This window comes from Mustela putorius, unplaced genomic scaffold, assembly GCF_011764305.1.
Source record: "Mustela putorius furo isolate JIRA1106 unplaced genomic scaffold, ASM1176430v1.1 tig00003853_pilon_pilon_pilon, whole genome shotgun sequence".
In the NCBI taxonomy this organism is placed as follows: Eukaryota; Metazoa; Chordata; class Mammalia; order Carnivora; family Mustelidae; genus Mustela; species Mustela putorius.
In genome coordinates this window covers 20682925-20753328 of record NW_025422005.1, presented here as the reverse complement: position 1 = coordinate 20753328, position 70404 = coordinate 20682925, and the positions used below count along the sequence as shown (strand labels likewise).

At 44.0% G+C, this 70404-nt stretch overlaps 2 protein-coding genes and 1 non-coding gene across 4 annotated transcripts; 1 reads left to right on the top strand and 2 right to left on the bottom strand.

Annotated features, from left to right (window-relative positions):
• Window positions 1-22710: 22710 nt before the first annotated feature.
• ATP5IF1 (ATP synthase inhibitory factor subunit 1) lies at window positions 22711-24976 on the bottom strand. The gene is made up of 3 exons (XM_004741032.3): window positions 24821-24976; window positions 24646-24728; window positions 22711-22981 (listed from the first exon to the last, which is right to left on the bottom strand). The coding sequence occupies exons 1-3, from the start codon at window positions 24905-24907 to the stop codon at window positions 22837-22839; spliced, it is 315 nt and encodes a 104-aa protein (XP_004741089.1). The 5' UTR covers window positions 24908-24976; the 3' UTR covers window positions 22711-22836.
• A 2232-nt stretch (window positions 24977-27208) lies between these two features.
• On the top strand, window positions 27209-53800 carry DNAJC8 (DnaJ heat shock protein family (Hsp40) member C8). Of its 2 annotated transcripts, XM_045064048.1 has the most exons (10): window positions 27259-27356; window positions 30232-30333; window positions 40129-40257; window positions 41180-41236; window positions 45195-45261; window positions 45778-45872; window positions 47388-47459; window positions 50625-50716; window positions 51849-51924; window positions 52975-53800. In XM_045064048.1, the coding sequence occupies exons 3-10, from the start codon at window positions 40186-40188 to the stop codon at window positions 53095-53097; spliced, it is 654 nt and encodes a 217-aa protein (XP_044919983.1). In that variant the 5' UTR covers window positions 27259-27356; window positions 30232-30333; window positions 40129-40185; the 3' UTR covers window positions 53098-53800. The 2 variants fall into 2 exon arrangements, with proteins under 2 accessions (XP_004741092.1, XP_044919983.1); XM_004741035.3 differs by lacking the exon at window positions 40129-40257 and having other exon boundaries at window positions 27209-27356; window positions 52975-53463.
• LOC123387435 lies at window positions 31196-31324 on the bottom strand. The gene has a single exon (XR_006601887.1). It is a non-coding gene; the product is annotated as a small nucleolar RNA SNORA70 (small nucleolar RNA).
• Window positions 53801-70404: the final 16604 nt, after the last annotated feature.

Sequence of the window (70404 nt, the reverse complement as noted above, 5' to 3'; positions counted from 1 at the left end):
CTCTCTCTCTCTCTGGCCACTCCTCTGACTCCCTAGAACGTGGGTGTTCCCCAGTTTCTGTTTTTATCCCTCCTCTCTCCAGACACTCTGGCCCTCCCTGATCTCATCCACTTCCTGGCCTTCAGCGCTCCATCTGGGAGTAAGTTGTTCCACCAGCACCTCAGCACCTGAAAATGAATTCATCTCCTTCCCACAGTCTCTTCCTTCAGTTTTTCTTCAGACCTCCACTTTTTGCTTCCATTTCAAAGTCACTGTTTATCCTGGATAGAGAATCCTGGGTGGGCTAGATGACCTCCTGTTTTCCCTCTTGAGGCTTTCTGAGACTAGGCTTAACCATTCCAAGGATGACCCTCTGATTTGGTCTCCTGCCTCCAGCTCTTGGAAGAGGGAAATGAATTTCACCCTCTGCTGGGCATCAAAGGCACTTGGGCTAGGGCTCTATCATACACGTATCCCGCTCTACTTTATATTGTAATTTTCTGTGTACATGTCTTATCTGACCCTCTTGATTATAAGCTCCTTTAGGGCACAGTCCGTGTCTTGACCTCTTTGTCTCTGTCCTATGTCGCCAAGGGTATCCTGCTAATAATATGCACTTGGTGACTGAATCTTTCCTTGAATTGAATTCCTCTCTAAGTTAGCATATGTCAGACTCAGATTTCACTTTTTATTTGAAGATTTTATTTATTTTGAGGGGAGGGGAAGAGGCAGAGGGACAGAGAGACTCTCAAGGAGACTCTGAGCCGAGCATGGGGCCTGATGTGGGGCTCCATCCCACAACCCTGAGATCATGATCTGAGCTGAAATCAAGAGTCAGACACTCAACTGCCTGAGCCACTCAGGTGCCCCTGTAATGTCAATATTGAGATCAAAAAGTTTTACTAGAATTTCATCAGCTACAAAATAAAGGTCAAACCTCTAGATTGACATTTACATCTGCCAAGATCTGCCTCAATCTACCCTTCCAGTCTTATCACCTGCCACATCCATGTTTCTTGTTTGGCCTTCAAACCTTTCTTCCAGTAGTTCTTTCTGCAAATCTCTGCCCACTGAAATCTTACCCAGCATTCAATGCTTTCATGTTTGTGGCCTGAATGAAGCCTTCAAAATGCCACTTCCTACAGAAAGGTTGCTTTTTCAGCTCAGCTGAAAAAGATCTCTTCCACTCCTCCACTCCTTAACACATTGTCTCTACCTCTTTATACCACTGATCTCCAAATTTGATGCAGCCTTATTATCATTTCGGTGTGTCTTACCCCTTCCTTCTAACTGACAATGGAATATGTTACTGATCACTTTTGCAAAGTGTGGAAATTTGAGCTCAGAAAGGTAGAGCTTCATGTCAACGTTGTACCATATCTTCTTTTGACTGCACCAGGCTCTGCCAGAGTTCCTTTGAGGCCGTGTCTAACTGCCTTTGTATCCCCCATTAGCAGGCAGTGGGTCCTCAGCAAATATTTTTGAATTAATAAATGAATGACTCCATGGAATAGCCCCTTAGAATCTTCAAGGAAGCCACTAAATCATTCCCATGACTTCACATACCAAGTTAGTGATTTTGTGAAAAGGAAACACAAAGGATACTGATATTCTCAATTTGATGCGCTTTTGTGACCCAATCTTCAAGGAAGAGGTACAGATACTACCATTTACTGGGCTCCAACAACAGTCCAGGGTACATCTATTACTTCATGTAACTCTGACCACAGCCTGGAGAGGTGTGCTTTATGCCCATTTGACAGATGAGGAAATTGAGGCTCAAGAGGTTTGTTGGCCAGGATAGCTTAATAATGTGTCAAGTAAGGATTTCAAACCCAGGAAGAAATGACTCCAAAGCAAAAACTACACACACCAAGGACGAGAGAAGGACCTGAATTGTAAGAAGCAGGCTGGCACAAGGGAAGAATGCAAAAAGTGGAATTACAATATAGTAATTGAGAGTGACAAATATAATTGTCAAGTGGCCTGTAGTTGGTGGGCCAACACCCCCCTCTTTACAGGACAGCCTCCATGAAAAGCCAAGTCACCATCTGAAAGTGGCTAGAGCAACTGAAATTTGAGCAAAAGAATCCAGTGAAAAAATGAATCACTGAACCAGCCCCACTCAGAACAAATCTGCTGGTCAGGGCTCCTGCTTCTTCCCTCTCTCTTTTATTCAGTAAATATTTATTGGCAAGCTAGTGTATACCCACCTCTGTCCTGGGCTCTGGAAATCCAGCAGAGAAGCCTCTTGCCCAGCAGGGCATGGCCTGGTGACACAAGCTGGGCTTACTCCTTCCCTCCCCCACACCTTGTATTTTTGGTTCAGTTAAGATCTCCACCTCCTGTTGCCATACTCACTCGACTCTTGCATCAGCTATGTTGAGGCCACTGATTGGCCAAAGCTTTTTTTATTCTTCAATCACATTCCAGCCCTGAAGATACATCTAGATTGGATTTGAAATGTTTTTGAGGTTTCTTCGGCTTCAGACCCTCTCACAGATTTTAACCCTAATGGGATTCTCATCTGTTCTGTGTTCATTCTTCCTGAGTTAATTTTCTAATCACCCAATTCTGGAATCACTCTGCTATAATAATCTTGTACTCTGACTAAACCTGGGGCTGTGATTTATCACCCCATCTGTAATTTTGTGAGCTTCCCTCCCCCACCCCCACCTCAGAATACAATTCCTGCCTTTGGGGAGCTTTCAGGAAAGAAACCTAACTCCGACTGGTTTGATAAATCAGACCCACCCTCCAAGTCTCATTCACACATTTAATTACTCTGTAGGTCGGCATTGTGCTAGGTGCTTAGGAAGATTCTTCTGGCTGACAGGTCCTGAGCTGTGAAGCCTTACAACCGAAACTGAAATTGTCCTTTGGAGTTGTGCATTAGGGGGTAGGACAGCCACAGACTCTAGAAAACATAGCCAATTGTCTCCAAAGACCACTATCCGGGAGTCAGGCCCCGAGGGTGCTAGTTTTTAGCTAGGCAACCCAAGTGAATTTGGTTTTTTTGTTTGTTTGTTTTTTGTTTTTTTTTTTAGCTTTTAGAATTTGTTTCCTCATCTGTAAAACAAAGGAACTGAAATGAGCTCCAACCCTTCAGAGCCACTGTAGAGAGGACTTGTGTTGGACAATGAGTATACTTCAGTTTCATCAATTGTGTACTGTGGACAGAAACTATCAGGTTTCAAAAACCTCACCCCTCTTAATAAATAAAACACAAAAACTGACCGGCTGGGTGCTTTGGGATAATTCCCGAAGAATTTCAGTTTGCTTTCGTCGGCTGAGTGAGCCCTCGACGCCCCCTGCTGGCAACACTCTGCTATAGTTCAGAACGGACTGGGCAAAAGGATGGATTGAGGGCCACCCCCAAACCATTTTGAGTTTATAGGATTGTCAGGTCCCATGCCACCGCCTAAAGGTCCTGTAAAGAGTCCAAGCAACAACTAAAAAAAATCGTGTGGTTGCTGAGGATTCCTCCGATGCCAGCAGGGGCCAGACTCCCTAAAGACCTCCCAGCCTGAATGTACTTCCCGTTTTTTTGGCTTACTCTTTCATCTCAACAGGCAGGAAGCTTGAGGGCCCCCCGAAAGTTGACCACAGGGCAGAGGCAGAACCTGTGTCAAGCCCCCACTGCAGGGCCACTTGCACCATTGTAGGTTACCCTACATGGCCACTTGCACATTGTAGGTTACAAAACAAAACTGATTTTACTCTTCTGTTCTCTCCCTCTTTCCCTTCCTCCTCCACTCCTAGAAGTGCTGCACTTCCCCATTTTCAGACAGTCGCCCTGAGGTCTGCCCTTGGCCCTTGTCACCATCCTGTCTCTCGCCCTTGTCACCATCCTGTCCCATCTCTTCCTACTGAAAGACTTCTGTACCCACTCCCCCCAGAAAATAAGTTGGACTTGGAGTCAGGATATAGGGATTGAAGTTTCCAGTTCTAACCCTTTCTAGCTGTGTGAACCTAGGCAAGTCACTTCACTCCTCTGAAACTCAGTTTCCTGCTGTATAAAATGGGGCAATGAAATTTACCTCCAGACGTTGTTGTGAGGATGAGAGCTAATGCATTCAAATTCCTTAACAACGCTTGACGCAGAGCAAGTGCTCAATAAACTGTAATTATTATTATTTATGTGTTACTGTTCTTACTTTAAATATCTGACTCAGAGACTGGCAGATAGTGGGTGCTCAAGAAAGGTGATCTAACCATTAAAATTTAAAAACTCTGGAGCACAAGGGTGCCTGGGTGGCTCAGTGGGTTAAGCCTCTGCCTTCAGCTCAGGTCATGATCCCAGGGTCCTGGGAGCCCGCTTCCTTTCCTCTCTCTCTCTGCCTGCCTCTCTGCCTACTTGTGATCTCTCTCTGTCAAATACCTAAATAAAATCTTTAAAAAAATAATAATAAAATAAATAAGACTCTGGAGCACAGAGACTGGCATTTGGCAGGAAATGGACTAACGGTAGTTAGTATTTTGACCCTAAGGCGCAGTAGGGTCACAATCCCACATTTCCGCTCTGCAGTTCTTTTCCCTCGGCAACAGGCTCCTCTTACGTAAGCAGCGGCAGCTAATGAGCAGGCAGATGGGCGGGGTTACATCGCAGCCAATAGCAGCCCGCAGCGGCGGGCAGGCTAGGCGCAGGCGGGTTTCCTGGCTGGTTAAGGAAACTAAACCCGGAGGCTGTTTGAGGGGCGGGGAGTATCTTCAAATCTCCAAACTCTGCCTATCAACTGAGCTGTGATTGGTGCAGGCCCTGCCTGCCCGCCCCTCCCTCCATCCAGGCCTGGGTTCCTGGAAGCGGGCAGGGACAACTGTTTGCTTTCCGTTTCTTTCTTGTTTTCTCTTTTCTTTTCTTCTTTTTAATGAACGTTTGGTTTTAGTTTTCGTGTTTCCCCTTCAAATTGTAAGTGACATATTTTATTGCAAAAATTTTAGAAAATACAGAGAAGTATAAAGGTGAAAAAATAATACGAAATGATATCTTTCCCTTTTTGATTTTTCAATTTTTTTAGGCTTTCTGACTTAAAACTGGTATTACTTCTGTTGGTGGTTCTATTGTGGTAAAAGCATAAAATTGGAAGTGATCAAAATGTCCTTCAAGGGTACTGATTAAAGTAAGATACTTCGCCTACACAACGGAACAACTTGCTAAGAAACAAGGAGGTAGCTAGCTATATAAAATGAAAAGGTGTGCAGGATTTAATGTTAAAACAAAAAACAAGATGCACAATGATATATGTATAGAGTAATCTCATAGACATCTGTATGAGTCACAGAGGCAACAACTGTGTGGGAAGATACACAGTATACAGTTGGAATAGAGAAATGATGATTCTTCATACACTTTTTACATTTTTTTTTTTTAAGATTTTATTTATTTATCAGAGAGAGAGGGAGAGAGAGTGAGCACAGGCAGACAGAATGGCAGGCAGAGGCAGAGGGAGAAGCAGGCTCCCTGCTGAGCAAGGAGCCCGATGTGGGACTCGATCCCAGGACACTGGGATCATGACCTGAGCCGAAGGCAGCTGCTTAACCAACTGAGCCACCCAGGCGTCCCCACTTTTTACATTTTTTTAATGACAAGATGTATTATGTCTGTAACCTAAAAAAATTTTCTTGATTAATTGTTTGATTAGTGAGGGGGAGCAGGAGGGACCTCGAGGGAGAGGGAGAGGGAGAGAGAATCTTAAGCAGACTCCCAGCAGGCTCCCAGACCAACCTGGAGGGCACCCCCCACCAACTCAGTAATGTATCTCACAACCCTGAGAACATGACCTGAGCTGAAATCAAGAATTGGATCTTTTTTTTTTTTTAAGATTTTATTTATTTATTTGACAGAGAGAGATCACAGTAGACAGAGAGTCAGGCAGAGAGAGAGAGAGGGAAGCAGGCTCCCTGCTGAGCAGAGAGCCCGACGTGGGACTCGATCCCAGGACCCCGAGATCATGACCTGAGCCGAAGGCAGCAGCCCAATCCACCGAGCGACCCAGGCGCCCAAGAATTGGATCTTAACCGAATGAGCCACCTAGGTGCTCACCCTCTCCAAAATTCCTTTAAAGAGAGAGGGGAGAAAACATCTTAAAAAGAAAGAAAGAAAGAAAAGAAGAAAGAAAGAAAAAATGCTAATCCCACTACCAAGAGAGAACCAGTGATAACATATTGGGTTTTATTCTTTGCATGTGTTTATTACATATTATGTATTACTATTATATGTATATTCTGCCTTTTGTTTATGCTTATAGTTGTAGTATATAAATTATTTATAGTAACATGGGTTGCTTTTTCCACTTACTACATTTCATGATATTTTCATAATATTTAATATGCCTTAAACATAATTTAAAAAAAATTTTTTTAAGAGTTTATTTATTTACTTGACAGAGAGAGAGCACAAGCAGGGGAGAAGCAGGGGCAGAGGGAGAAGCAGGCTCCCCACTGAGCAGGGAGCTGGATGCTGGGCTCCATCCCAGGACCCTGGAATCATGACCTGAGTGGAAGGAAAATGCTCAACTGACTGAGCCACTCAGGTACTCCTCCCTAAACATAATTTTTAATGACTTTATTTGAGAGAGAGAGAGAGAGCAAGAGCACTAGCAGGGTAGGAAGGGGAGGAGCAGAGGGAAAAGGAGAGAGAGAATCTCATGGAGCCTGATATGGGTCTTAATCCCACAACCCTGAGATTGTGACCTGGGCCAAAACCAAGTCTGTTGCTCAAATAACTGAGCTATCTAGGTGCTTCTTTAATGAATTTTTTTTTTAAGTAAGCCCTCTCTGCAATTGAAGTTTGAACTCATAAGCCTAAGATCATGAGCTGCATGCTCTACCAACTGAGCCAGTCTGAACCCGAAACATAATTTTTTTAAAGATTTTATTTATTTATTTGAGAGGGAGAGGGAGAGCATGCACACAAGTGGGAGGGGCAGAGGGGAGAGAAGAAATAAATTGAAGCCGACTCTGCACTTGAGCTTGGAGCCTACATGGGGCTCAAACTCACAAGTGAGATCATAACCTGAGATGAAACCAGGAGTTGGACACCCAACCGACTGAGCCACCCAGGTGCCCCCAAACATAATTTTTTTCCCCAAACATAATTTTTAATGGTTGCAGAATGCTTATGTATGATATAATTCATCCCTTGATCTCTGCTGCTGGAAGATTAGGATTTTCATCCCAATTTTTCACTGTAATATATCAAGATGAGATAAAGCTCTTAGCATAAAAAGTGTTATATTTTATGCCTGATTCATTCCTTAGGTTAAATTTCTACAAACAAATTCATGAGTTGAAGACTATGAGCAAATATATTTATGACTCTTAATGCTAATTGTAAAAACTTCAAGAAGTTTATTTTTAACATTATTGATGCTTGTCTTAGTCAGCTTGGGCTGCCATAACAAAATTTCATAGACAGGGTAGTCTAAACAATAGATATTTATTTTGTTACCATTCTGGAGGTGGAAGTCTGGATTAGCGTGCCAGCATGGTTGAATTCTGGTAAGGGCTCTCTTCCTGGCTCTCAGATGGCCACCTTCTTGCTGTGTCTTTCCATGGCCAAGAGCCAGCAAGTAAGCTCTCTGGAGTCTTATAAGGGCACTTGTCTCATCATGAGGACCCCACCCACACATCTTCATCTAAACCTAATTACTTTCCAAAGGACCCAATTCCAAATATCCTTACATTACCAACACACAAATTTTGAGGGGATTTCGGTCCATAGCAATGTCTGTGATGGAGCTATACTGTGATTCAGGCAGGATTGCAAAGCTGAACACTGCCAGGATCAAACAGGTGAGGAAGATGGAAATAGATATAAATTGCTCAGACAAGCAAAGAATCCTAATATAGTCTGTCCAAGTCACTACTGGACAAAACTCTTCGTGGCCCTCATTGTTCAGGTTGTGTTTGGACATACAGTGGGTCATATTTGGTCTGCTGAAACACAATGTTCAGTCCTCTGGGCTTAACAAAAAATTGAATAAGTTGTCAAGTTTTAAAAGTTAGGAGATTTTTATAAAATCCCCCAATTGGGAATTATCTTAGGAAATAAGTAAGATATGTTAACAATGGGCCTCCATTCCTGGTGCCATCAGTAGGACTGTGTACCTAGGCTTGTCTCCTCCAGTTCTCAGTTCCCATAATAGTAACACACAGACCACTTGACTCATTTATGTTACTAGCCTGGGAACCTGACTTTGAGACCTTAGGACAGGGTCAAGATTCCTTAACATGGCATTCAAGGCCTGTGATGGTTTTGTGCCTTCTCTTTCACCATTACTTGCTTCTATTGTTTACTTTTGCCCAAACACACCTTATTCAAGGTTAAAGGATAAGGTCGTGGCAGAGTGGGAATTAGAACCAGGGTTTCTCATCTCACTCTTTTAACTACCTCATCTGGTTCTTCACTCATTAACTTGGCCAAAGCAAGACTAGGCCAAAGCAAGCCAGTTGGCATAAAACCAAATGGAATGTAAAAAAATAGTAACAACAACAACAACAAATGGAATGGAATGTTCAGAGGTGGAAATTTTGCAACCAGATGTGCAATATCACCAATGTCTTACACCTTCACTCTGTTCCAGCTATACTAACTACTTTGCTTTGACCATGGTAAACCACTCATGTCTCAAAGCCTTTGCCTTTGTTATTAGACTTCAGCTTGAGATGCTCCGTATCTTCATAGCTTATGCTATTATGTTCTTTTTTCATAAATTCTATTTATTTATTTTTAAATTTATTTATTTTTATTAACACATAGTGTATTATTTGTTTCGTGGGTATAGGTCTATGATTCATCAGTCTTACACAATTCACAGCACTCACAATGGCACATACCCTCCCCAATGTCCATAACCCAACTAGCCCATCCCTCCCACTCCTCCTTCCCTCCAGCAACCCTCGGTTTGTTTCCTGAGATTAAGAGTCTCTTGTGCTTTGTCTCCCTCTCTGGTTTCGTCTTGTTCCATTTTCCCCTCCCTTCCCCTATGATCCTCATATCAGTGAGATCATATGACAATTGTCTTTCTCTGATTGAATTATTTTGCTTAGTTAGCATAATACCCTTTAGTTCCAACCATGTCACTGCAAATGGCAAGATTTTGTGGATTTTTTTTAAAGATTTTGTTTATTTATTTGACAGAGAGACACAGTGAGAGAGGGAACACAAGCAGGGAGAGTGGGAGAGGAAGAAGCAGGCTCCCCACTGAGCCAGGAGCCCAATGTGGGGCTCAATCCCAGGACCCTGGGATTATGAGCTGAGCTAAAGGCAGACACTTAATGACTGAGCCACCCAGGTGCCCCGAGATTTCAGGGTTTTTTTTTGATGGCTGCATAATATTTCATTGTATATATACACGACATCTTCTTTATCCGTTCATCTGTTGATAAACATCTAGGCTCTTTCCATAGTTTGGCTATTGTGGACATTGCTGCTATAAACATTCAGGTGCACGTGCCCCTTCAGATCACTACATTGGTATCTTTAGTGTAAATACCCAGTCGTGCAATTGCTGGGTCATAGAGTAGTTCTATTTTCAACTTTTTGAGGAACCTCCATACTGTTTTCCAGAGTGGCTGCATCAGCTTGTATTCCCACCAAAAGTGTAGGTGGGTTCCCCTTTCTCCACATCCTATTAATCATTTTTTAAAGTAATCTCTACGCCCAACAAGGGACCAACTCATGATCACAAGATCAAGAGTCACATGATCTTTCAACTGAGCCAGCAGGCACCCCTCTTATTATATTCTTTAGTCCCGTATCTTATTAGGACACTCTATAAAGTGACAACCTGATCTGATTATACTACATAAAATAGTTCAATCTTGGCCATTTTATATCCCCTTACCCTGATTTATTTTTCTTCCACAAACTTGTTTGTGTAGAATTTTCTTCTACAAACTTGTTTAATTTTTGCCTTTCTCACATTATGAAAACTCCAGGAAGGCAGGACTTTGTTTGGTTTTCTGTTGTATTCTAGAACCTAGCATAGTGCCTGGAATAAAAGAGGCGTTCAATAACTATTTGTTTTAATATATTAATGAATCAATAAGTGAATTATACATGCCTAGAAGAATCCTACTATTTCACAGACCAGGTGATTTTCAATTCATTACATCTTTCTTGTTTTTAGAACTAGAGATACTGAGAATGGAATGAAAAAGTTAGAGGCACCAACTAGAGGAACACTTCCAGAATTGTCAGGAAACTGACGGCAATACCAGAATCTTCTGACCTCAGTCTGTTTGGAAGGGTGGAGGAAGATACACTAGGCATAAGAGCATAGGGATTAAGTTGATAAAAACATTCAGAATGGATTTCATCAGGGTCTTTGAGTTAATGATCATGGTAGACAACTCTTAAAATATTTCCCCAGCTTACAATCCAACGTATGGAAACTACCCCATATACAAGAGGGGGCTATAGCCATGCTCTCCTGGCCCTGGCCCTTTAGACTAAGTGGGATTGTCTGACTCGAGCTGGGCCTGAGTCATTCCCAAGAGTTGGAAATTTGCAAAATAAACTCTTCCTGGATCTAACTCACAGTTCTGATCAACAGCTGTGTTAAAATGCAGATTACTGTGAGTGCTGGGGTGGCTCAGTCAGTTAAGTGACCAACTCTTGATTTCAGCTCAGGTCATGATCTCCTGGTTGTTGGATTGAGCTCCATGTCAGGCTCCATGCTCAGTGCAGGGTCTGCTTGAGATTCTCTCTCTCTCTCTCTCTCCTTCTGCCCCTCCCTCTACTCTCATGTGTGTGCTCCCTATATAAAATCTTTTAAAAACGCAGATTGCTGGACCTTGCTTCAATATTCTAATTCACGAGACCTGAGGTAGAAGTTAGAATTTTTCCATTTTGGGGGCACCTGTGTGGCTCAGTGGGTTAAGGCCTCTGCCTTTGGCTGGGGTCGTGGTCCCAGGGTCCTGGGACTGAGCCCCACATTGGGCTCTCTGCTCAGTGGGGAGCCTGCTTCCCTTCCTCTCTCTCTCCGCCTGCCTCTCTGCCTACCTGTGATCTCTGTCAAATAAATGAATAAAATCTTAAAAAAAAAAAAAAAGAATTTTTCCATTTTTAAAAAGCACCCCCAGTGATCAAAAATGTTAGATCTGGGAGCTAGAGGAATTGTTCTGTCCACTAAAACAGCCACTAAACTGGCAATGGTCAGAATGAACTTTTTTGGAATGCTGGAATCTGATCAAATATGTATGGCAACCAGGAGACAGCTTAACAAAGAAAGATGCTGCTAAATTAAAGTGTTGAAAGAAATTTTTGTCAGGGGTACCTGGGTGGCTCAATTGATTAAGTGTCAACCTTCAGCTCAGGTCATGATCCCAGGCTCCTGGGATAGAGACCTGAGTCAGGCTCCCTGCTCAGTGGGGAGTCTGCTTCTCTCTCTCCTTGCTCCCAGCTCTTCCTCTTTTTCACTCTCTATCTCCCTTTCTCAAATAAATAAGACCTTTAAAAAAAAGTAAAGAAATCTTATCAGGTACTGACTGATTGCTGAGATAACAGAATAGTGACAGCAGGGACCACACATGACAAAGAATGCATTCCCTGGAAGGATAGATTGGAAAAGCCACTAAACAAACAGACCACTAGAGGCCACACAGGTAATTATAGCTCAGCAAGGGAGGTGTGATGGTTAGTCTTCTGTGTCAGCTTGTCTGGGTGCGCAACATTTGGTTAAACCTTATTCCTTCTGTGTTTGTGAAGGTGTTTCTAGATAAGATTAACATTTGAATAGAAGATAAGCAAAGCAGATCAGCCTATCTAATGCGGAGGTGCCCCCAACCAACCTAGGGCCTGAATAAAACAAAAAGGTTGACCTTCACACAGATAAGAGGAAGTTTCCTCCTGCCTAGCTGCCCTAAGCCAGAACGGCAGTTTTGCCTGCCTTTGGTCTTGGACGAGAAATATGCCATCCTGGGTCTCTAACTTGCTGATGCAGACACTGGGATTTGTCAGTCTTCATAATTGTGTGAGGCGATTTCTTGTAATAAACTTCTTTCCATGTATATATATAGGGAGAGACCCTATTGGTTCTGTTTCTCTGAGAACCCTGAATAATATGGATTTTGGTACTGAGAGTGGTCCTAGAACAGAAATTTAAAGATGAGTTTCTGAATTGATTCTAGGGGTTCTGGAATTGGCTTTTCACTCTTACTAGACTTAAAGACACTAATGACTCTATTTCTAGTAGTAAAGATTGCACTGATAGTCCATGGTATGATCTGGCAATAGACATATGCAAAATACTGCCACTAGATCCTTTTAATATTATATTTATTTATTTGACAGAGATCACAAGTAGGCAGAGAAGCAGGCAGAGAGAGAGGAGAAAGCAGGCTCCCTGCTGAGCAGAGAGACCGACTCTGGGGCTTGATCCCAGCACCATGGGATCATGACCTGAGCCAAAGGCAGAGGTTTTAACCCACTGAGCCACCCAGGCGCCCCCACTAGGTACTTTTAATCAACTACTTATAAGAAGTAAAGATCTGAGTGACTGTAGATATGACACTTTTGAACATTCCTGTCAAACTAAGAAATACAATGAGGGGGCATCTGGGTGGCTCAGTGGGTTAAAGCCTCTGCCTTCGGCTCAGGTCATGGTCCCACGGTCCGGGATGGAGCCCCGCATTGGGCTCTCTGCTCAGCGGGGAGCCTGCTCCCCCTCCCCTGCTGCTTCTCTGCCTACTTGTGATCTCTGTCTGTCAAATAAATAAATAAAATCTTAAAGAAAAAAAAAAAAAAGAAATACACTGAGATTGGCTGGTTACCCCTAGTGTCACTGGGCAATGTGGGGGGAGAAAGGGATGAGCGTGGGAATGCAAATTAACACATTCCCTGGTATCTAGTACTTGCTAGCAATGGAGCTGGCAAATGCTTTTCTCTCTGTACCTCTCGAGAAGGATCTCCAGAAACAGTTTGCTTTCAGCTGGTATGGTGGCTAATTTTTATGTATTGATTGGATTGGAGCACAGGGTACCTGGATATTTGGCTAAACAATTTCTGGCTGAGTCTATGAGGGTGTTAGAGTGTTGCCAGATGAGATTAGCATTTACTTAATACACTGAGTCAAGCAGATTGCCCTTCCCCATGTGAATGAGCACCATCTAATCCACGGAAGTCCCAAATAAAACAAAAAGGCAGAGGAAGGGAGAATTTTCTTTTCCCTGACTACTTAGTTGGGACATAGGTCTTCTGTACTTAAACTAAAACTTACACTATTGGTTTTCTTGATTCTCAGGCCTTTGACCTCAGGCTAATACCACATTACTGGCTTTTCTGGGTCTCCAGTTTGCAAATGGTAGATTGTGGGATTTCTCAGCCTCCATAATGGCCAAGCCAATTCTGTACATGCTATTGGTTCTGTTTCTCTGGAGAATCCTGACTACTATATACAGCTGGTGAGGCCAGCAATAGACCCTCACTGTTCTGCCTCAGGAATATACCAGTTCTCCAACTCTATGTCAAAATTCGGTTCAAGGAAAATTGATCACTGTCTTAGCCCATTTGGGCTGCTATAACAAAATGCCATAGACTGGGTAGCTTATAAACAACAGAATTTTTTTTTTTCACAGTTCTGGTGGCTTGAAGTCCAAGATCAGACAGACAGCATGATTAGGTTCTGGTGAGATCCCTTTTCCAAGTTTCTGACTATTGAACTTTTCATAGTATCCTCACCTGGTAGAAAGCGAGTGAGAGAGTTCTCTGGGATCACATTTATGAGGGCACTAATCCTATTCTAATCACTTTCCAAAGGCCCCACCTTGTAATACCATCACACAAGAGGTTGTAATTTCAACATATGAATTTTGAGGGGTATGAACGTTCAGTCCATTACAGTCACTTTTCCCTTCCATGAACTATCACACTTGTCCATCACATTGATGACATCATGCTAATGAGACCTAGTGAGCAAGAAGTAGCAACCAATCTAGACTTCTTGGTAAGACATTTGTATGTGAGAGGGTGGGAAATAAATCTGACAGAAATTCAAGGTCCTTCTACCTTTGTGAAATTTCTGGGGATCCAGTGATGTGGGGCATGCTGTGGTAGCCCTTCTAAAATGAAGGGTAAGTTGTTTCATCTGTCCCTCCTACAACTAAAATGGAGGCATAACCCTTAGTAGGACTTTTTGGGGTTTGGAGGCAGCACTCTTCAGTTGAGTGTATTAGTTCAACCTGTATGCTGAAAAACCTGACGAGCTGCTCGTTATGAGTCGGGGTCAGAGCAAGAGAGGAGGCCAGGATCCTCCATTTGGGTCATACTTGGGTCATCCAGCAGACTCAGTGGTGCCTAAAGCGTCAGTGGCATATGGGGAGGCTGTTTGGAATTTTTGGCAGGCCCATACAGATGAATTGCAGTGTAGAGCCTTAGAGTTTTGGAGCAAAACTCTGCTATCCTCTGCTGACAACTACTCTCTTTTTGTGAAATAGCTCTTCGCCTGCTCTAGGGCCTTAGCAGAAATGGAATGCTTAGTCATGGACCAACCAAATTACCATGATACCGGCAGTGCCCATCATGAACTAGCTCTTTTCTGACTCACCAAAGCTATAAAGCTGGGCATGCACAGCAGCAGTTTATCATCAAATGGAAGTGGCACAGATATATGATTGGGCCTGAGCAGACCCAGAAGGCACAAGTCAGGTACATGAAGTATCCCAATTGCCTGTGGTCCTACTCCGGTTACATGATTTTCTCTTTCCCTGCCTGTATCTGTGGCTTCTTGTGGAGTTTCCTATAATCAGTTTACATAGAAAGAAAAGACTCAGGCCTGGTGTGTAAACGGTTCTGTGCAATATGTAGGCACCAACTGAAAGTGGACAGCAGTGGGACTATAGCCCCGTTCTGGGACATTACGAAGGTCAGCAATGAAGGAAAATACTCCCAGTGGGCTATACTTCAAAGTGAGCCCCAGGTTGCTCACTTTTTTTGGAAGAAGAAATAAGGCTAGACATGCATTTAGGTTGTGGCTGTGGCTAATGCTTTGGCTGGATATAAGGGACTTGGAAGGAATATGATTGGAAAACTGATGATAAGAGAATTAGGGGAAGAGGTATGTAGATAGACCTCTCTAAGTGGGCAAAAAAATGTGGAGATATTTTTGTCACATATGAATGCTCACCAAAGAGTAATCACGGCAAATGAAATGTTAATAATCAAGTGGACATGGGCGCCTGGGTGGCTCAGTGGGTTAAAGCCTCTGCCTTCGGCTCAGGTCATGATCTCAGTATCCTGGGATTGAGCCAACCATCAGGCTCTCTGCTTTTTTTTTGTCAAAAAAAAAAAGAAGTCACCTGCTTTAAAAAAAAAAAAAATCAAGTGGACAGGATGACCTATTATGTGGATACCAGACAACCTTTTTCTCCAGCCACCCCTGTCATCACCTAATGGGCTCATCCACAAAGTGGCCATGGTAGCAAGAAGGGTTGATATGCCTGGTCTCAGCAATGACTTCCACTCACCAAGGCCAACCGGACTATAGCTATACTGTTAAGTGCCAAATCTGCTAGCAGTAATGACCAACACTGAGCTTCTGATATGACACCATTCCTCAGCATTATCACCCAGTGGTGGTAGGTTGGTTACATTCCATCATGGAAGAAGCAGTGTTTGGTTCTCATTGGAATAGACACCTTGGATAACAAAGTTGTCTTCCTTGCGTGCAATGCTTTCGCTAAAACCATCATCCATGGGGTTACAGAATGTGTTATGTACCATTATAATGTTCCACACAGCATTGCTTCTGGTCAAGGAGCTCACTTGGCAGCAAATGAAGTGTAGCGATGGGCCCATGTTAATGGAGTTCACTGATTTTACCATGTTCCCTACCATCCTGGAGCAGATGGCTTGATAGGACAGTGGAATGGCCTTTTGAAGACTCAGTGCTAGCTGCATGGCTATACCTTGCAGGGAGTGGGCAAGGTTCTTCCAAAAGCTGTATATGCTTTGAGTCAGCAGGGCTCAATCTCATGACCCTGAGATCATGACTTGAGTTAACCAAGAGTTGGACGCTTAACTGACTGAACTTCCCAGGTGCCCCTTGAATAGATGTCTCTTTTTTTTTTTTTAAAGGTTTTATTTATTTATCAGAGAGAGGGGGGGAGAGAGCAAGCACAGGCAGGCAGAATGGTAGGGAGAGGCAGAGGGAGAAGCAGGCTCCCCGCTGAGCAAGGAGCCTGATGTGGGACTCGATCCCAGGACTCTGGGATCATGACCTGAGCTGAAGGCAGCTGCTTAACCAACTGAGCCACCCAGGCGTCCCGAATAGATGTCTCTTAAAGAAGGTATACAAATGGCCAATAAGCACACAAAAGATGCTCAGTACCAGTAGTCATCAAGGAAATGCAAATCAAAACCATAATGTCATACTATTTTACAACCACTAGACAGGTAGAATCAAAAAGCCGCAAATAACATATTTTGGTGAGGCTACAGGGAAATGGGAACTCTTGTACATTGCCGATGGGAACATAAAAATGCTGCAGCTGCTGTGGGGAAAAAATTTTGGCAGTTCCCCCATAAGTTGAACATGGAAATGCCATATGACTCAGCAATTCCACTCCTAGGTGTGTATCCAGAAGAACTGAAATCTGGTGTCCAAACAAGTACTCCTATGTGGATGTTTTAGCAGCACTATTCATAATAGCTAAAAGAAAAAAAAAAAAGGAAACAAGCCAAAGGGCCATCAACTGATGAATGGATAAGCAAGTGATCCATACGATGGAATATTACTCTGCCATAAAAAATGAATGGAGCGCTAAAAATATGCTACATGGATGAACCCTGCAAACATTATGTTAAGTGAAAGAAGCCAGATTCAGAAGGTCACATCTGTGATTACATTTATATGAAATGTTCAGAAAAGGCAAGTTGTTAGAGTCAGAAAGCAGACTAGTAGTTAGGTGGATGGGCAGAATGAAGAGTGACTGTTTAATGGATATGCAATTTTTGAGGTGATGAAAATGTTTCAAAAGACTAGAGGTGATGTTTGTACAACATTGTGAGTATACTAAATGCCACTGAATTTTATACTTTATATGGTTAATGATTAATTTTATGTGAATTTTACCTCAATTAAATAAGAGTGATGAGCAAGAGGGAATCTGTGGGGTCTTGGTAAGTGGAAGTTCGTATTGTGAGGTTGTGCCAGGTGGCGCCAAGTGAAGCAGTGGCATGTGTGTCCCCGTGCTTCTTTGTTCCTTTGACTGCTTGAAAATTTTTGGTTCATTTCTAGTGCTTGAAGTTAAGATTTGTCAACGTGGGATACAAGTAGTTTAAGCGTTTTCTGCTCTAATAAAGGAGTCTACCTAAAAAGAAAAGGGAAAGGAGGAAGAGAGGGAGGGAGAGAGGATGGAAAGAGGCAAGGGGGAAGGAAGGACTGAGGAGTAGGACATGGCGAGGAAGCTTATAAGTGGCCAACCCAGCCCTCGGAAGATTGGTAGAAACTAGCACCCTACCGCCAATTCCTCCCCATCACTCTCCCCATCCTCCACATGAACAGGCCGAACTATCGTCAATTCCCAGTAACTCGCAGTATCTCTCAATGCCAGACTTCTTCAAATGCTGTCGCTCAGACTTGAATGTCACCCCATTCTTTTTACCTGGCCTGTCATACCTCTTCTTCTTCTTCTTTTTTTTTTTTAAGAATTTATTTATTTGACAGAGATCACAAGTAGGCAGAGAGGCAGGCAGAGAGAGAGAGAGAGAGAGAGGAGGAGGAAGCAGACTCCCTGCTGAGCAGAGAGCCCGATTCGGGGCTCGATCCCAGGACCCTGGGATCATGACCTAAGCAGAGGCTCAGAGGCTCAGAGGCAGAGGCTTTAACCCACTGAGCCACCCAGGCGCCTCTGTTATACCTCTTCTATCATGAGGTCCCTTTGAGTCCCAGGCCTGGGTGGAATGCCTGTCCAGGGTCCTTCCAGAACTCTTCACTCACTCCCTTAGAACACTTCCCACATTATTTAACCACTTGTTTTTCCTAATAGGCTATGGGTTCCACAAAGACAGGAGCTGTGGGATGCCTGTTTGGCCCAGTGGGGAGAATATGCATCTCTTAGTCTCTGGGCCATGAGTTCAAGCACCATGTTGGGTTTACAGTTAAAAAAAAAAAAAAGATAGGAGCTGTGATTGTTCTGTAGTTGTATTCTCAGTGCATACCAAGTGGCCAGCTTGTAGTAGATGCTAAAGAATATTTTTAATGAATACATTTTAAAAATCTGAACGTGGAATATGTAGATTATACAGCAATGCATATTCAAGATCAATGGAATGACCCAGGGTCTTCTTTATAGGAATTAAACAACAGGTGACCCAGAGTAGATGCCACCCTTAAACTAGAGTGCACTGCTTAATGAGCAGGGTATGGGCTGAATTTTAATCCTCCCTGGCCCCTTTAGTTAGGTGTTCTTATCCGGTGAACAACCTGCCCAGCCATATCAACAGATCCGCAGGGATCCTTTAAACCAGTGGGTCACAGCTCTGGTCACATATTGGAAAAGGTGGGGGGGGGGGCATTTTGAAAATACCCAAGCTCACACCTTGGTCTCAGAGATATTGGTCCTGAGACTTTGGCTTAAATTTAAAACTCTCAGGTATTTTGATGTGCTGTCTGGGTTGGGAATTACAACTTCGGACTTTCTGATGTGAAAATTTCAAGCTAGACTCCTTTGCAAACATGTGTTTGCATCATCTAGGCAAGCACTGACATACTGATAGGGTTCCTGATGCAACCAAAATGCTAAATGCCAATGCCAACACCAACCAGCGGCACTTCTACATTTACTTCCTGTGATCTTCACCATTACCACTCATTCCCAGATCAGGTATGCCCCCAGCCTGTCCCACATTTTCAGGGAGGAACTAATTATGGGCGGCTGAACCACTACACTGGGATTGCAACCTAAGTCTGTAGGAGCAGGAGCTTTTCTTTTTTCTTTCTTTTTAAAGATTTTTTTTATTTATTTGAGAGAGAGAGAAACAGCGTGAGTGTGTGCAAGCAAGGGGGAGGGATAGAGGGAGATGCAGACTCCCCATTAAGCAGGGAGCCTGATGCAGAGCTCAATCCCAGGACCCTGGGATCATGACTGATCAAGACAGATGCTTAACTGACTGAGCCACCCAGGTGCCCCTGTGGGAGCAGGAGCTTTGAAGGAAAGTTCTTCTCAGTAGAAACCTGGTTGTTTCACCTTGAGAAACTTCACAATTCCCTGCTTCGGTTACTTGGCTTATGAAATTGGATGATGAGCATTAAGGAGGGCATGTGTTGTGATGAGCACTGGGTGTTATACACAACTGATAAATTAGTGATCACTACATCTGAAACGAAGTATGTACTATATGTTGGCTAATTGAATTTAAATAAAAAAAAAATGAATGGCATGGATCTATTTGCCAGAAATCTCATGAGGTTTAATGAGCAAGTAATTGTGACATATTCATATATATATATATATATATATATATATATATATATATATATATTTTGTGCAATTGTTAAATAACTTCCATAACTTCATTGTGTAAAATTCCAAAGAAATCTTAAAAAAAATCACTCCAGTGATTTTCACACAGATGGTTATGAAGCTGCTTCAACAATCTGCTCGTGCAGTTGTCAGGCTTCTCTGGTCCCTGCCTTTCCTGAGTTTTGTTTGTTTAAGTTTTCTTGAGATTCTGAGACAATAGCCACTGTTCTTTTAAAAAAATCTCTTTTTCTCCATTGTAAGCCAGACTGTGCTGGTTATCTGTTACTTGTAAACAAAAAGGATTTTATTCCAGGGAATAATATGTTCTCAAATGTTAATATGGTTTGTACAAGAATAATCTTTTTTTTTTTTTTTTAAGATTTTATTTATTTATTTGACACAGAGAGATCACAAGTAGGTAGAGAGGCAGGCAGAGAGAGAGAGGGAAGCAGGCTCCCTGCTGAACAGAAAGCCCAATGCGGGCCTTGATTCCAGGACCCTGAGAGGATGACCCGAGCTGAAGGCAGTGGCTTAACCCACTGATCCACTCAGGTGCCCTGTACAAGAATAATCTTAACATATCTTTTTATTCTGAAATAGCCTTCATATGAAGAACTATATTATATGTATTTTTATAATAACCTGCTTCTATAAAAGTGTTCTATGCCCAAGAATGCCAGCAAATGTCATGAGAAACTATGTGTACGGTGGTCCTTAAACTTCAGTGGACATTAGAATCACTTGGGGAAGCTTGTTAAACAGATTTCTGGGTTCAATCCTCAGTTTTAGCCATCTGTGATGGAGCCCGAGAACTTACTTGCCTTTCCAACAAGTTCCCAGGCAATGCTGATGCTGCTGACTTGTGGGCAGTTTAAGGACCTCTGCTGTAGGGATGCCTGGGTGGCTCAGTTGGTTAAGCATCTGCCTTTGCTCAGGTCATGATCCTGGGGTCCTGGGATTAAGTCTTGCTTGGGGCTCTTTGCTCAGCAGGGAGCCTGCTTCTCCCTCTGTCTGTCATTCCCCCTGCTTGTGCTCTCTCTCTCTCTGACAAAGTCTTAAAAACAAACAAACAAACCCCTGCTGTAGTATTTTCCAAATTCCAAGAAACACCTGGGGAATCTTATGACTTGTGTTATGTGTCTGTGGTTACTGGTTTAAATCACATCACTTGAGGTGCCTGGGTGGCTCAGTGGGTTAAGTCTCTGCCTTTGGCTCAGGTCCTAATCTCGGGATCCTGGGTTCGAGTCCCACATCAGGCTCTCGGCTCAGCGGGGAGCCTGCTTCCCCATCTCTCTCTCTGCCTGCTGCTCTGCCTACTTGTGATCTCTGTCTGTCAAAGATATAAATAAAATCTTTAAAAAAAAGTAAATCACATAAATTATCTTAGGATTTTAGGAAAGATATATTTATTTTTTATTTTTAGATCTTATTTGTCAGATTGAGAGAGTACAAGCAGGGGGAGAGGCAGGCAGAGCAGGCTTCCTGCCAAGCAAGGAGCCCGATGCAGGACTCCATCCTGGGATCCTGGGATCCTGACCTGAGCCGAAGGTAGCCCATTAACCGACTGAGCCACCCAGGCGTCCCTTAGAAAGATATATTTTAAAAATATATTTAAGAAATATTTTTATTTTTTTGTAAAGATTTTATTTATTTGACAGGCAGAGATCACAGCTAGGCAGAGAAGCAGGCAGAGAGAGAGGAGGAAGCAGGATCCCTGCTAAGCAGAGAGCCCAACTCGGGGCTCAATCCCAGGAGCCCAGGATCATGACGTGAGACGAAGGCAGAGGCTTCAATCCACTGAGCCACCCAGGCGCCCCGAAGAGATATTTTTAAACTGTATTTTTAAGTAATATTTGTATCTTACTTTTATTATAGCAGGATAAAAAAAAATTAACCACAGGTATATATTCACTTTATCTTCCTAAGAATTCAAACTTATTCTTCATCTTCCACTTTTTGCTTGCTTTATTTGATCACTATTAGAGTGGTTTTAATCTAAAATAGATCTCAAGAGCAAATGGTATACTCAGGAACATCCCTGCTAACAGATCTATTGTGGACTACAAGTCACGAGAACACTATCAACTACAAACTTAAGGGATTTTGTAAGCCTTTTAGTAGGGCCAGGTAGGGGGAGGCTCACAAAAATGCAAAATGGAAGATGTTACTGGTTCAATTAAAAATTTTAACTTTTGGGACGCCTGGGTGGCTCAGCTGGTTAAGCGGCTGCCTTCGGATCAGGTCATGATCCTAGCGTCCTGGGATCAAGTCCCACGTCAGGTTCCTTGCTCTGTAGGGAGCCTGCTTCTCCCTCTGCCTGCCTATCTGCCTGTGCTCACTCTCTGACAAATAAATAAAATCTTTTTTTTTTTAAAGATTTTATTTATTAATTTGACAGAGAGAAATCACAAGTAGACGGAGAGGCAGCCAGAGAGAGAGAGAGAGAGAGAGAGGGAAGCAGGCTCCCCGCTGTGCAGAGAGCCCGATGCGGGACTCGATCCCAGGACCCTGAGATCATGACCTGAGCCGAAGGCAGCGGCTTAACCCACTGAGCCACCCAGGCGCCCCATAAATAAAATCTTAAAAAAAAAAAAAAAACCTAACTTTTCAAACTTTGTACTGTTGTAAAGTTAAAAAAAGAAGGCATGTGACTCGTTATTTTTTGCACTCCATCTTTGAGGTAATCTTATTTCTGACCACTTGAATCTCAGCATGCACATGTCAGGAGTGTCTATAAACTTTCCACTAGCCGCATCCACACTGGACATGTGTTTTGGAAACAGACATCTAGTATCTTGTCGGCAGGAGTAAGGTCAATGACTTGTCTGAACTTTTGTCAATGATCCTGAAGGCCTTTTTGTAATGGGGTCTCACAATAAAGACTAAGCAGAGAGCCCGATGTGGGGCTTGATCCCAGGACCCTGAGACCATGACCAGAGCCACAGGCAGAGGCCTAACCCTCTGAGCCACCCAGGCGCCCCTGATTAATTTTTTTTAAAGATTTATTTATTTGAGAGAGAAAAAGAGAAAGCAAGAGAGTACACCTAAGTGGGAAGGCAGAGAGAGAGAGAGAGAATCTCAAGCAGACTCTGCCCTGAGCAGGGATCCTGAAGCGGGGCTCAATCCCACGACCTTGAGATCATGACCTGAGTCCAAATCAAGAGCTGGAAGCTAAAACAACTGAGCTACCCAGGCACCCCTATGCAATTCATTTTAGAAGTTCAGTAGTACTTTCCAGAGAGTGGAAGAAGGCATTAGACACAATTCATTGATGATGATTTATTATAATCTGTTGGCAGCACACAGATAGATATTAATAAAACCAGAACTATGTTTCCACAGAAGTGGGCGATGATATATATATAGCTCGTCTATGGGAACTGCACACATTTAATCATCGTCGTCTTTTAGATGTTTGATCTTCTTCTTGTGCCGCTCAATTTCTTTCTGCAGACGCTCAATTTCCTTTAAATGATGGGTGATCTCCTCTTCATGGTGTTTCTTCAAGGCTGCCAGTTGTTCTTTAGTGCGTGCTCTACAAGGATACAGTGGCTCTGCCTTAAATCCCAATCATTAACCCACAGAGACCTCTAAGCATAACCTACGATACCTAAGGCAAAGAACAGGAGTCCCAATTCCACTAGAATCTGGTTGGTCATCCTCTTCTACCTGCTCAAGCCCCACTAGTGAAAGCATACTCCATCTTGAGATATATTCACCTTAAGACTGACCAAAATGATTCCATTTTCCTGGTGCCAGTGCCTGCAATTTCATTATTTATGAGTTATTCTTTTCAGATTTCTCATTAGAAAACTCAAAAGAGGTGTAACATTAAGTCTCATATACCTTACGAAAGGAACCACCCAGAGATCAGAATCTCTTTTTTTCGGGGTGGGGGTGGGGTGGGCAGAGCAAAAGGAGGGAAGGATGGACAAATAAAGATGTCCTATCTCAATTTACCTAGGGCTTTCTTTGCCTAGGGAAATGCATGGCTCACTGTAAAGGTCAAAATGAAGGGGGGAAAGTACTTGGAAGTCCAATTTAGGTCTCAAGAAGGGACATTCAAATATTGGTTTGGGCACATACCGGTCTCAGTTTTCCTTAAGTGTAAAATGTTGATGCCGAATTAGATGGCATCTAAGGGCTGTGCCTTGGTTCTCTGGTATGGCAGGTGCCATGCTGATAGTTCATGAGAGTGAGCAATAAAGGGCAGAAGTTAAAAGCTAGACCAAAGCAGAAGAGGCAGAAGTGAGATTAGATCCACACTGCTCCCCACTGTGGACAGAAGTCAGTAAATGATAATTTAGGGCTAGGAAAGAGTCCCTTGGGCAAACTGCTCTATACTCTTATGCAGGAGAAATTTATCCAGTCCAGCGGCTGGGCTGGGCTGGGCTGGGCAGGGTAGGGCAGGGGTAAAGTCTCCAAGAAGTAGGGGAAGAGGGTTCCAACTAGGAGCTGCTGCCTTGGTTGGAAGCACTCTGGCAGAATTGAAGACTTGGGGTCTAGAAATGGCTGAGGATCTGGAGAGCCAGGAACTCCATGGGGAGGAGAAAATAGAGAGTAGAGGGGTTATGGGTGGTTGAAGGCCGAGGGAATCAGGCTCAGGGTGTTTTCAAGTATTGGGCAGTGGGACCTAGACATCTTGGAAAAATCTGGAAGCCATTTTACAAGACCGGGGAGAACTCCGTGGGTGGGCATGATAAGTGATTCAGGAAGAGTTCTGGAGACCCGCGGGTGGAAATGGCTTGGGTTTGGGGCCTCCGAACTGTTCGGCAGCGCACGGGGAGCTCCCTATAGGTGGTGACAGTCAGGACCTCAAGTGTTGGGGGTAATGGGTTCAGGGACCGCTAGTTCTATTGGGGGACGGGCGCCCAAAGGACCAGGGAGGGAAGGGGGAGGGCCACTGGATTTTTTTTTTTTCTTTTTAAAGATTTATTTACCTATTCGAGAGAGAAAGAGTGAGAGTGCGAGCGAGAGCGGTGGGGGAGGGGCAGAGAGAGAATCCCAAGCAAATTCCCCTCCCAGCACGGCGCCCGACCCCTGGCTCGATCCCGCAACCCGAGATCACGTCTGCAGCGGAAGCCAAGAGTGGGCTGCTCAACCGACTAAGCCACCCAGGTGCCCCGACGATTGTAAGTTTAAGAAGGATCGGAAGGCCCCGAGAGATCTGGACTGGATTCGGGGCTCCGTGGACCTCACCGGAAGTATCGCTCCTCTTCAGCTTGCTCTCTCTTTCCAAAGGCCCCACCTGCCTCCCGGATCGAGCCCGCGCTGGAGTCTGGCTGCGAAGAGAGATGGGAAGGTCGGTAAAGGTGCAAAGGGGAGATGGAACCCGCGCTCAGGGCTGGGGCTGCGGACACTACCGCCGGCGTACCCGTTCGGAGCTGAAGCCTCGGGCTTGCAAGGCCCTAAAGCCCCCCACGCCCAACCAAATTCGGGCCGCCGAAGTCGCGACAGCCATTGTTGTTGGTGCAGGACCTCTCCAGTCACCAGCGGTCGAGCCTCTCCGCAGGCGCTAATGACTCTGGGAGCCAGGCAGCCAATGGTTTCGATGGAGAGGCGGGATGAGCCCAGGAGTAGCGAATTAGGAAGTGGAGGGGGCGGGGTTCCTGCAGCTCGCAGCGAGTCCCGAGCGAGAGGCGGGCCTATTCTTAGCCAATCACTAGCAAGGTCTTTGGGGCCTACGGCCTGGAGAATAATATTGGAGTTAGGGACACTGAGAAATCCAAATCCGGGCTTTTGTACCCATCAGCGTGAGGAGCCCTCAGAGCGAGGGATACACGCCCTCCCACGATTCCAATCCTGAAGTTGTTATTAAGCACCCAAAGGAAGCCTTCCCTTTCCTGGACTACTAGCATCGATAAGATATCTAATGTAGGGGTTGGGGGAGGGGGTATGTCCAGGATGCTCCAATTTAGCGTTCTGGGGAAAAATTTTTATATAAGTGTATGTGTATGTAGTCTCTTAAGAGATGTCAGTGTTCTGTTGTTGCACTGACATTACACTCAAGTCGGAGTTTAAAAGTCACTTCAGAAACTTCTCCTGACCTTCTTAGTCATTCTATTACAGCTACGTTTTGTTCTTTCTCCCTCTGTCTTTGTGCTTTTCACCATTTGAAGAAGGGCTTTGGTCAAGTAGACACTGAATTAATATTTGTAAAATGTATTAATATGTAATCGAACAGGCTTCATCACTGGACGTTTGGCAATGTGATGTAATGAAGTGGAAAAGAGCTTAAGTAGGAGTCTGGGGGAAGTTTTTGCCATGACCTTCCTTTCACCATCTAACAAATGTGAACAAGACCATAGTGGATTATAGCCTTTTCCTAAGTGATTTTTTTTCTCTCTGGGCCCAGTTTTTCTTCCTTTAGATGAGAGCGTTGGGCCAGATTATTTTGTGATTATAAAAATATCTTCTTTGCTTTCTGTGAAATTGTAGAACTGTTTTTATTGATCATCTTTTGGTTGGAAAAATAGCAGCCCTAGTTTGTATGACTTAAATGATAGGAAATTCCTGCTGGGCACATTTTCAAATGTTTGTGGCAGAAAACTTGGAAAAATACAAAAGCAGAAGGATAGAAATAATAATCACGTTTAAGCTCACTACCCAGTGGTAATAATTTCCTGGTGATAGTTTCTAGGTGATATTTAAGTGCCATTCTAGTTTCAGAAACTGATCTATTTTTCAGGAGCTGCTGTTTCTTGATTATTTCCTAGGCTAGGCACTCAATGCAAGGTCTTAATGAGTTTGTGCAAAGGATTGTGTATGGGGCGCCTGGGTGGCTCAGTGGGTTAAAGCCTCTGCCTTCAGCTCAGGTCATGATCTCAGGGTCCTGGGATCCAGCCCCACATCTGGCTCTCTGCTCAGCGGGAAGCCAGCTTCCTCCTATCTCTCCGCCTGCCTCTCTGCCTACTTGTGATCTTTGTCTGTCAAATAAATAAATAAAATCTTAAAAAAAAAAAAAAAGGAATTGTGTAGGCACTAGGATTGTCTGTAATTAAAAAAAAAAAAAAAAAAGGAAAATAACCAGTGTTGGTGAGGATGAGGAAAAACTGTAACCCCCATACATTGCTGGTGGGAATGTAAAATGGTTCAGCTACTGTGGAAAATAGTTTGGCAGTGGCTTAAAAAGTTAAATACAGAATTAACATAAGACTCAGCAGTTTCACTTCTAGGTATGTACACCCTGCCCTAAATTGAAAACTGTCACTCAATTACATGTACACACGTTCATAGCAGCATCATTCACAATAGCTAGAAGGTGGAAACAATCCAAATGTGGTATATTTATGTAGCAGATTGTGGTATATTGTGGTATATTTATGTAGCAGAATAACATTCAGATATAAAAAGTAATGAAATAAATGACACATACTATATTTTGGATGAACTTTCAAAACACTATGCTCAGTGAAAGAAGGCAGACACAAAAGATCACATATTGTATGATTGGATTTATGAGATGTCCAGAATAGGTAAAGCCAAAGAAGCAGAACACAGATTGCTGTAAGGGGTTGAGTATAAGGGGAAATGGGGGGGAGCTACTTAATAGGTGCCAGGTAAACTTTTGGGGTGATGAGACTGTTTGGAACTACATAGAGTTTGGTGGATGCACAACACTGTGAGTGTAATAAGAGATACTGAATTATTCATTTTAATTATATGTTATGTATATCTCACCTCAATTTAAAAAAGAGTAGTTATCAATGTCTGGCTGGGCTGCGAACCCTTTAAGAGTCACAAGGAAGGGGCGGGGCTAGAGAGGCAGGTCTGTGAGAATCACAGGAGTCTGCGCTTGCGCAGGGGAGTCACGTGGTTGCTGGGCCGGGGAAATGGCGGCTCCAGGAGAGAGCGGGGCTTCGGCTGGCGGAGGGAGCACGGAGGAAGCATTTATGACCTTCTACAGTGAGGTGAACACCCAGTGAGGAGTAGTGGCACCGGGGTGACTCTGTCCGGTCCTACTTTCCCAGCGGGCAAAGGCGGTGGTCTTTTTGGCCTGGACCGTTGGGCGGCTCCTCCTGTCTGGCCTTCGGGAAGGCGGGGGGCTGGGGGTGTGTGTTAGTCTCTGCCTGATAGCTGCTTGGGGAATCCCTGGGGCATCGAAAAAGGGGCCAGGGTCCGACGTCTGCGGGTAGACGACGAGTGTGGCCAACGAAGTGCCAGGGCGCGTGCAGAGGTCCCCAAGTCCGCGGAGTCGGAGCCTGGCAGGGGCTGGCAGAAGCTGGCGTTCTTGGGGGCGACTTAACTGTCTTGGGCCTCATTTTTGTTCTAAACGGAAGCACTCTTCCCTCTTAGTGCTCTGTAATGAGTTGTATTAGTGGTTATTTCTGCCATTCGTGAACGCCAGGCATTATGCATCATGCCAGGTATGCATTATCTGTTTTATAGATGCTGAGATTTGGGGAGGTGAAATAATTTGTTCTGGGTCCTAAAGCAAATAACAGCTTGGTATCATGTTAGGACTGGAGTCAGTTTGGTCTGAGCCTCGATTACTGTTGCATTTCCAGGGCCTAGGACATAGTGATTGCTTGGTAAATATTTGTTGAATAAGTGAAAGAAAAGCATACCATTTGGAGTCAGAGGACCTTGGATTGGATTTTTGAAAGGTGGTTAATTGGACTGTGGTTGAATTTTTTTCAAGGCATTGATTTTTTAGATTCTCCATTTCCACTTCTGTAAAGCGAAGAGAATATTAAAACGAGTTTTATGAAGGTTAAACGAGTTAGTGTTTCAGAAAGGGTCTAAGAGTTAAAGCTGAAGATGGACCTCTCTGAATTGGCATGGGTTTGAGGAACGGAATTGTGCCCCTCTAGGCTGTGAGCTACTCAGTTCAGCAATATGTCACATTGATCTTTTATCTTTTATTTTTTTTTTTTTTTATTTTTTTTAAAGATTTTATTTATTCATTTGACAGAGAGAGATCACAGTAGACAGAGAGGCAGGCAGAGAGAGAGAGGGAAGCAGGCTCCCTGCTGAGCAGAGAGCCCGATGCGGGACTCGATCCCAGGACCCTGAGATCATGACCTGAGCCGAAGGCAGCGGCTTAATCCACTGAGCCACCCAGGCGCCCTATCTTTTATTTTTAACAGTGTTTGTTACATAGTAGTTTCTCCAAAGTATTAAATTTAAAAATGGAGTTAGCACAACTTTTGTAGTTTGTTCTTTTGAGATGCCCAGTTAACTTGAAAATGTTGATAAACTGGTACTACAATTTATTGACCTCTAAGACTGCTCTGCGGTTGCACAGGAAATTGTTTCATTTACCATCTCTTAGTTGAAGAGAGAAAGAAAAGAAAAAAGAAAAGCAATCCTGGTTTGTTTGAATTGAATGAGAGAAAGTACCTAAAGGAGGACCCTTCAGTCATCATTCAATCAATGTTATTGGGTACCTGACACGTACTAGTGTGCTATTTAGGTGCTAGAGGTATGTTGGTGGACAACAGAGAAAAATCCCGTTTTCTTAGAGCTTGCATTCTATAGAGAAGGATAAGCATAAACAAACATGTACAATGTAGTGTCAGGTAGTGATAAGTGCTATGAGGAAAAATAAGTCTGAGAAAGGAGATAGAGTATAGGGAGTAGGGAGTGGCATGCTATCTTAAAGAAAGTGAAGAGGGAAGATACTGAGAAGGAATGGCTTTTTATGTTACTGAAATTATTTCCAAACTCCTTTTGGGCATAGGAATAAATGTGGAATATAACATACCAGTGATACATTTTAACTAGTATTACAGCTTTGACAGTGGCGCCAAGGATGTTTTCCTGGCACTGCTTGGTGCTTGTTCTCCTTAGCATTGTCTTTGGGTCAGGGGTTTTTCTTTTTCTTTTCCTTTCTTTCTTTTAAGATTTTATTTATTTATTTATTTGGGTGGGGAGGGGCAGAGAGAGGGGAAGAGAAAGAATCCCAAGCAAACCCTGCATTGAGTGCAGAATGGGACACAGGGCTTGATCCCAGGACCCTGAGATCATGATCTGAGTGGAAATCAAGAGTTGGGTCCCCAACCGATTGAGCACCTGGGCCAGGGATTTTCCTAACTCTATTTGAGTTTGGTAGGCAGAGTTACTTACCTCTCCCATATTACATTTTTTTTTTTTTAAGATTTTATCTATTTATTTGACAGACAGATCACAAGCAGGCAGAAAGGCAGGCAGAGAGGCCAGAGGAAGCAGGCTCCCTGCTGAGCAGAGAGCCTGATGTGGGGCTCTATCCCAGGACCCTGGGATCATGACCTGAGCCGAAGGCAGAGGCTTTAATCCACTGAGTCACCCAGGTGCCCCTCCCATATACTTTTTTAATGCTGTTTTCAGTATATATTTCAGTGTGATTGTATTTTTCTTAAATAAAAAGTTGTAAATTAAATATGAACAGCACAGGTACATCTTCCAACATTACAGTGGAAGCTTTTTGAAAGTGGCAGCTGTGATATATTTATGTTTGAATATTCTTGGTTCCTCAAACTGTTGCAGTTAAAATTCTTGTTTGCAAGTTGAGTAGTTGGGAACAAGTCAGTTAACCTCTCTAAGTCTCAGTTTTCTTATCTGTAATATGGGGATAAGAGGAATATTTACTGTATAGGATGGTTGGGAGGAATAACTATGTGTAAAGTTTTTACATTATTAGAATTCAGTAAATGATAGCTATTGTAATTATTCCCAAAACATTTGGCAAACTGTCTTCCACATGTAGACAAATATTTGCTGAACATGTCAGTAGCTTCTTAAGATGACAATTCAGAGTTTATTATTGAACTTTACTAATAAAGTTTTTATCTCCCTTCATTTTAGGTGAAACAGATAGAGAAGAGAGATTCAGTTCTAACATCCAAAAATCAGATTGAAAGATTGACCCGTCCTGGTTCTTCCTACTTCAATTTGAACCCATTTGAGGTGAGCTGTCTGATGTTGCTGCAGCTTTGTGATGGGGGAGCTTTGCATAGCTGCAGAACGACTTACAGCAGAACACACACTTAATTTGTCTTATAGTTGGAACTGAGATTTGGTGGTTTTATTGTGAGCCGAGGTTGAGAGGCATAATGTTAAGGAAAATGAGAGGTCTTTACCTTGTTACATATTCTCCATCTTCTACCAACCCAAATATATAGGTCTTCATTTTTAGATGTGAAGGGATAGCTAGCCTTGACCAATTTAGGATCTTGATTTAAAAAATCAGTTTGCTTATTACAGCTTTTCTGTTTTACTGCAGTAACAAGTATTAAAAACTCAGTGACCAAAAAATGATCATAAAGTCGTAGACAAGCAAATACACTTCTTGGGTTTCCTTAGTTTTCTTATTTTATTTATTTATTTTTTAAAAAGATTTTATTTAATGACAGACAGAGTGGGATATATTGGTGGGCATGAATAGGGAGGGGGCAGTGCCAAGGTTCTCATGAGTGCAGAGCCCTCCATTTGTCCAAGGGACCAAGATTAGGGATGTATTTGACCCCATAGCCATCTGGGATAAGCTGCTTTTCAGCCATCATGTCTTCAAATTTATCCACATTAAACTTAGTAAAACCCTACTTCTTGGAGATGTGGATCTTCTGGCGGCCAGGGAACTTGAACTTGGCTCTGCGTGGAGCCTGAATCTCTGCTTCTTGTTCTGCAACTTGCTATGGATGGACATGATGACTTGGCTAATGTCGACCCTGGCTTCTGTGCCCTGGGGCTTTCCAAAGGCACCCTGCATATCTCTCTACAGCCTAGATTGGAGATAGCATGAGGTCAGACCTCCATGTCCACTGGAAAGGACTGTCTCCAAGGTCCCTTAGGGCAACCCATACAATCAACAGGCTGCATAGCCAAGGAGGCTACTGTTTGCAGCCGTGGCATACTGGACCCCTATGGAGAAAGAGCACAGTCAGCTTAATGGCTGGAGAGATTTTTTTTTTTTTTTAAAGATTTATTTATTTATTTATTTGACAGAGAGAGATCACAAGTAGGTACAGAGGCAGGCAGAGAGAGAGAGAGGGAAGGAAGCAGGCTCCCTGCTGAGCAGAGAGCCTGATGCGGGACTCGATCCCAGGACCCTGAGATCATGACCTGAGCCGAAGGCAGTGGCTTAACCCACTGAGCCACCCAGGCGCCCCGGGATTTGTTTTATTTAAAGATTTTATTTACTTATTTGTCAGAGAGAGAGAGAGAGGGCACAAGCAGGGGAAGTGGCAGAGGGAGAGGGAGAAGCAGGCCCTCTGCTGAGCAAGGAGCCCGATGTGGGACTAGATCCCAGGACCCAGGGACCATGACCTGAGCCAAAGACAGATGCTTAACCAACTGAGCCACCCTGGCATCCCAAGATTTTATTCATTTATTTGACAGAGAGAAAGAATAGAAGCATGGGAGTGGCAGAGAGAGAGGAAGAATGATATGGGTCTCCATTCTGCTCAGGTCATGATCCCAGAGCTGAAGGCAAGTGCTTAACCAACTGAGCCACCCACCCAGGTGCCCCAGTAAACCATATGTCTTACAAAGATTTGAAATATAAAGAAAGTAAGAAGGGGTGCCTGGGTGGCTCAGTGGGTTAAGCCTCTGCCTTTGGCTCAGGTCATGATCTTAGGGTCCTGGGATTGAGCCCTGCATCGGGCTCCCTGCTGAGGGAGGGCTTCCACCCTCTCTCTCTCTCTCTCTGCCTTTCTGCCTACGTGTGAACTATGTCAAACAAACAAATACAATCTTAAAAAAAAACTTTTAAAGAAAGCAAGAATAATCATGTGTAATCCCATCTAAGAGAAATAGCCACTCTTAATTGTTTATACATCAGCTATTTTTTTTTTAAGATTTTATTTATTTAACAGAATGAGATCACAAGTAGGCAGAGAGACAGGCAGAGAGAGAGGAGGAAGCAGGCTCCCTGCTGAGCAAAGAGCCTGATGCGGGGCTTGATCCCAGGACCCTGGGATCATGACCTGAGCTGAAGGCAGAGGCTTTAACCCACTGAGCCACCCAGGTGCCCCTACATCAGCTATTTTTAATGTTTTATTTTAGGGGCACCTGGGTGGCTCAGTTGATTGGGCAACCGACTCTTGATACAAGCTCAAGTCTTGATCTCAGTGTCATGAGTTCAAGTCCCATGATGCTAGGCATGGAGCCTACTTTAAAAAAAAAAAAATTATTTATTTATTTATTTAAAAGATTTTATTTATTTATTTGACAGAGAGAGATCGCAGGTAAGTAGAGAGGCAGGCAGAGAGAGAGAGGGAAGCAGGCTCCCTGCTGAGCAGAGAGCCCAATGCGGGAATCGATCCCAGGACCCTGAGATCATGACCTGAGCCGGAGGCAGCGGCTTAACCCACTGAGCCACCCAGGCGCCCCCAAAAAGTTTTATTTTAAAACAAGGAGGATGATGCACTTCATTCTTAATATTTTAAATGCTGTATTATATAAAATACATATTTGTGTACATTTCTTTTTTATGATTGATTTTTTTTTTAATAAAAGTTTATCAAATGTACAACAGGATTTAAGACAAAACTTCATTGCAGCTATAGGTAGCAACAGATGCCATGACAAGGAATCTGGATGTTTAAACAGGAATGGAATTAAAGATCATCATTGCCTCCAGCACAAGGAACAGCTTACTTTTTGCCAGTTTTTTTAATTCCATGTGTAGCCGGGGGCCTTTACCTGTGGCCTTTGATTTTAGCTCCTCAAATTTCTTTTGCTTCTTTTTCTGTTTCTGCTTGAATGCTGTATCTTCCTCATCCATCTTCTTGTCCTATTTCTTGGGGCTGCTTCTGGAGTTTTCTCTCACCACCTTCACAGCTGGACATGGTGCCTGCTGCCCCTTCCCCAGACCTTGTTACTGGAAGCAGTAGATACATTTGTGAAAGTCTTTATAATTATTATTTAAGTAACTCCTTTATCGTAGGATATTTAAACTAGTTTCTAATAGTTTACCACTAAATTTTGGCATGAATATTGTTACAGCTTATAAAAACACTGAATATTAAAAACCTTTTTTTTTTTAAATTAATTAATTTATTTTACAGAGATCACAAGTAGGCAGAGAAGCAGGCAGAGAGAGAGAGGAGGAAGCAGGCTACCCGCTGAGCAGAGAGCCTGATTCAGGGCTCGATCCCAGGGCCCTGGTATCATGACCTGAGCTGAAGGCAGAGACTTCAACCCACTGAGCCACTCAGGCACCTCAAGAGTTTTTACATTTTAAAACAATCTCAGATTTGTGGAAAGGTTAGGAGTGTACCGTGAAGACTTTCTTAGACTATCTGGTACTAAGTTGTCCATATTGCTGCCCTTTTGCCCTGCAGTACTTCGATGTATTTTTCCTATGGGAGACACTCTCCTGAAGCACAGTATAACCATAAAAATCAGGAAACAAACACCGATAACATTGTTACCATGTAGTTCTCAGACCCCATTCAGTTTGCCTGTTGTCTCAGTAATGTCCTGTGTAGCAAAAGGATCCAGCCCAGAATCAACGGTTAAATTTAGTAGTCATGTCCCTTTAGCCTTCAGCCTGGAACAGATCCTCAGCAATTCCTTAACTTTGGTGACCTTACTGTTTCTGAAGATTATAGGCCGTTATTGTATTTTATTTTTATTTTTATTTTTATTTTTTTTTAATATTTTATTTATTTATTTGACAGAGAGAAATCACAAGTAGATGGAGAGGCAGGCAGAGAGAGAGAGAGAGGGAAGCGGGCTCTCTGCTCAGCAGGGAGCCCGATGCGGGACTTGATCCCAGGACCCTGAGATCATGACCTGAGCCGAAGGCAGCGGCCTAACCCACTGAGCCACCCAGGCGCCCAGGCCAGTTATTTTAGAGCATATCTCTCAACTTGAGTTTTGTTTGATGTTTCTTCAATTGGATTCAGTTTATGCTATGTTGGCAGGGATATCACAGAAGTAATACTGTATTCTTCTCTTTGCAACTTATAAAGTACATGGTATTTCCATTAGTCTTATCCTATGACTAATGATGTTAACTGTACCACTTTAAGAGGTAACAGCTATGTTTATTCATGAAGTTACTTTTATCCTTCTTTGTAATAACTATTTTATGGGGAGGTACTTTGAGACTCTGTAAATACCCTCTCCTTATCAGAGTTTCAATTTATTCATTTATTAGTATAGATTGAGGGTTTCCTATTTTATTCAGTGTGTTATATTTTGATATTATTTATTTTATTGCTCAGGTTGTCCCAAATTTGGTGAGTGGGTTACCTTTCAAGCCAGATCCTATCTTTCAAAATGTCTTCATCATTCTTTGATTACTAGGCACTCTTTTTTTTTTTTTTTAAAGATTTTATTTATTTGACAGAGAGAGATCACAAACAGGCAGAGAGGCAGGCAGAGAGAGAGGAGGAAGCAGGCTCCCCGCGGAGCAGAGAGCCCGATGCGGGGCTTGATCCCAGGACCCTGAGACCACGAGCCAAAGGCAGTGGCTTAACCCACTGAGCCACCCAGGCGCCCCTGATTACTAGGCACTCTTGTACTTTTCCTCACTCAGCCTAAAATTAATCGTTTCAGTGAGGAGCTCTGGTTCCTTTTAGTGAAGGATGTATTTAGAAGTCAAGATGTGGGTGCTAAGTGTACTCATTGCTGTTGGGAATGTCACTGCCCCTGGACCCTCATGGTAGATAGGGCCAAGGATTGGGTGAGTGTGTGTGCCCACACGCTGGTGCATTTGCATACATGTGTATATACATGTATTTGCATCCAATTTCAATCTAACATTACAGAGTTTATTCTTATTTTTTTTCCTTTACATGCTTGTGGTTCCTTTTCATAGTGAGAACTTGGACTCTCCCTATCATAAATATAAATATATATATATATATATATTTTTTAAATTTAATTGATCTCTGGGCTGTCTGGGTGGCTCAGTAGGTTAAAGCCTCTGCCTTCAGCTCAGGTCATGATCCCAGGGTCCTGGGATCGAGCCCTGTATCGGGCTCTCTGCTCAGCAGGGACCTGCTTTCTCTCTCTGCCTGCCTCTCTGCCTACTTATAATCTCTGTGTGTCAAATAAATAAATAAAATCTTTAAAAAATTTTTTAATTGATCTTCTATTTGCATCTGATCTCCCAGCTGCCATTCCCTCCCACTTGTGAATGCCCTCCTCACGCTTCTTTATTCTGACACCAACACTAGGCTGCCTTACTGAGCAAAAAACCTTCCCACCATACTGGAGCTCAAAACTCCCATGCCAGCTTACCCTTCTATGTAGGTGTGTTCCTCACCCAGCCCAGGCTCCCTGTGCTTGCCCTCTACCCCTGGGGAGTCCAGCATCCTCCTCATCAAGCAGGTGTCTTTTTACCCTGCTCTGGCTTTGACACCCTGTGTTAGGCTAACTTCCTATGAGAACACCCTCCTCATCTTACTTTGGCTTTAAATGCATGCTCCGGGTCACCCCTGTGTGTGGAGGTATCTTCACTCTGCTCAGTTCCAACTTCTGCGCCAGCCATACTTTGATACAAATGCTCTCTACATCCTGCTTGGGTTCTGACACCTCTTGTTGGGCTGCCTTCTTGCAGTGGATGCCCTCCTACATGGAAACCCACCTCACCAAGCACAGGTTTCCCATGCCAGGCCATGCCTTTGTGGAGATGTTCTTGCTTGGGCTCCTATACTCTGTGCCAGGCCACCTTCTCTTATGGACCCTGCTCAGTCTCAAATACCCAGTGGTGGGCTCTGCTTCCATGTGGATGCCTTCCTTATCCCCCTTGGGCTCTGTTACCCTGTACTTAGCTACCTTCCCATGTTCAGTCTTACCCTGCTTAGGTGTTAACACCTTATGCCAGGCTGCCTGTCCACTGAAGTGCCCTTCTTAACCCACTTTGTACCTCCATGTCTGGCTGCCCTTCCATGTGGATGCTCTTCTCACCTGTTTGTGCTCCACCACTGTGCGACTGGCCACAACTCCCTGTGTGGTCACCACTGTCTTCATCCCAGATGGGCTTTGGCACTGCTCTGGGCCGTTTTGATGCCCCACCCAGAGAAGATGTCTACTAGTAGATGTCTAAGTGCCTGGCCTTACTTAATGTGTTTGTATTGTATTGCTCAGAAAGGGAAGGGGAAGATGGAAAGCTTAAAGAGTACTTTTGAGGGGCGCCTGGCTGGCTCAGTTGGTAGAGCCTGCGACTCTTGATCTCAGGATTGTGAGTTTGAGCCCATGTTGAATGTAGGGTTTACTTAAAAAATGAACAAAATCTTTTATTTATTTATTTTATTTTATTTTTAAAGATTTAAAAAATTTATTTATTTGACAGAGAGAGAGATCACAAGTAGGCAGAGAGTCAGGCAGAGAGAGAGAGGGGGAAGCAGGCTCCCCACTGAGCAGAGAACCTGATGTGGGGCTCGATCCCAGGACCCTGAGATCTTAACTTGAGCCGAAGGCAGAGGCTTTAACCCACTGAGCCACCCAGGCACCCCATAAACAAAATCTTTTAAAAAAGTACTTTTGATTTGATTTTGGGAAGGGCATGGAGAAGATAATTTGTTTGAGAAGTGATAAAGAATTTGATGGTACATCCTTTCTGTTTAACCATACTCTTAAATTGTATGTAGTACCATGAAAAGGGGACATGTGATCATGTAACTTACCCATTTATTTGTTAAGGTAATCCATGTTTCCTCTGGAGATCTGATTGACAAGAAGTGACAGATTGTTGGGACCAGTATAAAGGCTCGGATTTTAATGCCCTACTAGTTACTGTGATTCTAGAAGGTCGTGTCCCATAGCTTCTGCCCTGATTATAGGAAGTATGTTTGAGTATATATATACATTATGCATACATATATACATGTATACATAACGTATACAGTTGACCCTTGAACAATGCATGGATTAGGCATGTAAACCCTTGCACAGTCAAAAATGCATGTATAACTTTGGACTCCCCCAAATTTTAACTGCTGATAACTATTCTTGACTGGAAGCCTTACTGATAACATAAAACATCAGTTAACACATATTATTTTGTATGCTATATGTATTAAATACTGTATTCCTATAATAAAGTAAGCTAGACAAAAGAAAATATTAAAATCATAAGGGAAAATATATTTATAGTAGTATACTGTATTTATTGAAAAGAAAATCTGTATGTAAGTTGACCTATACAGTTCAAACCTGTGTTGTTCAAGGGTTGACTGCATGAGTGTGTGTGTGTATGTATGTATTTGAATATATACATCTTTACATAAAGATATGCTAAGGTTGACACACTGGGGAAGATGGGACATTGTGTTTGAATGGGCAGGACTCCATGACTACCCATTAGAATATTTGTCTTTTCTATTTTCTACACATGTGCTGGCCTCTTTATAGGGTGGACGTCATTGTCATAGTCTCCTTATAAAGTTGCTTTTTGACTCTAAGTCAGAATCTTAGGTGTTCTTGGTGACCCAGGAATTGAGTGATTTTTGCTTTTCATGCAGCAACTATTGAGCCATCTAAATGAATCTGATTTTTCTAGAGAGGTAAGCCGCCAGGTCTTCTAGTAAGGAGAGTAATGCAGTCATGGCTGTCATCTCAGTTGTCTGCTGAACTGTGAATGGTCTTCCTAGACATTATCTTACTGAGCAGCAGGCAGAAAAGGGAGAAGGGTGGACTGGGAGTCTGAGGGCTCTTCTCAGAAGTCCTTATACAAGGAGCATTTTTTTCCTTCCTGCCATCTCTGCAGCTCCCTATTTGGACACACGACTAACCTTCAGCCATTACGCAAACATCTTTTTTTCTGTGCTCTGCAGTGATTCTTGGGTTGAGGGCCCTTCCCCACTTTCTTCCCAAAGCTTAGATGAACCTGTGTCCCTGCTCAGTCCTACCCTTTTTGTGTTCCTTATTTTGATTTAACTTAAAGATGCCAGCAGGGAGCATCACTGATTTTTATTTTCTTTCTGTCTTATTAAGTACCTGGGAAGGAAAGGTATTTCTCTCGAAGAACTGTGGTACTTGCGTGTTATTAACAGGTCATGGAGGTCAGATGGGACAGAGACTGGATTCTTGTTTGAAGCGGAAGATCCCAAGGGAGGCTATTACAGTTTGAATTCAGAAACTTGTATAAATGTCAGGTATTTTTGTTAATTTGAGATGATTAGTTAACCCTCTGAGGTCTAAGACTATAGATTCTTCATTGTAGTATCCCTAAAGCCTGAGACATAGTAGGAGATCAGAAAATTTACCAAGAATCTGAACAGATCTGTGGGCTTCCTAAGAACCATATTGGTAATATGGCATTTATCTTGTTTGTTTGTTTTGTTTTGTTTTGTTTTTCCTTGCATTTATCATGTTTGGAAGAATTACTTATTACTTGTCTGTTCTTCCCCGGTTGGATGTTAAATTCCATGAGATTAGTAGTGAGCATAGTATCTAGCAGCCCTTGGTGCTCCAAAAATTTGTACCCAGTGGGAAGCTGGCTTCAGAGAGGTTTAGGCCACAGGGATAAGCCCACTGTTTTCTTTGTATTTCCACATATGGCACCTCCAACTCTTAAAGATAGGAAAGGGGTTGGATTAGCTTTGAAGGCACCCAATGAATATTTGTTGCCTGTGATCACATGTGCACTTATGATACAACTCTTGGAAAAATAACTTCAGGCTGGTATGTGTGTGTTTGTGTTTGTATATATACATACCTTCTTCATTTTTGCCAAATCATCTGAAAGTAAGCTGTAGGCTTGTGAGGCTTCATGCCTAAATAATTTACCACACATCTTAGAACAAGAACAAATCTCTGTGTAACCACAACACCATAACGACACCTAAGAAAAACATTAATTCATTAACAAGATCATTCTAATGGAGTCCACACTCAAGCAGCCCCATTTGTCCCCCAAATCTCAGTTATAGCTATTTTATTTGTTTAACTTGGGAACCAGTCAAGGTTTATGAATTGCCTTTTGGTTTGGTTAGCTCTGGGTGTAACTTTATTGAAGGCTTTTTTGGTGTGTCAAAGTGGGAAGTTTTCTTTCTCATTCGTTATGGACACCTGGGGTCTGTTGGGTTTTGGTTTGCTCCAGGACGTTTCTTTTCCCCTGAACCAAGGTAAGGTAAAATTCTCTTCTGAATATTTGTGTAGGTACAGCTATTTCCCTTTGTCTGTAAATCTTTTATGGTTGCATACTTCCTCTTGAGTGACTTTTCTCCAATTCCTTTCTCCCTTGGGAAGTCATGAGGAGACACAGGGAATCTTGAAAATTCTTTGCTTTAAAGTTCTTCTTTTCCCTCACCCTGAATGAATGTCTGCCTAGCATTGGAGAGTGGGCCTGCTTCTGTCATAACCTTCCAAAGTCTGGCAAATGCAGTGGTATTCAGCTTCATTGCCTACCAATAACTTTATTACTGTAGGTGGGCTGTTGGAATGTTTTGACGTTACTTGTTACCAGGTTTTTAAAAAACAGTGCAAGCATCTGACTGAGCTTGGTGGATTACTTTGCAGTTTAATTTCTAGTATGTATTTTTCCTTTCAAGGTTTATTTTCATTTTTTTCCTCTTTGCTGCTCCTCCCCACCTGCCCCCTGCCGCCACCGCCGCCCCCCTCCCCTGCTATTAACTGATCCCTAGTTCTGCTAACTTCAAATGTACTTATTTCTAAATGCCATCATTTCTTGCTGGTGCTTCTCAGACTTAAAAAGATTCAGATCATTTGGGGATCTTGTTGTACTGAAGTGGGGCCTTCTCTTCTGAATTTCTAACAAACTCTTCTCACCCTCTGCCCTTTCAGGACCTTCCTCTGGCCTTGAATACCAAGTAAATAAATACTAGGTGCACTGTTGAATCCATGGACTACACTGTGAAATCATCTGCTTTAATTGTATATAACATTCCCTTCCCCCAAAGCACTTATTATATGGTAATTAAAAAATATGTTTTCCCTGTTTATTTATCTTTGCATTTCTAGTACATAGCAGTGTGTTCAGCAGATAGTAGCTACTATATAGATGTTTGAATGAATGTATGTATTTGTGTGCTGGGGTGAGGATCTTTGATGAGGACTGTCTACACCAGCTTACCTAGGCTTGGAGAGGAATGATTAAGTTTATTTTTAAAAATCAAGGTTGCTTGAAAAATACAGATGCTTCCATTTGGCTGTACCTCAGTTTTAATGAGTTGGAATTAGACTTTTCTAGAGTAGGGCCCAGGCATCACTCATAGGTCTTCACAGGCAGTTTTGATGTTCACTCTGGGCTGAGAGCCATTGGCCCATGTGTTTTACAGATATAAATGGAGCCCAGTAGACCTTTCTGGATTGAAAATCAGGGAGCCAGCCTGATTTTTCTCCTTATTGCATATTTATGCTTTTCCCACATTTGCAAAGATAAGTAGGGATGGGTAGGGGGATAATTTCCATAATGAATGAAGGGAAAATGCAACATGATCTGGAAACATGTCTCTGGGTATAAGGTAAATTCTGCTGATGGAATAAAAGTAGCTACTGTATTGAGAACCCTAAAGTGGTGTAATTGTTATTCTGTTACTGATCTGCTCATTTATGTTTCTTTTTAAAAGTATTTTATTTTTTAAAAAATAATCTCTATATGCAATATGGGGCTCGAACTCATGACCCCAAGAACAAGAGTTGCATGTTCTACTGACTGAGCCAGTCGGGCACCCATTTATATTTCTTGAGCATTTTTTAGAACTGTGTGCCAGGCAGGTTCTGAAATGCTGAGTACTGTTCTAGGTGGTGATTATAATATATATAATTACTGGATACCTGTTAAATTCATAAATTCTTTTAATCTCTTTTACAGTGTTGATTTTGATTCTTTCAGGTTCTTCAGATCGATCCTGAAGTAACAGATGAAGAAATAAAAAAGAGGTTTCGACAGGTACAGTACTGTTCCCCTGTAATAGATGGAGCTTGATTTGGGAGTACAGTAAGCACATGATTCTCTTAGGACTTCTATTATGACTTATGGGCCAAAATTTAACTTTTTTTTTTAAAGATTTATTTATTACAGAGAGAGCATGCATGTGTGCGGGTGGCAGGGGGTGGCATGGAAGGGCAAAGGGAGAGGGAGAGAGACTCTCAAGCAGACTCCCCACTGAGTGGGGAGCCCGACACGGAGCTTGATCTCACAACCCTGAGTTCATGCCCTGAGCCAAAACAGAGTCGGACGCTTAACTGACTGAACCACCCAGGTATCCCTTAGCTTTTCTTTTTTTACCCTTAAGACTTTTTAACTCTTAAAAAAAAAAACAAAACACACCTCATAGTGATAAAATTCATAAATAACTTCTAAAGACCACGGCTTGCCTCTGACATTCGCACTGCAGGCAGCGGTAGATTTGTTGCTAGGCCGTAAAGCCCGGTGACAGCTGCATTCAGCAGACTTGGGAAGGTTACAACAGGAGCGTGCCCACTCTCAAGCCAAGGCATATGGTTGGGAGTAAGGGCGCAGAATAGGACAAATTTGACTTCTGAATGGAATGAATTTTATATCCAAATAGAATCTTTCCAGCCCCTTAATCAGGAGAAATACAATATAGAACAGTAGAATTTAATTCTTTGCCTTCCCAGGGAGAATATGTTAAATGATTTGTAACAGGTTTTTGTTTTTTAAGATTTTATTTACTTACTTTTAGAGAGAGAACACACGCAAGCAGGCCGAGAGAGGAAGGAGCAGAGGGGGTGCTAGAGGTAGAGGAAGGAATCTCAAGCAGACTTCCCCCTGAGCACAAACCCTGACTCAGGCCTGTATCTCAAGACCCTGGGACCTGAGCTGAAACCGAGAGTCAGATGCGGAGCCACCCAGATGCCCTTCATAACAGTTTTTAAATTGTTTAAGATCTCCTTCCTCAGTTATTTTGTCTTTTGCAAACTTAAATAAGTACCCAAGAGATACCTGGTTTCATACAGAGTGCTTTCCCCAGTCTGATGTTTTATAACCTGAGCTTATAAAATATTATAGTAACCTTTTTAAAAATGCTTCCAATTTTGAGTAATCTTCAGCCTTTTCTTCTAGGAGTTAAATAATCATACTCCTTGTAACCTGTCTTTACTGACTGGATTTTCTGTATATTTCATGTCTTTTTTTTTAAACTTCACCCAACTTTTTTATATCTCTTATGTTCTTCATATTTTAAGAGGACCTAACCAGTGCTAAATATAATTCTCAGTTCCTGCAGGACATACTTGTTTTTGTTTTTAAAGATTTTATTTGTTTATTTGACACAGAGAGAGAGATCACAAGCCAGCAGAGAGGCAGGCAGAGAGAGAGGGGGAAGCAGGCTCTCTGCTGAGCAGAGAGCCCGATGTGGGGCTCGATCCCGGACCCTGGGATCATGACCTGAGCCTGATCATGACCTGAGCAGCTTAATCCACTGAGCCACCCGGTGCCCAGGACATACTTATTAATATCCAGTGTTGTGTCTGCTTCTTTGATACTGTAATTGCCCCCACTTTGCTGACTCATAATTATCTTCTGATCTACTATTAAGCCAAGATGTTTTTTGTCTTTGCCTACCCAGGCACTTCCCATTATATAATTTCCTAGCATTTTTTTTTTAAGTTTATTTATTTATTTATTTGAGAGACAGAGATCACAAGTAGGCAGAGAGGCAGGCAGAGAGAGCGGAAGAGAAGCAGGCTCCCCACTGAGCAGAGAGCCCAATGTGGGGCTCCATCCCAGGGCCCTGGGATCACGACCCTAGCCTAGGGCAGAGGCTTTAACCCACTGAGCCACCCAGGCGCCCCATAATTTCCTAGCTTTTTATAGAGTTCTACTCTGCACCTATGTTCAGCTTTTCTTCTTTTTCTCTAAAATTTCAAGCTTCCTATTGTAATGCATTAGCAGTCTTTCCCAATTTAATATAAGCAAGCATTCAGATCCATAGTCAGAACAACTATTTATGTAGCTATACAAAGAACTCAATAAGAGTTTTTTAGTCATTAATATGATCTAATAGTTAAGAGTGTGAACCTTAGGGGCACTTGGGTGGCTCAGTCAATTAAGCATCTGACTCTTGGTTTTGGTTCAGGTCATGATCTCAGGGTCATGAGTTGGAGTCCCACATCAGTCTCTGTGCTTAGCGGGTGGTCTGCTTCTCGCCCTCTTTCCCTCACCCCGCTCATGCACGCATGTGTGCACTCAGCGCTCTTTCTCTCAAAGAAAGAAAAAAAAAGTGTGGGCCCTACACCTGTTTGACTTGAGTTCCAGTCTTGGCCATACCCTTTATAAACAGTTTGAACAAGTTACTTTCAACCTTTCTGTGCCTGTTACCGCATTTGTAAAATGCACATAATGATGATAGTTATATGCTAACTGTTGTCAGTGCATGTTGGACAGTATGTTAAGTTTCTTACTTGTATTTCATCCTTAAGAACCCAGTAAGACAGAGGTACCTGGTGTTGTCTTGTTTACAGAGAAGGAAACTGGCACAGACATAGGCTAGGAGAACTGCTCAAGGTTGGAGCCGGAAGGTGACTGAAGTTGGAATTAGAGCTCAAGATTCTGGCTCTCCAGTAATGCTGGATTTAGCATTTGATTCCCACTTGTATCATTCCCCCAACACAGTCCCACTGTTCCAACTAGTCGATTTTGGTCTGTCAATGACAGTAGGTCAGTGATTCTTAATCCTGGCTGTCTGAAAATATCACCTTGGAGATTTTGCTTTTTATTTTAACTTTTTTATTATAAAAAACTTAAATTACATTTTAAAAAGGAAGAGTAGAACAGTGAACACCCATATACTCATCATCAGTGTGTAACGGTTCACCTCATTAACTCTATGTTTTTGGCTGAATTGTTGTAAGTTACAGATAGCATGCTACTTTACCCCAAATACGTCATCATGTGTCCCCCCAAGAAAAAAAAAAAGGACATTTCCTTGCATTTCTTACTTGTCTTACCTAGCAAAATTAACACTCCAGTAGAGGTCTAGAAAGTACAGTTGCCAGAGACTGATCAGAGGTTCTGAGGGTAGAAAGTAGACCTATATTTTTAAAAAGCTTTACAGGATTGTGAGCGCTTGGGTGGCTCAGTCATTTGGGCATCCGACTCTTGATTTCTGCTTGGGTCATGATCTCAGGGTCATGGGATCAGGCCGAGTTGGGCTCCATGCTCAGCAGAGAGCCTGTGTATCCCGCTCCTCCTGCTCCCTGCTCGTGTGCACGCTCGCGCTCTCTCTCAAATAAATAAATAAATAAATTCTTAAGGAAAAAAGGCTTTACAGGGTTGGAGCATAGCCAGAACTAAGAACCACTTCTTTTTTTTTTCCCCCAAAGATTTTATTTTATTTCCAGTTAACATACAGCATATATTAATTTCAGGTACAATAGAGTGATTCAGCGCTTTCATGCATTACCTGGTACTCATCGCAGTGTGCTCCTTAGTCCCCTCTCCTGTTTAGCTCATCCCCCTGTACTCACCCCCGCCCCCACACACAAGAGAACCATCACATAAAATTACAAGTTCTTTTAGGAAAGAGATCATGTCTCATATGTGCTTTAGCCTCTTCAGTGCTTGGTATAAGGGATGTAATAGGAACCGGGTGCTTCTCAGTTTCTCTTCTGCAACCTCACTCAGTGTCCTGCTGATGTGAGACTTTTATTTGTTCTTAAGTTTGTGATTAAAACCCTACATGTCTCTCAGCTGTGCATTGACCTTCTGGTGAATTTTAAGGACCAGTATTTCTGCACATTTTATGATATTTATTAATTTGTTGAAAAAGCTTCCAGCTGACAGTGTGTTTTTCCATTAACATCTTAGAGCTTTTGGCACAGTGCAAGTGAAGAGTGACTAAACATTCCTCTCGTTGACAAACCTACCTTTCCTCTTATTTTAGTTATCCATATTGGTGCACCCTGACAAAAACCAAGACGATGCTGACAGAGCACAAAAGGCTTTTGAAGGTATTTGTAAATTTACCTGCTTCCAAGAACTGTTTTATCAATGCTAGGGACTAACTGTTCCTTGTCCTGGATCAAGAAAGGAATGTTACAGTTTTGTCTTCTGGTCATGAAGAAGCTGTGGTTTTCAGTAGAACAATTGTTCCAAAGCAGAATGTTGCTGTTTAAGAAATAGATCTTAACTTTGCTTTGTTAAAACTTTTACGTGCCAAGACTGTTACTACATAGGATCATTTTTCTTTTTTGAACATAAAAAAAAAGTAACTGGCAGTATTTTATCACTGAATTAAATCTAGATGTGGTGTATTTAGTCTTGAGGGTATATTTAATTTTTTCCAAGGCTCGCAAGGAAAGTCATTGCTATAGTTGTATGTTTTTTAAATTAGTTTAATGACAGTAAATAATATAACAAAGAAGGGGATGCTTTTAGATGACACAAGTCCATTTACACTGCCTGAGTATAGTTCAGACTTTCAGAGGGTGTTTGCAGAAACAGTTAATTTCAATGTTTTGCATTAGCTGTGGACAAAGCTTACAAGTTGCTACTGGATCAGGAACAAAAGAAGAGGGCCCTGGATGTAATTCAGGCAGGAAAAGAATACGTGGAACACACTGTAAGTATTTATAGTGCTGCCGTGTTTACAGGAAGTATTAGCAAGCCTTGGGCACCTTGCAGGAGGGTAAATGTTAACATAGCAATACCTACTGGTGGAACTTGTGACCTCTTATCTGGTCTCCGAAAGTTTGCTGTGGTGCTCATGAATAGGGCGTGCCCTTGAGCTCAGGATGTGGAGTGGCTAGGAGGCTGCCCTTCCCTCTTCCTTGCCAGCGCCAGGCTGCAGAGAGAGGTCCTCTCTTGCCCTCTCCTCACAGTGTTGTCACATTACCCAGTTCTGAGAGTGGAAGAGTGGAGCAGCCACGATGAAGATTTTTATTCTTGTCTCTGTGAAGGGGTTGGAATGTGGGCTTGAGAAAGATTGGCAAGGGGTCGTGAGTAAATATTTTTTTAAAATAGGAGAAGGTGCGTATCCATATTAATAATAGGGTTTGGGAAGGAGTCAACTAAAATAAGTTCAGTTATAGTTAATTTTATTTTTTTGCATTGCCTAAATCTCCCTAGTGGTGGGAAGTGTTAAGATGGTTTGCATGAGGTAAGAAAGGTCTTTGTTTTAATTTTTTACTTGCTGGGCAAGAATTGTAAGACCATTTGTAAGAGCTGTTTCAATTGGGAGTGAATATGAATGTGACCTTTGAAATGCTTTGGAATCTGAAACAGAACTGTGTAACCAATAATAATAATGATGAGTCCAATTTAGATGAAGAAAATGAGTAAAACGAGGAGAAAGATGGCCTTGTTGGTCATGCGTTGGAAGTGGTACCTTTAGGCCAGATTTTGGTAGAAATCAGAAAAGGACCTGTCAAATTCTCCTTAAATTCTTATGGTAGTTACTTTTTTCTCTGTATGCCAAAAAGGAGCCATCCTCAGACTTTTTGGCCACGAGGTGGCAGTAGTGTTCTGAGCTTGGAAGGCGCTGGCTTTTCGCTGGAGCAGTAGTGGATGATTATTAGAGTAATGCATTCTTGTGTGAAGGAATATATGTAATTTGTTTTTTAGATCTCAGTGGTGGCCAACACGATAAAAAAAAGTCAGTTAATATGATTGGTTTAAGGGGATTTCACAGTGAAAATTACAATAATGCAGTTGTTGAAATACCAGAGAACAATTAAACTTAATGCCACAAATTTGGTAGCTTGTTCTAAAACTTGACAAATACATTTTCTTTGCTATAAACACTTAACTACCAGCGGCAAAAGAGAGTTGGGTAATCTGTTCAATGTATCCAAGGTTCTTTGGCTCTGGCCTAGGATCTGATGAGTTGGGGACAAGTTCACTGCCGGTCCCCTGCCATCCTTCCCGGTGGATTGGATTTTAGATGAGGTTTAGAGGAAGGACCCCTGGTTATTAGTTCTCCTTTGATTGCATTGTTGTTGTGGAGGGGGAGGGGTAGAGGCTCATTTTATTTCCACATAAACCTTTGGTCATGCTTGTACCTGCAGAAGGTGCATGTGCCATTTGTGTGCAGCTTAATGGATAGTCTCAATTTTTTGATGAAAAACATTCTTTTTAGGTAAAAGAGAGAAAAAAGCAATTAAAGAAGGAAGGAAAACCTACAAATGTGGAGGAAGATGACCCTGAGCTGGTGAGTGAGATTTGGGAAAAGCCACGCTGTCGCCTGAGCTTGATTGCTGGGTTCAAGAGAGGGAAGCCTAAGGAGTGCCTCATATGTGCATTAACATTTTGTTTTAACTTAAAATATTTAAATGTATGTCCCTGCACCTATTTTTAAGCTTCGTCCTTTTTTTTTTTTTTTTTGTCATGGGGCCATGGCCTTTTCTTTCAGTGTGTGTCTGCTGATTGGCGTTTGCCATTGACTTTATTTTATAAAACACACAAACACACAGTATCAGCCATGGTTTGTACTTCTAATGTTTTTTGCAGTACGTTGAAACTTAGTTATTTGCGAAACAAAACTTAGGTATTTGTGAAGCAAAACCCAAGAGCAAAATCCTAGCTATATATGATTCATTGGTTGTTTTGTTTTGTTTTTGCATAAAGAGGAACAGTACCTTCATTGCTTTGCCGGGTAAGGAGGCTGCAGCAAGCTAAGGCCTTCGGAAGTGCAAGCCCACCCGGATGATTTGTTTTCCAGTCTTTTTCGGATGTCTCAACCTGTACCTAATTTCACAGCAGTATTTAATGTATTTTTTTATGATTATTTTTTCTTTTTAAAGATTTTATTTATTTATTAGAGAGTACGTGCACAAACAGGAGAGCAGCAGGCAGGGGGAGAAGCAGGCTTCCTGCTGAACAAGGAGCCGGATGCTGGACTTGATCCCAGGACCCTGAGATCATGACCTGAGCTAAAGGCAGCAGCTTAACTGACTGAGCCACTCAGGCTCAGTAATACTGGTTCCCCAACATCAGTATTTTTAGGGACTTAACGTTTATTGAATCTTTCTAAAGCATCCACTTAGTTTTAAAAGGAAACCAGCATTTATTTGTAACCATATTCATCAATTTCTGTGATATTTAAATCTCGTAGTAGTTGTTGCACCGGGCCCAGAGCACTTTGGGAACAACCATACGTGACTCTAACCAGCTAGTAAACGGCTTTCTACCAGCCATGAGTGCCCACTGTGCTCCAGGTGATAATTTACAGAGAAATGGAGAACATTGCTTCATCCACTGGGTGGTTTTTTTTTTTAAGATTTTAATTTACTTACTTGATGGACAGAGATCACAAATAGGCAGAGAGGCAGACAGAGAGGGGCAGGGAAGCGGGTTCTCTGCCAAGCAGAGAGCCTGATGCGGGCCCCGATCCCAAGACCCTGAGATGATGACCTGAACCGGAGGCAGAGGCTTAACCCGCTGAGCCACCCAGGCACCCCTACTTACCTTGGTTTTAAAGATTTATATTTATTTCTTGCTAGGGAAGCTTGCCTACAACTCCTTGCTTCAGTGATTTTGCTGACAGTGACTGGCCCTGTCTTCTGTGTGGTAACACTGCTTGTGAACTGTGAGGTCACCTTTTGCACTAGCCACCTGTTTTGAATTTACTCTGTCACAGTATTTCAGTTTTTTTCTCCTCAGTCTTATTTTCTCTTCCCTTTCCTTTAATGATCTCTGGTCTTTTTTGAAGACTCTCTTATAAATACTCCTTTGGTCCTCCTGAGTTTTTGAGAACCCTAACTTTTTTAAGTTGTCTTTTTTTCCCTCCCCCGATTATAAAGGAACACGTGCTAATGATAGAACATTTGGAAAAAGCAGAAGAATATAAAGAATTCAGTCATGAGTAACCATCTGTCCAAGAGAGTTTGGAGCCTTTAAAGATACTGAAATACTCTTACAGATGCCTTCACTCCTTTGATGTTTGTCCTTATTAGGGACTAGGGTTTGTCAGTGTTGGCTTTTATTGAGCAGTGGCTGGCAGTTAACAGTATTAAAAAGAAGTGACAAATTCTGGGGCTCCTTTACTTCCCTTTCTCTCCGTATATTACTCTTTTTTTAAAAGATTTTATTTATTTGACAGATAGAGATCACAAGTAGGCTGAGAGGCAGGCAGAGAGAGAGAGAGGAGGAAGCAGGCTCCCTGCTGAGCAGAGAGCCTGATGTGGGGCTCAATCCCAGGACCTTGGGATCATGATCCGAGCCGAAGGCAGAGGCTTTAGGCCACTGAGCCACCCAGGCACCCCTGTATATTACTCTTTGCCCCAGTGTCTCTGTTTTGGGATTCAGGCTCTATGAAATCTGCATGATGGATTAGTTTCTATTTTTCTTTGTATTTTGGGGGGAAAAGTTTTAAAGATAATTCTGTTTTCTGTCTTTTTTTTTGTTGTTATTTTGTTATTTTCTGTTTTCTGTCTTGTGTTATTTTTTTCCCATCTGCACATTACTTAGAGTGTAAGTCCGACTATAACTGAGACCCAAAAAGAACAAGACAGTGATTTGTTTTCTGTCCTGTGTAATATAGTCTTTGGGAAGATGGCCGCTGGCATGGCAGCACTGGACCACGTGTCATCCAAGGACTCATTCTCCTCTCTGTGGCTCTGCCAGCAAGGATGCCGCCCCCTCCTCAGTCCAGAGTGTGTCATCACCTCACCCATGTTCCAAACAGCAGAATAGAGGAAGGGGACAAGGAAGGATACATTACATGTACTCCCTCTAAGAACATTCTAGGAAATTGCTGCATCACTTCTCTTTATGTCCCATTGGCTAAAACCTAAGTTACATGGCCACACCTAGTTGTAAAGAAGCCTAGGAAATACAGGCTTCTGTGTTGGGTGACCAGGTACCTAAAGAGAAGGGATCTTACATGGAAGGAGAACAGGGGATGGCGGGTGGGGGACTCATAACTAATAGCTCGGACAGTTCCGCTGTAGTCAGTAACTGACTCCTGAAATGGGTCTGCTTGGTAGCAACTTCTAGTACCTGGCTGGGAGCCTGGCACAGAGTAATTTATAAGATATTTGTAAAAAGAAAGAATGAAAGTTATTTTTTCGAGGTTCTTTGGAAGAAAGGGTCCTCCCACATGGTTGTGATAAGCAGGTAGAAGTTTTTTTCTCTTTGGTATTTTACACCAGAGCAAGTTTCTTGTGTATCATCCTCATGGTGAAAGTGGAAAGATCTCCTAGGCGATTGTGATTTATCTCCCAGGAGAGAGCATCATCAAGTAGTTCTCTCTGAACTCTTTCTTCCTTGCCGGTTCTAACATGCTTTTTGTCTTGAGCTCTGTCTAAAAGTGCTTGATTGAAGTTACTGGTAAAGTACTGACTTTTATTTTCTTTCGTTCTTAATTTTCTTGTAGTTCAAACAAGCAGTATATAAACAGACCATGAAACTCTTTGCCGAGCTGGAAATTAAAAGGAAAGAGAGAGAAGCCAAAGAGATGCATGAAAGGTATACATCAGACTATTTATTTAATCCATCTAAATACCTAGATTAACCAAAATTGGTCTTTAGGATTTTCCTAATGAAGGATTTTTCTAATCAAGGAATTACATAGTATATCATTTAAGAAACTGTGTAAAATAGTTATATGAAGCAGCCAAACTTTGGAATCCCTAGGGTAAGAAATTGTCTCTTACTTTTGGGAAATATTGAATAGACCTGTCCTTAGGTAGTTTTTAATCAAGAGTGCTGTGTGTTTTCTTCCTGATTTCCTGGAGTTTATAAAGTTATTTATTTATTTTTTAAAGATTTTATTTGTTTATTTGACAGAGAGAGACAGTGAGAGAGGGCATACAAGCAGGGGAAGTGGGAGAGGGAGAAGCAGGCTCCCCAGCGAGCAGGGAGCCCAACGTGGGACTCAATCCCAGATCCTGGGATCTTGATGTGAGCCCAAGGCAGATGCTTAATGACTGAGCCACCCAGGCGCGCCAGTAGGCAATTACTGAGGCCAGAATCTTTTGTGTGACTAGTGGCTGCAGCTTTGGCGAGTCTGTATTATTTACTGTATAGTGTAATCACTTACAGTATATTTATTGTCCCCAAGTATGATTTCCTTTATCAGAAATCTTGAGGTTAATTTGATTTATGTATTTTGTATTGTTGATTAGTGTTTAGCAGTAACCATGTTTTGCTAGTTGAGGTTGTGTGAAATGTCCTTGTTTTGGGTTTGGGTCTTGTCCAGAGATCCTGTTGAGTAAGAACCTCTGCTGTTGTTACGGTCATTCAACTGAAGTAGGCCGGCCTGGGTTTTCAAGACGGCTTTCTCCCAGACTGAGCCCCGAAACTATAGACAGAGCCCATAACCTATGATTGGTGATGGCTCGCCTTGACAACCTAACAGATCTGTCCGTGTAACAAGGGTATTTATATCCTGCCCTGTAGCTTTGCCCATGGCCCATCTGTGTGCTTTAGAGTGAGACATTCATGAAAAGGCTCTGAGCCTTCTCCAGACAGTCATTTTTATAGAACCCTAGGGAACTGATTTACTTTATATACCTGTTTCTGTGGGGAGATTGCTTAACCTGTATGGTTAAAAGAATCTCTAAGTATCACATCAATACTGTGGTCTGGTTCTTCCTAGGAAGCGACAAAGGGAAGAAGAGATTGAAGCTCAAGAAAAAGCCAAACGAGAAAGGGAATGGCAGAAAAACTTTGAGGTAAGTTTCCAGGGTGGTTAGGGATTCTCATTCCAGACTAAGAAAACTTCCCAGCATCGAGACTTGGTTCCTGGGGCACTGCCAGGACTGACTGGGGCAGAGGAACAGAGAAAGAGGAGCAGGAGCTTTGGAGGACGAGTCCCAGCTCAGCTGCCTGTGCGCTCTCTAGCCTTGGTAAGGGCAGGAAGGGTCCCTGAACAGCGTCTTAGAGATTATGGAACACACAGCTGCCAAGTGGGCTCGAGAAAAATGCTTTGCACGTTTAGATCAGGCAGTAGTCATGGAGTGGTGCCCTACTTAAGAGTTCTGATAGCAGAAACTGGAGGCTCTTGTGACCCTGATATCCCGGCTTTTGAACTTGACTCCTCTTTAACACCCTGGTTACATTTTTCAGGTATGCAGCCAATTTCCTGAATTGAGCCATGTTCGGTGTCTTTTATTCTGTAACATTCAGATCTCAGGCTAGGGACTGGTTAACCAGAGTGGATGACTGTTTTCTGTCCCCCTGCTTGTATGCAGGGAGAGAGAATGAGTAGGTCTCCTGATAAGCCGGGAGAGACCCTCGTAACCCTCTCAGCATAACTGGCTGGTCACTGTGCTGGCTTTGAGCCTCCGTCCAAGGTTTGTGGGGCCGAAGGCAGGTGCAGTGGAAAGAGCGGCCACACTGCTGGCTATGTGTATGACCTTGAGAAAGTGATCTGACCTCTGAGCCGCAGGGTTGTCATTTGTGAAATGGTAGCAGCGCCGCCTGCAGCAGACAGCTGGTTTGTGGGCCCTGGAAGTAACCGCTGCCGACTCTCCAGCCCTGAGGTCCCCAGCAGATGTTGTGATGATGTCGTCCTCTTCTTCCAGCGCACAGCTGGTCCTGCTTGCTGGGGATGGGATGCCACTTTTTGTGGGCCTGTGGAAGTGGGAGGAAAGCTCTGCTCTGTTCTACTTGTGGTTTATTCCAGCGGGCTGAGCCGGGCTGGGCTCTGGGGATGGCAGAGCAGGTCCAGGCCTATCTTCTCGTTCACTAGCTCCCTCATCCCAAACCTCTTTTGTGCTCAGGAAAGTCGAGATGGCCGTGTGGACAGCTGGCGAAACTTCCAAGCAAATACAAAGGGCAAGAAAGAGAAGAAAAATCGGACCTTCCTGAGACCACCGAAAGTAAAAATGGAGCAGCGTGAGTGACCAGCTGGGCTCACCGCCACAGAACCTTCCCCCAGCGTCTCCCCTCCTGCTTCGAAGGACTCATTCTTTCCTCCCATTGCCACCCCAACATAGAGTAGTAGTTGCTTTTCGTCCATTTTGTTTTCAATACAATTTAATATCAATCAGAGTAATTCTTTTGTACATTGAAATGAGGGGCTCAGTTAAAAATGAAACCTTCCCCCACCCCCTACCCCTAGATCAACCAGGATTGGAAGGTGCCACTGTGAGTGTTACCTTCTCTTCCCACAGCCTGTAACTTAATGTTTTGTACTTCACTGAATTGTGATGGTTAGAAACTTCGTGTATAGTTTGTGGAAATTATCCAATTAAACATATTGCTTAAAATGGTGTTGCCGTGACTTCAGGGACAAGCCTGGGCCCGCCTTAGGAACCCCCTTCGCTTCAGTTGCTTGCTTCTGAGCGTTGCATCCTTTGAAGCCCCAGATCAGACGGGGAAGGCAGCGGGCACCCAGGGCAGCCGCTCAGCGCCCCGACCTCCCGCGGTGTTCGGCATGTGCTCTCCCTTCTCACTGACCATTCTGCGTGGCATGAGGCTCCAAGCCACCCAAACCTGTTCACTTTCCAAAGAGCTAGCCGTCTCCACCCAGTATTGTTGTGTCCTAGCCTGTCTGCATTCGTTAGCGGTCATATTCTGTACATGGAATAAATTTTTATACCCTAACCATCGATGTACTCTTCCTTAGGTACTACTCCAAGGGTGGGGCCCGTGGCCCGACTCTGAAATGCTCTGGGGTTCCACAGAGCTGCTCCTCACTGCTCCCTGCCACTTAATGGCTGTGCCTTAGTTTCTTCATCTACAAAATGGGAATGTAGGTCGGTGTGGCAGCTTTCAGGAGGGTCAGCGACGGCATATATAAGTTCGCCCTCGTGGTGCTCAGAGGTGTTGCTGATACACTGTTAGGTGTAAAATGAGTTTGCTGATTATGTCAAGAATTAAGTGAAGTAATAGAAGAAAGCGCCCAGCTTGTCGTACATTCTCAAACGTCCTGCTGGCTGTGAGACAGAGTCCGTTCCTGGGAGGGATACAAGGTGGAAAACAGAAGGACGACACCTAAACTGTGAAGACAGGAGAAGCTGGGTGACTTAACTACATGGGACGCTATTTTTGTAGATAAGCAAAGAGGTTCAGTAATCACGAAAGCACATTGTCTTGTATCGAGAGACGGCACGTTTGACTTGCTTCCCTGTGGGAGGGGACAGAAGCTGGGGTGTCTTGCTGTCCTTCCGAGTGCAGCTAAGCAGTCGGACATCACAGATGAACCTGAGCACAGAGTGGGGGTGTGGCTCTAGTTGGAAGCAGACAGAGGTAGAGAAGGGCCCATACTCTGTCACCCTGCTGAGTGACACAGGTCCGGAGGGAATGCAGACTATCGTGTGCAGGAAGCAGCAGTGTCTTCTTGCAGCCAGGCCAGACGCAGCCTGCCTCACTCCCGGATGTGTGTGGACACACCCGTCCCTTCCTCAGGGGTTCTGTGGTTGTCCTGCTTCAACTGTTTTTGCAAGCTTCTGAGGGCTGGGCCTGGGCTTTGCCCCCAGGAAGCTTGTGCCAGCAATCAGTGGTGGGTGTCCTTGCATTTGACAGATGGGCTGGCGTAGAAATACAATGTGAACTCCAAGGGGCCCTGCTGCCTGCCTCAGAGTGCTGGGGCCCATGGGTGAGGGGGCAAGTGCAGAGATCATGAGAGGCACATGTGGCCCTGTTCCGAGGAGGGGGCCCTTGGTCCTGTTCTTACCAGCCAAGGCATGTTTCCTGGAGGAAGTGACATTTCTTTCTTTTAAGATTTTATTTATTAGGGGTGCCTAGGTGGCTCAGTGGGTTAAAGCCTCTGCCTTCAGCTCAGGTCAAGATCCCAGGGTCCTGGGATCGAGCCCCACATTGGGCTCTCTGCTCCATGAGGAGCCTGCTTCCTCCTCTCTCTGCCTGCCTCCCTGCCTGCTTGTGATCTCTCTCTCTCTGTCAAATAAATAAATAAATTTTTAAAGATTTTATTTATTAGAACAAGCAGGGGGAAAGGAAGCAGACTCTCCACTTGAGCAGGGAGCCTGATGTGGGACTCCATCCCAGGACCCTGGATCATGACCTGAGCCCAAGGCAGATGCAACCAACTGAGCCACCCAGGTGCCCCAGGAAGTGACAGGGGAAGTGACACGTCTGATGCATCCGTTAGGAATGTTTCCAGCTGCATGGAATAATTAGCATAAACAAGCAGGGGAGTATTTTGCTCATGAAGTCTGGTGGCAGGCAGTTTCCGGTCTCGGTTACAGACCCCACGGTGCTACCAAGGAACCAGTCTCTTCTGTGCTTCCCCTCCATTCTCTCAGCAGGCCTGTCATTTTATCTGTGCCTAATCTCATAGAAGGTTGTGGCAGCGCCACACCTCATCCCAACTGCGAGCAGAAAGAAGTCATCCAGGAAGCAAAATTCCCCCCCAAACACGTCATTCTCTAGAAGATGAATCACATGGCTACCTCCAGCTGTAAATTTCAGAGAATGGCCAGGGAGAATGGGCAGGCTGCAGACCAGCAGTTGCCCCTCACTGTTCTCAGTGAAGTTTTGTTGGTGAGGAAGGAGGAAAGGGAGATGGACTGCCAGGGACTGCCAAGTGTCTCGCACAGGTGGGCTAGGACTTGAGAAATGCTGTTTTAGGTGGAGGGCACAGTGTGCAGAGAGCCAGTGGGGTCCTATGCTGTGCTTGTGATGAAGTTCTAGAACCTAGGTGAGGTTCGGTGGGCTGAGGTCCGGAGTCGATGACCAAGAAAGAATTCTTGAGACATCTTTGGTGCAAAATGGTGGTTTATTAAAGCACAGGGACAGGATCCATGGGCAGGAATTGCTGCTGCCCGTTATCCTGAGGAGTGGCTGATTATATACACAGGAGTTGGGTAGGTGAGAACAAAGGGGGTGATGTTAGTCTCTAAGGAATTTTGGAAGCAAGGTCTGCAGGACCTTGAGGGGCTAGCTATTGTTGGGAGAAAGGTTATTTATTACTAGTAGTAAAAATCTTCTTGTGAGTCCCTTTAGATGTGTATCAATGAATGGGCCATATGCTTGGGAATGATTCTCGACACTATCTTGGAGATCTAGAGATAAAGTTTCACATTTCTCCTATCAAGTGTCCTTGTTAGTGAGATTTGGGTTTAGAAGAAATTTAACTTTATTTAGGGCTTGAGGACCTGAGTTAATTGCTTCTGGAAATTGTGCTATTGATAAGGTAACTTCTTTGTTTGTAGATCTCTAGGACATTTTGTAAACCAAGGGAGACTCCTGTCTTGTAGGATCGTGATTTCTGCAAGTTAACTATTAGTTTCTCGCTTATGGCGGTCAGGGGTGGCTGAGGAATGTCACACACATTACCGAGGGGAGTGGGTGGAGAGGGGGTGCAAGGTGCCAGCTTTTGCTTTGTCCTCAGCCAGCCTCCTGCTCCCTCATCATTCCCTTCTGAACAATTTTGACCCTTAAATCTTTAAGGTAGTTGAAGGTGGAAGGTCTCATCTTCTGTAACTTCTTCCTGCTGAGTAGGGGCATAGAGCTGCCCCTACCTACTCGGGTCAATATTGATCAGTTGAGGACCGAATAGGGGAGTTCCGAAAGACAGAGGGAGCTGAATCCAGCGCTGACAGTGAAGAGGTGTCTTTGCTCGTGTTAAGGATCATCTGTCGTGGTGAAGTTATTGCAGTAATGGAGTCTTGGCACCAACTAGAGAAACATTGAACAAAGCAACATATTAAGATTAATAAGGCGATAAAAATGAGAAGCCCGAAAATGAGATTTCTAATTGTTGGCCATAGTCCTCCTTCAAACCAGGAACTTAACCATTTACTGAGAGAGAGAGAAGGATCTTATAGAGCCTTAATCTGGGTATTCCTATCTTTTGTTAGTCCTTTGACATTTTTGTGATAGTCTGGGATGTACACACAATATTCTGTTTTGATAATTGCGCATGTGCCACCCTGTGCTGCTGTCAGGACATCTAAGGCCATCCTATTTTGTAGGACTGCCTTGCATATCTTTGAGACTTCGGTATTAAGTAGGGAGATGCTATTTAGTGAATCACTGAGTGCCTTTGTAGTATATTTATTAAGGGCTTTTGCATGCTAAATGACATCCTCCCACAGATGGAGCAAAAATGGATGTTAAGTGATCATACCATTTAAAAACAGATCGTGTCCATCTTTGCTTTAAATTGGGGAGATTAGCTGGAGTGGTGATGGTTTTAGTAATGCGCCCATGAATCCAGGCAAATCCTAAAGTACAGCGACCTATCCACCCTGGAGGAAGGCAGGGCCACAGGTTAGTTCCACATATCCAGTGGGTTCTGTTTGGAGCTGACCATCTAATGCCAGGTCGCCTTACCCAATCAGTAGCAAACCAGTCAATAGCCTGGAGTACTATTACTTGGGAACACATTTCTAATGATAGCCATCCTAGATGTCGTGTGTTATTTGCCCAAGTATCATACGTATGATTTTTTTGTTCCCAGCATAACAGGGGCATCTTAAATCTGGCCAACTAGATAGAGTAAGGAAGATCAATAACCTCTGAACAGTTTGGCTCTATAGAGAAAGAAGTACAGTGGTCAGGTTCAGGCATACAGGTAACTAGGTTTAAAGTTTGACAAGTTTTAAATATTATTTCTGGCATATCTGTAAGTATAGCCCAGTATTTAATAAATCAGCCTCCATCATCCATTGGTGGCCTTTGGCTTCTAAGACAAATCTGGACCTGATGTGAAGTCATTACAGTCAGGGACTGTCCCATAGTGAGCTTTGAGGCTTTTTTTTTTTTTCACGAGGAGGGCTGCTCTATGCTTAGCTAAAGCATCTGTTTGCAATTGTACCTCAACAGAGGTGGCTTCTAGGATAAATATGACTAAGGGATGAAACCATTAAGTAGCCCTTTGAGTGGTCCAGATTTAACAATATCCTGAATACAGAGGATCACTGGCAAGTGGGAGAAAACTTGTCAAGAGATAAGGGGAGTCCCCCTGCATCATCTAATCCACTCATAAAGAAAGTGGGGTCATCCATTATCTCCACAAGTCCATAGTTAATCCTATGGAGTGCGGTATGCTGGCTTTTAGGTAATTTCATTATTCCAGCCACACACAAGGTGATAGTTAAGTTATACAATTGTAGGGGAATCAATCCCATTTTCTAGTTGTTTAATCACGTGCATGGGGTCTTGTTATTATCTCCATGAAATAATAAGATCGACTAAAGAAGCTATTTTGCAACTTCTCTGAAGTTTACCTCAAATTGTTTAGCTTAGGTAAACAAACATTTAAAGACAATCAAATCTATGGGGCGCCTGGGTGGCCCAAGGGTTAAGCCTCTGCCTTCGGCTCAGGTCATGGTCTCGGGGTCCTGGGATTGAGCCCTGCATTGGGCTCTCTGCTTAGTAGGGAGCCTGCTTCCCCCGCTCTCTCTGTCTGCCTCTCTGCCTACTTGTGATCTCTCTCTGTATCAAATAAATAAATAAAATCTTAAAAAAAAAAAGACAATCAAATCTAGAATTTAACATCCATAAAGGTGTGTTATTAAAACACTATTTTTCTCTCTAAAATAACCCTCATTTTCAGAGATAGCCAAATCAGGACTAATTTATTTGAGAAACAAGTCCAGTGTTAACAAACTTGGCCTAATTATTTACATAAGCTCAGCAAGAACAGGGAGTGTGATCATATAGATCTTTTAGAATCTGCTTTGCTCGAACTTTTTATTTATTTATTTATTTTTATTTATTTTTTTTTAAAGATTTTATTTATTTATTTGACATAGATCACAAGTAGGCAGAGAGGCAGGCAGAGAGAGAGAGAGAGAGAGAGGGAATCAGGCTTCCTGCGGAGCAGAGAGCCCAATGTGGGGCTCGATTCCAGGACCCTGAGATCATGACCCGAGCCGAAGGCAGCAGCTCAAACCACTGAGCCACCCAGGCGCCCCTGCTGGAACTTTTTATAAGGAATCTCTAGGTTGAACTTTTTAGTATCCTCTCCAGGCCAGAAGCCAAGCCACATACTTGCCATCAGGCATGCCTGCAATACCTGTCGAGTTGGGCGAATTCCTCTTCCTGAGACTCTGCACCAACCAAGGAGTGACATTCTTTACTCACCTGGTGAGGCTGCTGGGAACTCTGTAAGCAAGGTATCAGGCCAACAGTCCCAAGGGGCTTTATGGCTCCAGGTTTCATAAAGTCAACCTTAGTTCCTTTAAGCTGTCTGGTCATATCTGAGTCTATGCATGTCTTTCTCAAATATGACATTCCAGTCAAAGGCTTGGTAAAATAACCCATGTTTCCAATGGTGTCCTGTTATAAGGAGAACAGATTCTTATTGAACTTATGCAAATGACTGATTGCCATGGAAGAAAGAATACTTACTGAGACCTTTTGGTTTCAGAGGGTTCAGATAGAGAGAAAAGTTGAATGCCTTGATTCGTTTACAAATGAGCACTTTTACATCTCTGTAAGTTACAGATAACTTAAGAAAAAGTATCCCTTGTCTGGAAGAGCAAACATTAGAGAACCAGCAATGTCTAAAATAAGACAAAACATTAAGAGACACAACACTATAATCTTTTAGTTCATTTAGTCCCATGTTACTAAATGGTGAATGGTTACTAATGGTGAATGCAGCTTTAGTTAGTTCTGGAAATTCTAACCCATTTAGTTTAATATATTGAATACCTGTATTTGTCCTGTAAGTACTTTATATGAATCTCCTTGAAGATAAAACTTTTACAAGAGAATCAAGACTTAGTTCAAGATTTAAATCTTGGGGAAGTTTGTTAAAACTCTTTAAAGCACCTGCTTAGGTGGGATTAGGGAGTTACAGATCTGATAAAACAAAACATAGAAACTGGTTTTTTTGGACAGGCAAAGAGAAAACCATTTACATTTTCTTAACAGTAGATCAATTAATGTAAGAAAACTTTGTCCTTTTGAACAGAGAGAATTTCAGTCTTATACCAATGTACCTTTAAAACCCATTCATTTTAATCTTAGTCTGTCCTGACCATCCTAAATTCCATTCCAAAGATTTCCCTTCACAAACCTTCTACAGCTTTCCTTTGCATTCAGGTTTTGTCCCAAGCCATTTCCTTCCAAACAACCATCTCATTTAGGACAAAATTACCTTTTAGCTTTAATAAAACGCATTTCTATTCCTTAAATCTTTCTTATATATCATCTACTTTTCCACAGAGTTGTTTCCCTTATTTCCATCAGTCTTAGTTACACTAAGCAGAATTTTATACTCTTAGAAACACCTTAATCTCTAGTGAAGACTAAGTATTAATCAATTGTGAACTATTACAACAGAATTCTTCAGATGGCAAATTTATGAATCAGTTAAGTGTAAAACACGTTTACCAACAGATTTAAATACTCTTAGTTTCTTTGCAGTAAGAAGTCAAAAGCACAAACCTACATCCAGTAATTAACGACTTAGCATTTTATCTTGTTTGGTTAAGACCTAGATGTCCATAATTTAATTCCATTTGTCATCCAACCAAAACTTTAAACTTTCAGGTTACCAAAGACTTTGAAAGCTGTCTCAGCAATTACCCATTAAAACTTTGAGACAGACAATTAACCATCAGTTTAGTCATTTCTTTGCTAACAAATTTTAACAAATAACATGAGCTTATTTAACCTTTAGTAAACTTCGAAGTTTCACATTTACTGCTGGTAACTTAAAAGACTTGTCTATCTTAATTAAACCAAAAAACTTAACTTAGTTCAAATACTGCTTTAAGTTCCACCTGGGCCCACTCCACTTTGAATATTTACCTGAGACATGGGTGGAAGGTTCTGGAGTGGGGGGTGTTAGGTCCAGGGGCTGCTCTTCTTGCTTCTTGACAGTGAGGAGAGAAGGAGCTGCGGTGCATGATCTAGAGACTGGTCATGCAGGCTGTACACACGTTGGTGCAGAAACACGAGAAGGGGGAAACAGAGGAAACAAAGTGCTGCCAGGAGGCAGAGAAAGGATTCCTGGTTTTAGAGCTCATAAGCCCCAGCAGGAGCAGATGCCATGCTTTCCCACTGGCAAGGGGGGAGGGGCTAAGCAGTCCAAGTTGAGCCAGAGAAGACAGGGAAATTTCCCTGAAACAAAGAGAGTTTCGGCAGCTGCTTGGGAATATTCCTTACGGTTTCTGTCTCGAGTTAGACTAACCCCAGTTGGCTCCAGTTATAGCCATTAACACGGGAAATGAGTAAAGAAGAAGACCCCACATCTATTAGGAGGAACAGAGAGAAATAAGGTCAGAGTCCCCTTTGCTAGGGATGGCCCAGCAACCTGGGTTTACTAGAAGAAGGCTTATTTACGTAATTATCATCCAGTATGTCAGGAAGAAGTTTACTAGCTGACTCATTTGGGCAAACACGTTCTGCAAAGCCCCTTAGTTTGGGGTCCTGGTGCAGAGCAATGAAGGCCTAGGTGTGAGCAATGAAGAGATCCTAGGTCCATTTGCTCTGTTCCTGCAGAGGAGATCTAACTGATAGTTCCCACTGAGGCCATGCAGTGCTCTAGGAGCTCAGTCCTTTCCTAAGTTTTGCAATCCAAATTATTTCCAGTGGGTTAAAAGGCACCTCAAGGTAGAGTCTTTGGGAACTGAAGAAGCCTACTGAGGCCATGCTCCCAGAAAAGTAAAGAAGGTCCATTACCAAATCCCCCCCAACTCCTGGGTGGCGTCCCACGCAGGATATGTCAGAGGTTCCCATGTGTCAAAAGCGACCGGAGGTGTCCCTCAACAAAAATCGCTATTGATCACCATCCTGCCTTCCCTGGGAGGGCATTCCTGCCATAAAAGGCCCTGGAGGGGTGCTGGCATCCCTCCCCTTCCCCATTTACATCCTAGGCTGCTGATGGGTGCCTGGTGAATGGACCAAAACACTGTGCCATGCCATGCCATCTTCTGTCCTGAAGCCTGCATACTGTTTTGCAATTTTAACCCATGGAAATACTAGAAAGGTTTTTACAAGGTGAGATTAACCAATTTCATACCTTTAAGTAGTCTGTAGAAGACACTGACAAGAAACAGTAAAGACTGAAATCCATCATGGTCTGTGCGACATTCCAACACATGTGGTCCTTACAGCCAACTTCCCCAGGAAAAGGTCTCCCATTGCGTTTTAATTCACTCAGGTACTGGTTCCGGCCGGCTCCCAGTGGAGGTCTCTCTGCCAGAAGTGGCTAGACCAGGGATGTGGAGGGGATCACATTAGATCAATCAGGAGGAAACCTCACACGGAGTCTTAAGATTGGCAGCCATCCTGGTGACTTAGGTGGCTGTCCCATGCTCAAGAGAGACAACTTTATATAAGAACAGGAATAAAGAGAGGGTATCAAGTTTCTAGGTCTTACTGCCATTCCGGCCAGGGTACTAACTTACAGCCAAAAGGCAGACACTCTCCTCCCCGTAAAGCAGCCATGGGCTAGAGGATTACAACTGACATGCAAGTGTTCCAATAAGACCATACTCCTTGAAAACCCCCTGAAATGAGACTAAAGGAAAAGGAGAGAGAAAGTACTCACCAATTTTGCACTGGAGCTCAGAGTCCAAATGTAAAGACTCACACCCCCCACGTTGGGCGCCATATGATGAAGTTCTAGAACCTAGGTGAGGTTCGGTGGGCTGAGGTCTGGAGCCGATGACCAAGAAAGAATCTTTGACACATCTTTGGTGCAAAATGGTGGTTTATTAAAGCATTGGGACAGGACCCGTGGGCAGGAAGAGCTGCTGCCCATTATTCTGAGGAGTGGCTGATTATATACACAGGAGTTGGGTAGGTGAGAACAAAGGGGGTGATGTTAGTCTCTAAGGAATTTTGGAAGCAAGGTCTGCAGGACCTTGAGGGGCTAGCTATTGTTGGGAGAAAGGTTATTTATTACTAGTAGTAAAAATCTTCTTGTGAGACCCTTTAGATGTGTATCAATGGGCCATATGCTTGGGAATGATTCTCGACACTATCTTGGAGATCTAGAGATAAAGTTTCACATTTCTCCTATCAAGTGTCCTTGTTAGTGAGATTTGGGTTTAGAAGAAATTTAACTTTATTTAGGGCTTGAGGACCTGAGTTATTTGCTTCTGGAAATTGTGCTATTGATAAGGTAACTTCTTTGTTTGTAGATCTCTAGGACATTTGTAAACCAAGGGAGACTCCTGTCCTGTAGGATCGTGATTTCTGCAAGTTAACTATTAGTTTCTCGCTTATGGCGGTCAGGGGTGGCTGAGGAATGTCACACACATTACTGAGGGGAGTGGGTAGAGAGGGGGTGCAAGGTGCCAGCTTTTGCTTTGTCCTCAGCCAGCCTCCTGCTCCCTCATCACTTAGAAGTGTAGAAGCGGGCGGAAGTGAGGCCGGGGACCTCAGAAACTCCTGTGAAGGAATTTGGGTTTCAGCCATGACATCCTACATTCCCAAAGGCACTAAAGCCTCCCCACTTCCTTTCTGGCACACGGTAGCGGCAGACCCATTTGAAGATGGGCCGTGCTCCCTGCCCATTCCCATAAAACTGTTCAGTGTGATTGTTTTGGTGATGACCGGCCTGGGAGAGGGGTGTACTTTGGGCAGTGAATTGAAACAGCAGGAGCCAAGATGTCTCCATTGCAGGGCTGTGGCTGTGGCAGCTTCCCCAGACCCTTCATCTGTGAGCAGGTTAAGAGGCTTTTGGGGCAAGAAAGGCTCACTGGAGGAGTGCCAGGCCCTGGAGAGAATGACAGGCCGGGGGAGCCACTTCTGTCCCTCCTGCGGTTTGCTGTGAATAATGGAGCAGAGAGCCACCCCGCCCCCTCACATCTCCCCCTGTGCAGACAACTGGCTGCCTGTGGGACCACGGAGGTGAAACAGAAGGAGCCAGACAGGGAGGGTTAGAATCTCGGCTCACGGGGTGCAACTCAGCCTCAGCTTCCTCAGGGGTAAAATGGGAATAGTATCTTTTTTTTTTTTTTTTTAAGATTTTATTGTATTTATTTGACAGAGATCACAAGCAGGCAGAGAAAGAGAGAGAGAGGGAGAGAGGAGGAAGCAGGCTCCCCACTAAGCAGAGAGCCCAATGTGGGGGCTCGATCCCCGGGACCCTGGGATCATGACCCAAGCTGAAGGCAGAGGCTTTAACCCACTGAGCCACCCAGGCGCGCCAGGAATAGTATCTTTAGAAAGAGGCGTGACCCCCTAAATCGTCAGTCGTTGCCCCCCAAACCCTCCCAATCACCCCAACCCTCCCACCCCTCCCACCTCTCCCCACCCAACCCCACCCCAGGGCCTGTGGCTCTCAGCCAGGCCCCACCTAGGAGCCTCTCTCGCTCCGCTTGGCTTCGCTAGAGCCCAGAAGGAGGTAGGGGGAGGTAGGAGGAGGAAGGAGTAAGCGTGGGAGGCTGCTGATGAGTCCTGGCCTGCAGCGAGGGTGGAGAGGTGCAGAAGGGAAGCAGGATCCGCCCCTCTCCATTTCCTCCCTCTCCCTCCCCCCTCCGCCCCCACCCATCCTGGCACCGCTTGCTGGAGGTGGTCCCTGCTTCTCCCCGTGAACGCGGGGAGCAGGGGGCTGTCTGACCCTGACTGATGAGGCAGGAGCTCCGAAAAGGGCTAGGAGACACCTCAGTCCATATCTGCTCTTCCACTCAGTAGCTTTGCAAATCCTGGCACATCCTTTCTCCTCTCTGGGCTTTAGCTTCCTCCTCTTTGATAAAGCGAGGGTCAAAATACTTTCTCCATTCCCGTTCTACTACTACGAAGTCTGGTGAGTTTCCGTGTCTTATAAAAGAACAAAGCTTGTAAATGGAGGCAACAGGCCCGCATTTGGCGCTGGAGGGACTGTAGCCTAGAAACTTCTAGAACCTCTGCATCCTCTGCTCTTCAGCCCCATTGTCCTGAGAATTAAGGAGATCAGGGCAACCGGATGCGTGGTGCCTAGAGGGCAGCCCTCCCTGCCCCTCCTCCAGCACGGCTGCCCCAGGGATCCGGAGCCAGAGCAGAGAACGGAGCACACCTGGGAAACTTGGTGAAGAGGCAGGCTCTGGCCTCCCTGAAGATTCCCACGGAGGAAATCAGGGCTGGGGAGACTGACAACTGGATCTCTGGGAGCTCGCCGTTCCCTGTGCCTGCGCTCGCACGTCAGGCAAGGCCAGGGAGTCCTGAGAAAGACACATACCCTACGATTTCACGCACATGTGGAATTTAAGAAACAACATAGGAACAGAAAAGAGAGAGATGAACCGTAATATGGACCCTTAATGATAGAGAACACACTGAGGGGGTGCTGGAGGGGAGGGGAGGTGGGCGGGTGTGGGTGGTTGGATGGGTGAGGGGTTTTTCGGAGGAGCACTGGGTGTTGTAAGTGATGAATCACTACACCTGAAACTCACATACACTGTTGACTAACCGGAATTTAAATTAAAACTTGGAAGAAAAAATAAATACAGAAGTAAAAAACAAACAAACAAAAAAACCCAAAAACGGTCTGTCCACGTGAGGAAGTGGATGAGTGGAGGGTCGAAACGTGGGTTCTGTCAGGGATGCCAATGGCCCGGCCCTCTCCCTGTGCCTTGGTGGGGAGTAGGTATGCTAGTTGATAAGTGCCTTTGGGTGCCGGAAGGAAGTCCCTGGCTTCTTCCAAAGTTCCTCCAAGCCTGCTCTGCAGGATGGGCTGTCCACCTTGGAATCATTGGGTGCTTGTTAAAAATTCGTTTCCTGGGCCCATCACCAGCACCGCTGGATCAGAATCTCTCTCTCTTTTTTTTTTTTTTTTTAAGATTTTGGTTTTTGTTTTTAATTTATTTGACAGAGATCACAAGTAGTCAGAGAGGCAGGCAGAGAAAGAGAGAGAGAAAAGGAAGCAGGCTCTCCACTGAGTAGAGAGCCCGATGTGGGGCTTGATCCCAGGACCCTGACATCATGACCTGAGCCGAAGGCAGAGGCTTTAACCCACTGAACCACCCAGGCACCCCTGGATCAGAATCTCTTAACGATTATTAATCTCTTAATCTCTGAGAAGCTGTTTTTGTTTAAATCTTTATTTTCTTTTATTATTATTATTTTTTAAGATTTTATTTATTTATTTGACAGAGAGAAATCACAAGTAGTGGGAGAGGCAGGCAGAGAGAGAGGAGGAAGCAGGCTCCCTCCTAAGCAGAGAGCCCGATGCAGGACTCGATCCCAGGACCCTGAGATCATGACCTGAGCTGAAGGCCGTGGCTTAACCCACTGAGCCACCCAGGCACCCCTAAACCTTTATTTTTGATACGTTCTTCAACTGAGTCTGATGTGGAGAGAGGATTTGACCCCCAGTTCTGGGACGCAGGTAGAAACTTAGGTAAATGAAGTGATTTTCATTTACTGAGTTCTTGTTATAGGCCAGGCATCATGTTAGGTATAGAGTAGGGAGTACGTGTGGCATCACGCAGCAGACTGAGGCTTGGAGACGCTCACTAGAGGCTTGAGTCGAAGACCAGAGGCAGTGGTCAAACCCCAGGCTAGTGGATTCTTCGAGCTGGTATTTGAGAATGTCCCCCAGTGCAATGGCCTAGTTTGCTTTTTGTCTGTGTCTGGATATTTTGCTTCCTGCTAAGCCCAATCAGATATTTTGGTGGATGAGGCGGAGACAAGGAGTGACTTTCAGCACAGAGGCCCACAGGGTTTAGGCACTTCTAGGCTTTTGACAGAACTTTGGTCTTCGGCCTTGGTCAGATGAGGGACTCCTCAGAACAAGGATCTGTCTTCTCCTTCAGACTGGTGGCCCACAAGGGCAGTGATGGCTGTGTCTACCCCTCAGGGGGGTGGATTCTTAAGGCAGAATTTCCTCTTTTCCAACAGACTGGGCATACCTCAGGGAAAGGCTGTCTCTTCCTTGGTTGGGGGCATCGGTGGGCAGGCTCTGTCACACCCGTTGTACTGCAGCTCCCTGTGGGCATGGCTGGCTATGTGTCCCCTCAGATAGGGGTATCTTCTGAGAGGAGCTTTTGGTCTTTTCCGTCAGCTTGGGCTCACTGGACTTGGGGCTGTGACCACTGAAACTCCTGAAACCACTGAAACATGGCTGACAAACCACTGAAACATGGCTCCCGAGGACAGGGCCATGTCCACTCCCCGCCTCAGGCTGGGGGCTCCTGGGCAGGGTTGGAACCTTGTCTAGATCAGTGCTCATCTCCTCCTCAGACAAGGGACTCAGTTTTCTCTGCCAGCCTAAGCCCAATACTTACTCCCAGAGAGGCTCCATATCAGAGGGACCAGCAGAGGGTTGCAGGCTGAGCTGACGCGCAGGGAGACTCTCTGGCTAGGTGTGGGTATTCCCAGTGACTTCAGGGTGGGGCCCCCACCCACGGACCTGGCTTCCTTGCCTTATGTCCTGCCCAGCAGAGCCCGCAGGCAGGCCTCCCCTAATTCTTCATTCGGCTGTTGACTGGGGATTGGAGCGTAAAGTGAGTCACACCCCTGGGTCTGGGCCTGCCTTCTGCTTCTTTCCTATTCTCTACCCCAGTTCCTGAGTCTTCAGAGAAGCTGACCAGGAAACATGCTCTCAGTGGCCCCCATCTCTCCCTCAGCCTGCTGCCATCCCTTAGACCACTGTATCTGCTGTTTCTCAGGTAAGAGTCTGATGGTCTGGGTGCGAGGGTCAGGTTGGCTGCTTTGTTTCGCTGCCCCATAGAATCCTTAAGGCTGGTCAGGCCCTGCAGGGATCCACAGACCTGGTTATGTCTGACTTTTCTCCCACCAGCACACCCCCAAAGACACACAACCCTCCTTCATCACTAAAGACTCAGCACACATCCTTCTACTCCTCACAGACACTTAACACGCAACCACTACCAGACACAGCATTCACACACGGCACACGGAACACCCCCTCAGCACCCATGGACATACTTCATGGCCCTTCGCAAATACCTAACACACAACAGACCCTTGACATCTACCGAGAGAACCCATGACCTTTCACTACACACAATGTACAAACTGTCACAGCGACATGCTGTCCCCCTCATGTGATGTGTATTGTCACCCACGGGATGAAATACAATCTCTACAGACAGACAACACACTTGGGGGTTGGCAGACACGACATAAACCTTAGGAGGACACAGAAAGCCAGATAGCAAAGACCCTTGGCTCACTTTCTGCAAACAAACCTATTCCACACAGACACACAAACGTCTGCTCTACATACACAGACACACACACACACGCAACCACAGGTACGTATTACAGAAACTCTCCTCACCCCTAAACTGGTCCCCAAGACCTTTGGGTGCTGCTACTCAGTGGGGACAGGGGCTGGGTCCCTGTCACCAACACCATCCCCACTTCCCACCTCAGGTCCTGCTTACGTGTCAGGGATGGGGGATGGGGGGGCACAGACAGAAGAAGTGCTAGGGGTCCTGGCCACAGCGTGGAGCATGACGAGAGAAGCCACTGTCCCAAAGGGCTGACTGCCGCTTCCTAATGGTCCCAGGACTCAGCTCAGCCTGGGAATGAGAAAAGCTGGCTAGCATTCATCCCATGACCACTGTGGGCCAGAGATCCCACTCCATGCTTGGACAAGCATTATCTTATTTAATGATGCACTCATTACCTTTAACAAAGTAAAGGTAATGAGTGCATCATTACCTTTTATAGCTATGTTTTAATAGATGCTTAGAGAGGTTAAGAAACTTGCCCAGTACACCATGGCCAGGAGACAGCAAGGGAATTTAGATATAGGTACATCTGACCCCAGAGTCCACCTCTCTTTAATTTATTATTATTTTTTTAGAGTGGGAGGGAGAGGGACAGAGGGAGAGATAGAGAATCCCAAGCATGCCTAGTGCAGAGCCTGATGCAGGGCTCAATCTCATGACCGTGAGATCATGACTTGAGTGGAAATCAAGTTTAACCCACTGAGCTACACAGGTGCCCCCTCTTTAATTAATTTTTAATTAACTTTTTATTGTTTAAAGAGGTAGCAAGTAAGCAAGTAAAGAGTTCCATAGCCCTGGCCACATCCCTGAGGCTTCCTTCTGGGCCCAATGAGGTGACCCTCTTACAAGCTGGGGGAGGGGAGCAGGTGTGCTGTGGCAGGTGAGCCCAGGCTGGAGAGGGAGCAGGTGGGCACTCAGCCTGATCAGGGGAGGGAGAAGGTGCTGGAGAAGAGGGAGGAGAATGGGGACTAGCTTTGAGGCATGGTCTGGTCCGCTACAGACCTAATACCCTTGGGAGGTTGAGGGTGTGGGCCTCACTTTACAGACAAGGGTCTCAGGCTCAGGGGGCCTGGCTGTTGGGTGGCAGAGTGAGGATTCAAACTCCCAAAGTTGGAGGGAGGATGAATAAGAGAGAGAGAGAGTGTGTGCACATGAGCCAGAGAGAGTCAGAGGGGGAAACTGAGGTTGTGGTAAAGAGGAAGAGAGGGTTCTGGGCTGCCAGGTGTTGGGGCTGGCATCCCAGAGAGGGGTCTCAAGGAACCTCCTGCTCAAGTTAGTTTTTGGCTCTCAGGGGCCTCTGGTTTTGCGATAGCCTCCTTTCCCTACGCGGGACACTTTCTCTAGACTGTTCCTTTGCGATTTATGTCTGTCCTCGTGCTTATCCTCTCTGTCTTAGTTACTGGTGTAAGGACCTATTTAGAAACGTCCCTGCTCCCCTTCCCCCAGGGGATTTACTTGGAGACTGTGAGGACCTATTTTGCTGTTCCTGCTCCCCTCCCCCAGGGGTCTTAAAAACAAGTCCCAGAAACCAGCTCCAGGTGTGAAGGCCAAGAAAAACAAGGCTGTACCCACCTCAAGTCTAGCCCTGACATAAGTACAGCCATCTTGGCAAAGCAAAAGCTGGCACCTTACACTGGAAGAGTGGGTTAGCATAAGAATGGCCATCCTGAAGGCCGGGAAGCCATTTTACTGAGCGTCCCTAACCAGCCCATAGGGCGCACGTAACTTGAGATAAGAGAAAATAGCTAAAACCCAAGAAACAACTTAATCATATACCACCAGGGCGGTTAGGCTAGGCGATGGCGCCACAGGGACCAGATGTTAAAGGAAAACAAATAGTTAACTTGCAGAGCTCACAATCCAGCAAGACAGGAGTCTCCCTTGGTTTGCAAATGTCCTGGTGATTTACAACAAAAAGGGCTATCTCTGCAATGGCCCAATTTCCAGAGACGAAGGGCTCAGTTCCTCCAGGCCTAAGGTCGCCCTCCCCACCATAAAACTGAGGGAGGCTGAGGCAGAAGGAAATGGAAATAAAGTTAAATTTCTTCTAAACCTAAATCTCACTTAACTGCCAGGATGGCGCCAGGGTGATGCTGG

What these genes read in the sequence shown, in the direction of transcription:
- DNAJC8 (XM_004741035.3), top strand. Translation starts at nt 27,279, where the DNA reads ATGGCGGCTCCAGGAGAGAGCGGGGCTTCGGCTGGCGGAGGGAGCACG. An exon ending in AAGAATACGTGGAACACACT is followed by an intron (nt 45,873 to 47,387) that starts GTAAGTATTTAT and finishes CATTCTTTTTAG; the next exon opens with GTAAAAGAGAGAAAAAAGCA. An exon ending in GCCAAAGAGATGCATGAAAG is followed by an intron (nt 50,717 to 51,848) that starts GTATACATCAGA and finishes GGTTCTTCCTAG; the next exon opens with GAAGCGACAAAGGGAAGAAG.
- ATP5IF1 (XM_004741032.3), bottom strand. Translation starts at nt 24,907, where the DNA reads ATGGCTGTCGCGACTTCGGCGGCCCGAATTTGGTTGGGCGTGGGGGGC. An exon ending in GAGGCTTCAGCTCCGAACGG is followed by an intron (nt 24,729 to 24,820) that starts GTACGCCGGCGG and finishes CTCTCTTCGCAG; the next exon opens with CCAGACTCCAGCGCGGGCTC. An exon ending in GAAGAGGAGCGATACTTCCG is followed by an intron (nt 22,982 to 24,645) that starts GTGAGGTCCACG and finishes GTATCCTTGTAG; the next exon opens with AGCACGCACTAAAGAACAAC.